Source organism: Oncorhynchus gorbuscha, linkage group LG26 (genome assembly GCF_021184085.1).
Source record: "Oncorhynchus gorbuscha isolate QuinsamMale2020 ecotype Even-year linkage group LG26, OgorEven_v1.0, whole genome shotgun sequence".
Classification (NCBI taxonomy): domain Eukaryota; kingdom Metazoa; phylum Chordata; class Actinopteri; order Salmoniformes; family Salmonidae; genus Oncorhynchus; species Oncorhynchus gorbuscha.
The window spans coordinates 26,632,056-26,704,144 of NC_060198.1; the positions used below are offsets into that span (position 1 = coordinate 26,632,056).

Genomic DNA, 72,089 nt, shown 5'->3' on the forward strand with positions numbered 1-72,089 from the left:
TTGTTGCTATTATGAACTGGTTACCAACGTAATTAGAGCAGTACAAATGCATGTTTTGTCATACCCATGGTATACGTCAGCCAATCAGCATTCAGGGCTCGAACCACCCAGTTTATAATGATAATTATATATTTTTTTGTTATTCGAAAAGGGTTTAATCACAGAGTTTTTAACCCCTAACCATGAGGTGCAACATCGCAAGACATCCAGGAACGATTGCGAAACAGACCATACCCGGGCCAGGGTTTTGAGAAGTGAAAAATTATTCGTTAGTTTTCCCAAAATCTAAAGGCACAATCTATATTTGAGCCACAGTCGTATTACTCCAACCTCGTGAAACTGACAAACTAACACGTTTTTATGTTCGTCAAAAACAACTTTATATCGAAGGAGTGCCTTTGATTTGACGGAATACACAACTGCAGTTCAGCACTAAACAACTCTTTAGACGCGATGACGTGATTCTGCGCATGAGTTTGTAGGCCATTGTCGCCATGACATCGCCGACAAGTGGGATTTCTATTGGATAAGCAGTTTCAGCAGTTTCATCTTCAAACTGTACTGTCTTTGGTTGAATTAATCATCTCTTTGGCGAGAATAATGCATAAGCCATAATAATGCCATTTGTTTGACTGTTTCTTCTTCAGTTAGTTGAAATATTGTGTATCATTTCAGAACGTTCAGTGGCTGGTTACACACACACACACACACACACACACACACACACACACACACACACACACACACACACACACACACACACACACACACACACACACACACACACACACACACACACACACACACACACACACACACACACACACACACACACACACACACACACACACACACAGTCTTGTGAAGAGGGCACGACAACACCTTTCCCCCCTCAGGAGACTGAAAACATTTGGCATGGGTCCCCAGATCCTCAAAAAGTCATCCTGACCGGTTGCATCTCAGCCGGCATCTAGGCGCTACAGAGGGTGGTGCGTACAGCCCAGTACATCACTGGGGCCAAGCTTCCTGACCTCCAGGACCTACAGTTGAAGTTTCAGAAGTTTCACATACACCTTAGCCAAATACATTTAAACTCAGTTTTTTTACTATTCCTGACATTTAATCCTAGTAGACATTCCCTGTCTTAGGTCAGTTAGGATCACCACTTTATTTTAAGAATGTGAAATGTCAGAATAATAGTAGAGAGAATGATTTATTTAAGCTTTTATTTCTTTCATTACATTCCCAGTGGATCAGAAGTTTACATACACTCAATTAGTATTTGGTAGCATTGCCTTTAAATTCTTTAACTTGGGTCAAATGTTTTGAATAGCCCTCCACAAGCTTACCACAATAAGTTGGGGAAATTTTGGCTCATTCCTCCTGACAGAGCTGGTGTAACTGAGTCAGGTTTGTAGGCCTCCTTGTTCACACACACGTTTTCAGTTCTGCCCACAACATTTCTATAGGATTGAAGTCAGGGCTTTGTGATGGCCACTCCAATACCTTGACTGTGTTGTCCTTAAGCCCTTTTGCCACAACTTTGGAAGTATGTTTGGAGTCATTGTCAATTTGGAAGACCCATTTGCGACCAAGCTTTAACTTCCTGAATGATGTCTTGAGATGTTGCTTCAATATATCCACATAATTTTCCATCATCATGATGCCATCTATTTTGTGAAGTGCACCAGTCCTTCCTACAGCAAAACACCCCGACAACATGATGCTGCCACCCCCGTGCTTCACGGTTGGGATGATGTTCTTCAGCTTGCAAGCCTCCCCCTTTTTCCTCCAAACATAACGATGGCCATTATGGCCAAACAGTTCTATTTTTGTTTCATCAGACCAAAGGAAATGTCTCAAACAAGTACGATTTTTGTCCCCATGTGCAGTTGCAAACCGTAGTCTTGCTTTTTTTAATGGCAGATTTAGAGCAGTGGCTCCTTCCTTGCTGAGCGGCCTTTCAGGTTGTCAATATAGGACTCGTTTACTGTGGATATAGATACTTTTGTACCTGTTTTCTCCAGCAACTTCACAAGGTCCTTTGCTGTTTTTATGGGATTGATTTGCACTTTTCACACCAAAGTACGTTCATCTCTAAGAGACAGAATGGGTCTCCTTCCTGACCGGTATGATGGCTGTGTGGTCCCATGTTGTTTATACATGCATACTATTGTTTGTACAGATGAACGTGGTACCTTCAGGCGTTTGGAAATTGCTCCCAAGGATGAACCAGACTTGTGGAGGTCTACAATATTTTTTTCTGAGGTCTTGGCTGATTTCCTTTGATTTTCCCATGATGTCAAGCGAAGAGGCAATGAGTTTGAAGGTAGGCCTTGAAATACATCCACAGGTACACTTCCTAAAGCCATGAGATAATTTTATGGAATTCTCCAAGCTGTTTAAAGACACAGTCAAAGTATGTAAACCTTTGACCCATTGGAATTATGATACAGTGAATTATAAGTGAAATAATCTGTCTGTAAACAATTATTGGAAAAATGACTTGTGTCATGCGCAAAGTAGATGTCCTAACCGACTTGCCAAAACTATAGTTTGTTAACAAGAAATTTGTGGAGTGGTTGAAAAACTCGTTTTAATGACTCCAACCTAAGTGTATGTAAACTTCCGACTTCAACTGTATATACTAGGCGGTGTCAGAGGAAGGCCCCAAAAATAGTCAAAGACACCCAAGTCATAAACTGTTCTCTCTGCTTCCGCATGGCAAGCGTTACCGGAGCGGCTAGTCTAGGACCAAAAGGCTCCTTAACAGCATCTACCCCCAAGCCATAAGTCTGCTGAACAATTAATCAAATGTCCACCCTTACTATTTACATTGAGACCCCCCCCCCCCCTTTGATTTTACACTGCTGCTACTCACTGTTTATTATCTATGCATAGTCCCTTTACAAATTACCTCAACTAATCTGTACCCCCGCATATTGACTCGGTACCTGTATCCCCTGTATATAGCCTCGTTATTGTTGTGTCATTTTCTTTTGTTATTTAAAAAAAAAGTTTTACTTCAGTTTATTTAGTAAATAGTAAACTCTATCTCTTGAACTGCATTGTTGGTTAAGGGCTTGTAAGTAAGCAGTTCACGGTAAGGTTGTATTCGGCGCAAATACAATTTGATTTGATTTGTACAACTAACCTTGTGGGGACACATAATTCAGTCCTATTCAAAATTCTAACCCTAACCTGTACCCTTATCCTTTTTATTTTTTTATTAAACTTTATTTAACTAGGCAAGTCAGTTAAGAACATTAAGAACAAATTAAGAACAAATTCTTATTTACAATGATGGCCTACCCCGGCCAAACCCTCCCCTAACCCGGATGAGGCTGGGCCAATTGTGCGCCGTCCTCACCCTAACCTTAACCTGAAAACCTAACCTTAACCGTAACTCTAGCTCCTAACCCCAACCCTTAACCTAATTCTCACCCTAACACTAATTCTAACCTTAACCTTAAACCCCTGAAAATAGCATTTGACCTTGTGGGGAACAACAAAATGTCCCCAGTTGGTCAAATGTTGGTTAATTTATTATTCTTGTCGAGACTTCACAAGTATAGTTAAACACGTCCATGTCCACACACACACACACACACACACACACACACACACACACACACACACACACACACACACACACACACACACACACACACACACACACACACACACACACACACACACACACACGGTTCGTTGAAAGACAAATGTATCTCATTACTGGACAATTCTAATCTAGGTTTTCAATTGACCAATGCATTGATTCCTTTTTGGACATGTGAACCTGGCCTTATGTTCGCCCCCTGGCGTTTGCAATGAAGATCAACAACACTCTTAACTCCCAAGTTCCTACTTCATAGTTTCACTTTCCATCCATGTTTTGAACATGTAAGTGAAGTACGTCCACGTCTTTGGTGCGAGACGAGAGCTATGAGAGGCTTCTAAAACAGTTACGGTAAGGATATTTGCGTTGATATCGTCGTGGGAAAAAAGCAATGCCTCGAAGAGCTCTACTTTGAGGTCATTTTAGATTGTGTCGTTGGATTTGTGCACTTCCTTGAAGTTTCATTTTCCCAGTCTCCGTGGTCACACTTACCCATTCCTTTGATTTTCACAGATGTTGTGATCTGATGGTAAAAGTGATGGTCTCTTTTATAGAGCGGGGAAGGGAATGTATTTCTGAAACAGTGGATGAAAGTGATTTGAAGCATACTGTGCCTACTGGTCGATTGCTCTTTGTGGACCCTCCTTTAACCTCAAGCAGTCAGTGCGCTTGCCATGTGAACAGTTCGCACATCTCTCTTCACAGTATACTATCAACATCAACGGTATCTCAAGCTGTTTCCATAGCAATGACCTCCGTTGACAGAGCAGTTTAATAAAACAACGTTTCTGTTGATTATGTTGATGAAGTTTCGTGGCAACGCCCAGTATAGGGTGTCATTTAATTAAATATCCAGATAACCCCCACCAAAAAAAAAGTGTTATGTTGGCCTATTACATGGCAATGACAAATGTATTGACAATTTACGATCAGTGGTTTTGTTTGAAGGGAGACTTGGCTTGCTGTACCCACCTATGTTTTCCTCCTGTATGTCAGTAACCCGGTTTTGCCCAGCAGATGGCGGAGCAGTGCAGGACAGTAAGGGTGAGTGGCCTGCCCACTGATATAAAGGAGGACCGACTGACAGACAAGCTGTACATCTACTTCCTGAGGGCCAGGAATGGAGGAGGGGAAATAGCATCTGTCACCATTGTCAAGGCAACACCCGTCTCTGCCCTCATCACCTTTGAGGACATTGGAGGTCAGTAGGTGTGTGTGTGTGTGTGTGTGTGTGTGTGTGTGTGTGTGTGTGTGTGTGTGTGTGTGTGTGTGTGTGTGTGTGTGTGTGTGTGTGTGTGTGTGTGCATATAATGTGTCTGAGGCTCCTGGGAGGGGAGGGCTGGTGAGATCAGGAGACTGGAGATTTGATGGTGATAAATGGACTATTTCACCATAACGTAGAGTCATAAAGTAACAACTACCGTACATCGTCGCTACTGCTAAGTTCCTTCTCAGTAGATTTCCATCTGGCTCGTTGACCATAGCCACTCTTTTTAAACGTCATTTTGCATCCATTTGCAAATTAACTGGGAAATGCAATGTATTATGCTTCGTGGCCTGTCATCATCGATTAACTGTGGGCTCTGGTGTTGGCATACATTTCAAGGAGAGGCCAGGGGCAGGAGTGCTTAGTAAGGGTGTTTCTCTGACTGAGATTGATCTAGCTCTTGTACTCTGGTGACCCCGCACAGTTGCAAGGAGCGTGCTTCAACATGGCCGACACATTCTGAAGGTGGACGGGAAGAAGTATGAACTCACCTTGAGTGAACCTCACAAAGACCTGGACCCAAATAAGGTATGTTGTTGAGACTGTATTTGTAAAAAAAAAAAAAAAAATTTAAAGGCGACACATTTTGTTTAGACTTACATGCTCTCCCTCTTTCGCCCCCTCTCCCGTTCAGGTCATCTTGAGCATGTCTGTTACTGTGGATTACAGCCAGCTACCTGGAGGAAAGGCAGCATTGACCAGCCTTGACAGGAGTCATGATGTTCAGATCCACTATAACAACCCAGAGCAGCTCTGCACCTTGCAGGGCCTCTACTCCCAGGTTCAGGCTGCACTGGCCCAAATACTGGGGCTCCCTACGGTCCTGGCCTCCGTAGATACAACCCTACCTGTGGCCAATGGTGTTCTGGGAGTCCTTACTAGAGGCAGTAGGGACCAAGCGAAGAGGACTCATACCCAGGAGGCGACAGACCATCACAGGAGAGGTGATGAGCAGAGTGATCTAGGCTCAGGTCCACATAGGGACTTTATGTCTGGAGGTCAGGGCTGTGAGTGGGATGGGACAGCCCAGGCAAAGGGGTGTGCTGTGGGTCTGTGTCTGTCTGAGGAACCCCCCATGGTGGAAGAGGACCTCTCCCTGATCATGGATGCAGACTTGTTCCAATACCTGCAGAGGCAGTGTGGAGAGGAGTACCAGGAGATCCTCACCCAGCATGGGGTAGAGGTGGTGGACGTGACCGCAGAGGGAGTGACCACCCTGTTCCTACAGAGAGTCCCCGGAGTGGGGGACATTGGGCAGGAGCTGGAGCGTCTGAGGGGGGCTCGTGGGGACCTGAGCCGGCTCTACCAGGAGAACGAGGCCAGGCTCCGGCGAGCCCAGCTGCCCAAGAGCGTCCTCTCGCCCAGGGGAGGCCTGTCCAGGGCCATGGAGGGCCTGCGGGTCAGGCTGCCCAAGTTGCTGTTCAGTGAGGATGACCGGAACATCTACTTAGTTGGCAACAGCAGCGATGTGTCCGAAGCCAAACAGGTCCTCCTTCTGGGGGAGAGAGAGGAGGCGGTGGAGGATGTAGCCAGCTTGTTACCATCTCCCTCATCCACATCTGGTTCCTCCAAGCCAGGGGAAGAGGAGAGACTCACACCCACTCTCTCCTCCACAGCAGGAACACCCCTGGACGCCAGGGTAGATAAGCTGCTGAAGCAATATGAGACGGAGAGGAGGACGGAGGGGGCCCGAGGGTATAAGTTTGCCCCCCGCTTCAAGGCATTAGGGCCGGCTGGGCTAGGGACCAGACCTAGGGACACAGTGACGGTAGGGGACACATCTCCAAGTATACGACCGGGCCTTGGACCCATGTTAGGCCATGACCTGTTTGGCTCAGACAGAGCAGGGTCAGGTGTTGGGGGACTCTCCAGGCCAGGTACACAGAGTAGTGGAGATGATATACTGTTCAGGAGAGGTGAACCCCTGTTCACCCCCTCTATGGAGAATGGACTCTTCCTGAGCTCAATACCAACACACGTTGGGCAGCAGGGTGAGACAGCCCCATTCACCTCAACTCTGAACACCTTGTCAGGGGGCAGCACCATCCCCACCACCATCTCAACCTCTGGGTCAGGATCCACCCTAAAGCGGGCCAGTAGTTTCTCGGGTCGGGCCAGGTCCAAGGTCCAGGACCCAGGACAGAGTGAGGCTGAGAAAGCCACAACCAGAGCCAGGCGGTCCAATAGCTTGGACAGGAGAAATGCCTACAGTGCAGAGCTAACCATCTCCATGGTGATATGGAATTACATGAAGGAGGCCTACGCCACCCGTATACAGGACATGACCTCTGACCTGCAGATGAGGGAGAGCCAATCAGACAAAAGCAGTGACATCACTGTCATCCTTATGGGGGCGGAGTCATCTGTGGTGAGCACCTGTCAGTTGGAGATTCAGAAGCTGGTTGCCATGGTGAAGACAGACTTCTGTTTGCAAGAGTTGCCTCTGGCTGAGTTAGGCGTGTCTGACCCAGCAGATGAGACTTTAGAGGTGTGTTGTGCTGAGGTGAGGCAACGGTTCAAAAAGGTCTCCATCCAGACAATGAGAGAGAGCGTGTTTCTGATCGGCCCCAAGCAGCTGTGCTCTCAAGTGGGGGCAGCACTGAGGGAGGTGTTCCCTGGAGAGACAGGCCAGGGGGGGGGACAAGAGGACTTCTCGGTCCCCTATACCACCACTTTGAATCAGTCCAGTCCATTTCAGGTGAATGGGGTCCAGAACTCCACACAGTTTCAGACCAATAGCCCTCAGCGGATGTCTGAGACTCAGAGAGGGGGAAGGGAGGGGCCTGGTGCCAACAGGGAGAAGAAAAACATCCAGAGGAGTGATTCTTCCAAGAGGACGAGGAACAGCGAATCAGAACACAAGAACACAGTTGTTAGCCAATCACCAGCGAGGAAAGACCCTGTCATAAAGGAGAAAGTGGAGAGGGGCGGGACCATGGAGGCAGACGGGAGCAAGACTGACACATTTCTCAGCCATTCAGCGATAGGCAACGGAGGAAGGCCGGGAGCAGTGAATGGTGGCGGTACCAATCAAGACATGGTCACGCCCCCAAAAGAAAGCAACCTGAGGTCCAGAGTGACCCAGAAGGACAACAACAGACAGTCTAGTGGAGCAGAGAACCAGGAGAGGTCAGGTTCAGCTCTGACACGTCACGGCCCGGGAAGGTCTAGTCTGTCTGGGGCAGGGACACAGATCTGTGTGTGTGGGGAGAGTGGGGCGTCAGTGAAGAGGACAGGGTGTGGGGTGACCCTGTGCCCACAGTGTCTTCTCAAAGTCCACGTCCAATGCAGGGTTTGCCCCAAGGCTGAGGTGGCAGTCCCACAGGGCGTCCAGGGTAACATGAGCTACTCTGAGATGCCCTTCAGCCTGCCAGGCCATGGCAGAGACGCCGTCGTTAAGATCACCTACTGCATCCCAGATGGCATTCAGGGGGTAAGGGCAAGACTTCTCTACCAGGCTATCTGATGGGCCAATTACAGTTGACATTTTAAACGTGTCATGTCAACTATCCAAATTCACTCTTGGTATTATTAAATCAGTTTATATTAACATGTTAAGTCTTAAGTATTCCTTGTCAGTAATTGCTTGCTTTTGCATTTCTAAGTTCTGTCATGTTTAACTCCTAAAACTGTCTTGTGGCGTTTACAATGTGGAACACACCCCATTATCTGCCACATGTCCCTCTCTTGTCGTAGAGGGGCCACCCCTCGCCTGGCTCTGCGTTTCGGGGGGGAGTATTTGAGGCCTACCTTCCCCTATGTGAGAGGACCAGGAAACTCCTCCCGCGGCTGGAGAAAGCCTTCAGGCTAGGCCTCACCTTCACTGTGACGGGCAGGGAGCCAGGGGCCAGGGTCAGCTGGGACAGCATCCCCCACAAGACCAGCCTGCATGGGGGCAAGTCTGGGTGAGTACTGGAGTCACAGTACCCATTAGTGACTCTCGACTGAAATAGCAACAGTAAAGAGCAGAAAGTCAGGGGTCAATGTTATGTGCTGGTCATTTTATTACCTAGTGTGTGTCCCAAATGCCACCCTATTCCCTTTTAATAGGTCACTACTTTTGGGAGTATGGTGCCATTTAGGATGTATCCTATGTAAGGAAAGCCCTATAGCGCTCTGGTCAAAAGCAGTGCACTATTGTAGGATTAGGGTGCCATTTGAGATATATGCTATAATGTAATTTTGTGTCCACACAGGAATGGTTATCCAGACTCCACCTATCTGAGTCGACTGTCTGAAGTACTGAGGACTCATGGGATTGAGGAGGCCCCTGCCAAGTCTCAAGACCGAAACAAAACCTGACAAGGATAGTCGTATCTATGTTTTTTTTTATCAAGGTGTTTGTTTCTCTCCGGTGTTGTAAGAATTGAATCTGTCTGTATCTTGTCCCGAGACTCCCAAGAAATGCTGAACGCTTGTGTGAGTCTGTATAGTAATAAGCTAACGAGAGAAGTCCTTTCGGTTCTTAAGAGTTTTGTAGTTGTACTGTTGTTCATGCTTAATCAAGGACCAAATGATTTCCACAGATATTTTACAGATGGTAGTGACACAAAAGTGTTTGAGCTACTATTTGTCATTGGACCAATACTAGTCCTGGCAGCTATTGTTCATTTGACCTGTACTGTGTTCTGACAGTGAACATTCCGTCTTTATCTTACCGTAACCGAGTAGCGTCCGTATCTTTTCTGTACCCCCGCCGCTGATAGCATCCCCGTTCGTTATGTACACACACTTCAAATACCTGAGCCATAAAAATATCAAGCCACTGCGGTTCCACATTGTTTCCTCGCAGTAACATCCCAATAACACAGTAACAAAGCCACAGCTCCGAGGGTCGAGTCTTTTTTTTTTTTTTTTCTCCTTCCCCTTATGCTTTTTTATTAGTCCTGGAAAACATGTAAGGCATATGGTAACATTACACATTGAAGCGTTACAAGCTCTCGAGCCCATGCTGTGGACAGCATGGCACCCACGTACGCAGTGAAACCCAATCAAGCACAGAAGCAGCATCAATTCAAAGGGTTTAAAAAATATATATATATATATATAAAATAAAAAAAGTGGAGACAACCTTAGTAGAAGAGTGGAAAACAACACCGCAGACCGAAGGAGAGAAGGAAACGAAAAACCTAGCAAACTAATCAACGTGGAGGCAGAATGGCTGTCTCACAGTAAACCGTGTGTGGGAATCTGAGCTGTCTGGACGGGAAAGTGACAACGGACCTGTTTTTCTGAAGCTTTCCCGTAGACGGGTTCATGTGCATCTGGTTATGAGGCTGACTTGACAGTGTCAGATAGGGGGAAGAGGAGGTTATGGGTACAGTGAGGAGAGGCGAGGGAGTGGGGGCGGGAGCAGGTATAGGTGCAGTGATTTGGCTGCTGTTGGCACCGTGATGATGGGGGTGGAAAGGCACTCCCTCTGCACAGAGCCACCACTAAACTATACAGTGGAAGGAATAATGAGCTATACACACATGCCTTTGTTTCCCGGGTCACCTACACACAGATCCTAGTGGACCATACATATCGTAAACAAGCCTAGCCAAATGCACCAGACACTCACAGCGTTTCTATAGTCGTAGAATATGTTGGTAGTTGGCGACAGTTTGTAGTGCTAATGAGGAGCCAGAGACGGCCAGAAGACGTTGGGTGGTTTTCTTTTAGGCTAAAGGGTATGTGTGTGTGGGGTGGACGGGTGGGAGCTGTACGCCTCTGGATGTGATGTTAATCTCCAGACTGGGATTATCTTTCTAACTAGGAATACACTCCACCAAGCACTGCGATTGACACAAGACTGGAAAGGAGGACAATATAGTGTGTGTGAGAGAGAGAGAGAGAGAGAGAGAGAGAGAGAGAGAGAGAGAGAGAGAGAGAGAGAGAGAGAGAGAGAGAGAGAGAGAGAGAGAGAGAGAGAGAGAGAGAGAGAGAGAGAGAGAGAGAGAGAGAGAGAGAGAGAGAGAGAGAGAGAGAGAGAGAGAGAGAGAGAGAGAGAGAGAAAGACGAACAACAGATGTACTCAAATCAAGAGTAAAAGGGAAGCTGTTTGGAATGACCTGTGAGAAACAATGTGAAACAGTGACATTAAGACTGCCAATCAAAGGGAACCCGTTATCTAGAACAATATGGCTGGGAGCTGGGATGTTTTCCAATGCATGAAACGCCCTAGTTTCTTAGAAGGACCGTCCGTCTCTGGTTTTAGAGCTCTTGCATAAGAATGTGCGTCTGGCTGGGAAAGCGATTCAAGCTGACACACAGCGTAGATTCACCAAGCTGGAAAAGCAATCGGGCGCTAGGGATTGGGAGGAGTGGGTTAGGGCTCAGGCACAGCCAACATCAGATTAATCCTGTCCTCTCTGACACCCAGTTACATCCCACACCCTAGCCACTCACTACACCCACCCACCCGTGTGCTGCAGCTGAGTTCAACTAAGAGACCTTTTGGTTCTATCAAACAGGAAGAAAAACATTGAATCAAATGACATATAATCTCTGCACCACATGCCATTGGATGCATGCAATTGAATTCCAGATGTTAATGTGATGTGTGTGTATGGTACGGTGAGTGTGTGCATGGAGAGGGGAGAGGGCGGGGCTTTGGCTAACTAATAATTGACTCGAACCAAAGAGCTCTCAAGGTGCAATAGAGGATACTGGAATGTCTGAGACCAACAGGCTGTATGTGAACTGGGATTGGCTTTCGGGCGGATATGTTGCGCCTGGGACAGACCAAGAGCTGGGTTTCTGTCTGTGCAGCTGTGAAATATGGCCTCGCTATGACATCCCCCTACACATCTGCTACCTCCCTCTCTCTCTTATCCCATACAAACCATTTGGAATCAGGCTAAGAGAAACAGGAAACCGGCATATGGTGGCGTTTCACAAAGCTCAACTAGAGAGAGGTGGATGAAGGAAATGGTCCATGATTCAACGATTCACCTGGTCATGTATATTTTTAAATGGATGTTTAATTTATCTTATTTGTTATTGTTTTATTTTGGGTGGGGGGTTACAATTCTAGGAAGATTGTAGTTTGTGTGCTTTGCTGTGCAGCCTAATCGTCCATGCACCTTGTCCATGCACTCACCCCCGTTATGGAGATTATATGGTGTGGTTATAAACGCATAGGCCTGTCGACTGATGTGGGCGTCAACTTTGTTGTAGTAGATGTCTTGAGGCCTGATAATACTCTGTTGACACATTTCACTGATCTGAGATCAGCGAGGACTGTGAGGAGTTTGGCTATGGAGGGAGGTGCCTCTCAACAAGGTTGTGTGTCTGTGTGTGTGTGTGTATGTGTGTGTTCGGATCGAGGCATGAGAGCAAGACCCCGACCAATCAGATACGACTAAAACCTTTTGTAAACTGTAGCAAAATTCTATCAGCACCCATAAACATTTGGGACAGAAATCATACACAGATTGTTCTTGTTTTTCTTCAAGGTCATAGGAAAAGTACCCAGAAACAAAACATTTTCCTTCTCTTTTTCATTGAATGCACCGTTGTAGTCAAGGCATTGACAGAGGAGTACATACAGTTTGGCACAAATGGTCAGGCCCAACAGAAAGGCTCATCACATTGAAAAGGAATGTAGTTAGGCAGGTCCCACTGTAAAGAGTATGAACTTTGAACTTTAAACCCCTTGGAAAACAAAACAAAAAAACACAGGTCAACAAAAAAAAACAAAAAAAACATATTAAGTAAAACATCCTTTTACTGAAGCATTAGCTTCTCACATGGCATTCAGAAAACAGAAACACCGTCCACAGGTTCACAGAAGGAGCCCAGCAGACAGCTGACAGAACACACTCACTCCCCACACCGGCATGGCACTCACACTCCGTCCCAGGCCCACTGCTGTCCCCGCTACACCATGTCGTCACACTTTCACAGCCCTGGATGAATGAATGGTTTCATTTGAGCTGCCACCCAGGAGAAGCTAGCAGAGGGTGGAGGAGGAGATGTGTGCTTGTGTTTCGCGTGCATGCAAAAGTGTCACTTCCACTGTACTTCCCGTGAGTTTCAGCAGATACAGTAATGGTCTCTTTGAGTGGGGAAAGAGCGGAGCGGACTCAGAGCCAGCGGGACTGGAGTGGGACTGCCATGCCTGGAAGTACATTAAGATCAGCGAGCAGAGTGCAAAATACCTATACCAACTGTCCTCTTTAACATTGGCCTCGTCAGAGAAGGGGAGGAGAGAGAGAAAGAGAGCTAGATAGCTGTGAAGCAGATAAAGAGTGTAAGGAAGGGGAGGTTGTAATGGGGTTGCGGAGGGGCAGGTGGGAGTCTTTTTTTAGTAACCTGACAAACGACCTGAGGACACACACAATGACTGACAACACGACATGAGGGAGGCCACTCATGCTAACACAACAGCTTCTTTACAAAGTCACTATAGTCACCGTCTGAGACGCATCACAGACAGACAGGCAGGCAGACAGGCAAGTGTGTGAAGAGCATGGATTCTCACATCTTTCCAAATGGGATAGTAGTGGGGTGTTTTTGAAGTCCGTACTGCAGGGCTCCTGCTAATAACGGGTTTGGCTTCCGTCCATGGTTTATTATAGACAATTCATCTCTGACGTAAGAATGACTATCAGATTAATTCAATATAATTTAGAGGAGGTTGAAAACAAAACCCTGCTTTATAGATACACATGAGTCCCCTATAATCAACTTCTGAAAACCAGTCTTGCTGTTCTAAATTATGTCCACAAGGGGCAGCAGTGCATTCGTATGGGAGAGGCCAACTATTGATTGTGGCCCTAGGTGTGCCACCCCCACACAGACTATATCGGACTTGAATGTCCTCATAATATGCAGAGTGTAGTAGTGTAGAGTGTAGTAACTAGGATGTTAGCCTGATATTACTGCTCTGTACTACAGCTTCAGTACTAAAGCCGGGGGTTTCATTAGACACTTTACTACTCGCTCACTCACTCACTCAGATAGACTGAGAAATAGACCACGGCGCCATCTCTGACGAGCCTGTTGCCTGTTGCTATGCCGACCACAGAGAGAGAGAGATGGAGAGAAAGGAGAAGGGGGAGGGATGGGTGAGAATGCACAGCAGAAGGAGTTTTTTTTTTACCCTTCTAAACTCCCCTGTTCCAGATCGGGGCGAGGGACAGGCGAGCGAGCGGTCACTGTGAAAGGAGTGGAATGTCAGGGGAGCAACAGGGTCTGATATCAAGGAACTGGGTGGCATTCACTCTATCTTACTCCATTCAAATGTTTTAGTGTCTCTACACAACACTGCCTCTTTGAACACATCGTCCTGTGTGTGTGTGTGTGTGTGTTTGTGCCCCTTGTTTGAAGAGAAACAATTTTCCCTCCTAATTGGCACTGTGCGCTGCTTGCCAACAGTTGGTTCATTAGAAACATCAGTGACTACAGAGCGCCAAGACTAAGCCCCGATTTCTCCCTCCCTATCGAATACTGGACCAAATGGCTCATTAATTCACTGTCTGGAGCTTCATCCTGTCACACGCTATCGTCTGGTCTCTAGTGTGTCACCTCTAGGATTATGGGACATGTAGTGCGGGCTCAGCTGTGAGGTGGAGCTGTGTGATACTAGAAGTGCCATGGCATTTAAGGGACGTGCCACTAACCTTTCTTTATATACTGAAATAAAGAGTGGGTCGTGGTGATTGACGGGGGAGTTCTGTAACCACTGGCTTTGGAGTCAAGCATCACACAGCCATGCAAACATCTCCAGGGGAGCTGATAGCCAATCACAGACAAGCAAACACTGACTGACTCATGCACAGTGACATAACACAACACTGGACCGTATGTGAGATGGTGGGTGGGTGTGGTTCTGTCTTGTCGGTCTGTCTGTGGGTTTATACCATAGGGAGAGGGAGAGGGTAGGGGGAACTCAGTAGAGGGAGAGGAAGGAGAGGTGGCAGGTGGAAGTCAGCGCAGAGCAATCTAGCATAGTGGGAGTCGACATGGAGGGAGGAGGGGCACTGTGTGAGTTGGAATGGGTCGAATTATCGTTGTCAAGGCAACAGTGATGCGCCCCAGGCCTGGGCATTATACCCACACCGTCCCTCTGTGTGTCTCTCTCTCTCTGACTCTCTCTGGGGTCTCAACAGGCAACACCTTCAGACTGTTATGACATGAGTCATAGGATAGCGAATAGTAGTGGTCATTTTCCCATGGTGGCGAGGTGAGGGCGGGAACTGTTTTGTGAGTCCGGCTGTCATTAAGGTGCACTGGGGATTCAGAAATAAAGTGACCCTTGCTTGAGTGGGGGAGGAGAGAGAGGGGAGGAGGGGTGGGTTTAGGCCCAGGCCTGAGTATTCGCTGTCAGAGTGGACTGGGGAGGGGTCTGAGAGATGATGGTAGGGATGACAGATTGACTGCTGTGCAATGAGTCTGTAAAGCCCACCCCCATCCCTCGCTCTCCCAAGTCCAACCCACACACACCACTTTTCCACCCCATTTCCCTCCCCTACCACATTTCCCCTGCCCTGTCACCCCCTCCCAAACCAAACCCCTGCTCCCAGGACAAGAGCTCCCCGATGGTCTGCCTGCCTGACTATCCATCCATCCATCAATCCCTCACTCTCACTTCTCCTCTTTCTTGGGCTCCTCCTTCTTCTCCTCTTTCTTCACCTCGCTTTTCTCCTCGTTTTTCTCCTCCTTCTTCGGCTCGTCCTTCTTCTTCTCTTCTTTCTTGTCCTCCTTCTTGGAGTCATCCTTCTTCTTGTCGTCTTTCTTCTTGTCCTCCTTTTTCTTGTCCTCCTTCTTCTCCTCTTTCTTAGGCTCCTCTTTCTTCTCCTCCTCTGGCATAGGCTCGGTGATGAGGATCACCTTGCCGATGTTGTTCCTCTCCTGCATTCTCCGCATGGCATCGCCCACCTGGATAGAGAAGCAGAGGCAGAGAGAGAGAGACATGAACGAACGAACGATGGACAGTGAGAGAAGGGGAGGGAGAGTAGATATCCATCTATCATCATGTGTCCAGGACTGCTGGTTTGTCCCCCCCCCCTCCACACACACACTAAATTGCTCCCCAAACCTTAGAAGGAGATGATGCCAGGCACCGCAAGCATAACTTGCCCAGTCTATCACTCCTTAAAACATAAACTACAGGCAATTATCAGAACATGGGAGAGTGAGGTTTGTACAAACTTTAGTGGGAGGATGTATTAATAACTGAGAGAGAGGGAGAAAGATGGAGAGGGAGAGGTGGCGTAAACGTGAGCCTGAGTCAGTGCTTGACAGACCGAAAGCAAGAGCAACAGCTTTAGATGGAGAATCGTGTAGATCGAGAGAAAGAACGAAGAAAAACTGGGTGGAATTAAGAATCAGTATTCTGTGTTTAAACATTCAAATGCATTGCTAAATTCAACATGTATTTTCATTTGGAAGTGCTTCAGTGTAAAACTGCCTATGTATATAACACGTAGGGGTCTCATTGAGAGCTGGACAATGTATTGATCATGTCACATTTCCATTATTGACTTACTGGTTCCTAGGTGCCTGTCACAGTGTCACGTCAGAGGCCGGTCCCCAGGTTTGTGCCACAGCCAGGGTTGATTGACCCATAGGTTTCTTCCTGTCCTGCCTACTTGTCAATCATAGTGGCAAAGGGGCGGATCCTAGGCAAGCCAGCCCCAACCTATACCGACCTGCTCGTCTCTGCCTAATGTCTGCGTCTGTCTCTCCATCAGAGGCTGGTGGGAGAAGCAATAGGAGGACGGGCTCTGTGTAATGGCCGGAATGGAATTCATGGAACGGAGTCCAACATGGTTTTGATGTGTTTGATACCGTTTCATTTAATCCATTCCAGCCATTACAGTGAGCCCATCCTCTTATAGATCATCCTACCAGCCTCCTCTGCTCTCCACCCCTCCCTTCTACCCCCCACCCACGCCAGCCCGCACAGGCAGGCAGGCAGGCCACCGAACGACCAATGCCACGGCAACAGAGGGCCATCTCCTAGCAACCCAAAGCCTTGTCAAGGCTTGGCCCTGACACACACACACACACACACACACACACACACACACACACACACACACACACACACACACACACACACACACACACACACACACACACACACACACACACACACACACACACACACACACACACACACACACAGGCATAGAAGAGGGGGAGTCATGTCGGAGTTAAGGAGGAAGAGGTGATATTCAGGTGATATTCAGATGGACAGTCCGGGATCTTAAGCACTTACAAATGTGTAACATATTGTACGAATTGGAAGTAGTAACATATCATACGAATTGCCCAAAAATGCTCTCTCTCTCTCTCTATATATATATATATATATATATATATATATATATATATATATATATATATATATATATTAATTAATTAATATATTTTTATTTTATTTTTCAGGACGAAACATACCATGATAAATGGTAGTACACAATTGTGCACAATTTCCGGGGACCTATTTTGACTCGTGAACACTACTTTCAAAACTACTGGCTGTCACGCCCTGACCTTAAAGATCCTTTTTATTCTCTTTTCTGGTTAGGTCAGGGTGTGACTCGGGTGGGTAGTCTCGTTTTTTCATTTCTATGTTGGCCTGGTGTGGTTCCCAATCAGAGGCAGCTGTCTATCGCTGTTTCTGTATTGGGGTTCATATTTAGGCAGCCTTTTCCCACTGGGTTTTTGTGGGATCCTGTCTATGTCTAGTTGCCTGCGAGCACTACGTGAGTTTCACGTTTCGTATTGCGCTTTATGGTTTTCTCCAATAAACATGAGCTTCATCCAATGAACACGGAACTCTATGCACACTGCGCCTTGGGTCCATTACTTCAACCAACGACCGTGAGACTGGCTGATATTATACAAAAGCTCTGGAGCATCCCTTTAATGAAAAACCTATGAAGGGGAGGAGGAAGAGGTGGTGGAGGAGGAGGAGGAGGAGAGGACTGAGACGACGGAGGTGTGGTGATCAGGGGCGGGGACGCCAGGGATTCGTAAGTGCAGCTTGTGTGAGTGAAACCACAACCAGCCCAATTACTGAAGCAGCACTGCAATTGTTGTACGTACTCAAGCATCCAGCCTTCAGTCACTCACTGCTCCTCTCGCTCTCTCTCTCTCTCTCTCTCTGAAAGTCTTCCTCTGCCGTCTAGCTTTGATTGTTCTCACAGCGAGCGGCTCCCTACCTCTCTGCAATGTATGCACTAATAATCACAACTAGAAGCACTGTCTGTCTGAGAACGGTAAGACCCTCTAGACATCAGAGCTGATGTACCGGCACCACCCTCTTATATACTGTTATTTTTTTCACTGCTCCTCTTTAATTACTTGTTATTTTTATTTCTTATTCTCATCCATATTTCTTGAAACTGCACTGTCGGTTAGGGGCTCGTAGGTAAGCATTTCACTGTAAGGTCTACTACACCTGTTGTATTCAGCATTTCACTGTAAGGTCTACTACACCTGTTGTATTCAGCATTTCACTGTAAGGTCTACTACACCTGTTGTATTCAGCATTTCACTGTAAGGTCTACTACACCTGTTGTATTCAGCATTTCACTGTAAGGTCTACTACACCTGTTGTATTCAGCATTTCACTGTAAGGTCTACTACACCTGTTGTATTCGGCATTTCACTGTAAGGTCTACTACACCTGTTGTATTCAGCATTTCACTGTAAGGTCTACTACACCTGTTGTATTCAGCATTTCACTGTAAGGTCTACTACACCTGTTGTATTCGGCGCATGTGACTAATACAGTTTGATTTGATTTGCCCTATAGTACAAAGCCCTGACGGAGTTGCTCAATATGAGGCACCAGGCTCTTACACATGCTGTGTTAACATGTTCGTTGATTAATAGTGCAGACATGGAGCGGGTCAGGATAGGTGGGGGTGGGGGTGGGGGGGGGGGTGATGGAGTTAGGGTGTGGTGTCTGGGTCCCCCAGGTCACCTGAATCGATTGACCATCTTATCAATTCAAGTTTAAGAGCTGTTTTATGCTGATGATATGTAATATAATTTAGAGGAATTGTAACAGCTATTACTACATGCCACTTCCTGTTGCAATCATCTTTCCTTGAACTCTATCCACCACATTTCTCTATCCTTCTCTCATCTACCCTCTTCCGTCCTCCACTCCTTCATCCCATTCGGTCTCTCGCTGTCATACCCGGAGCCACTCCCTAAGACAGAAGCGCTGGCAGACCAACGGAGGTTACCATGGCAACAGGAGAGAAAATGAGAAAAAGATACACAGAGAGAAAGGGAGGGTGTGAGGCGGAGTAAGAGAGAGAATAGAGAGTACAGACAGACAGAGAGAGAGAGACCAAGAGAGAGAGACCGAGAGAGAGAGAGAGACCGAAAGAGCAAGAGAGACCGAGAGAGAGAGAGACAGAGACAGAGAGAGAGAGAGAGAGAGAGAGAGGGAGAGAGAGAGAGAACGAGAGAAACACTTCTCTCTGGTCAGTTTCACAGGCCTTAACCATTGACTGGCCCTAGCATTAACCAATGAACATATCAATCCCCTCTTTCTTCCCCCTCTCTCCCCTTCTCTCACCCTCCCTCTATCCCTCTTTCTGTCAATCGGATTCTGTCTTTCACTCAAAGGGACATCTGATGGAGGGAGAGACTTTTATTCACAGACACATGTGCCTAATCTCATCCGGTCTCATAGAGCCACGCCCAACCATACACACACACATGCACACACACAAACGCACAAGAACACAAACGCACACCCACCCACACACACCCACCTGTTCGAGGTGATAGGTGGAGTCGATGCGTGGTTTGATCTTGCCCTGCCTATAGAGGTCCAGGATGGTGGTCATGGCCTGCAGGATGACCTCCACCTCGCCGTCCAGGTAGCCCAGGTGGAAGCCACACACTGACTTGTTGTTCTGGATCAGGCTGAGCGTGTGGATGGAGAACTGGTGGTACCAGGTCTTAGCCACTGCCAGAAGGTTCTTCTTCTGGCCTGCTAGCATGTTAGCTGCACCTGCAAGGGGAGAGAGCACAAAGGGTTAAAGGGTGTTAATGCGTTAAAACGGGTTTGCATGTAATAGTGTGTGTGTGTGTGTGTGTGTGTGTGTGTGTGTGTGTGTGTGTGTGTGTGTGTGTGTGTGTGTGTGTGTGTGTGTGTGTGTGTGTGTGTGTGTGTGTGTGTGTGTGTGTGTGTGTGTGCGAGAATGGGGCAGGGGTCTCAGTTTGGGTCTGTGTATAATTGATTGACTGATCAGCCATTGTTCCCCAGTCCACTTCAGTCTCATTATCTACCCCAACTCCCTCTTTCTCCCTCTACCTCCCTTGCTCTGGCCTTACCCTCTCTGCCCTCAACTTTGTTTTCACCGGGTCCCCCTCTTTTATCTCTCTTAAACATTATATTTTCAGTATGTCCCATTTTCAGTGCCATTTTCCCGATGGACAGTTCTATTGCCAGGTTGAGGTCCTGGCAGGTACCACATAGCCTACAATCCTACACCCACCCACCCACCCAAAACCATCCCACCCACCCACCCACCATCCCACCCACCCACTCCCTCCTCTCCTCCTCTTTTCTTTCCCTCGTTCTGCGTCTCTTCCTTTATGCTCTTAGTCTCTTTCCCGTTCCCTCTCGCTGTCCTCGTTTCTCCCTCCCAGCCTCACTTTCCACACATCCCCTTTTCTCTCTCAATCTCTGTTCTCATAACCTTCTCTGCCCTCCTCTCTCTCTCTCTTTCTCTCTCTCTTTCTCGCTCTGTCTCATCCTCTCTCTTTCACGATCTCCCTCTCTCCCGTGGATGGGACACAAAAGCGTGCTTAGAGAGAGGAGGGGGAGCTGGAGAGGTTTTCAGTCTGCTACATTCAGACATTCCAGGTTCCGTGTGGATAGAACGCCCATTGTCCCGCCATGCATACTTCTGATAAACTGGTAGAGGAGCAGCAAGGAGGGAGGGGGAGTGGTGGGGGATAGAGAAGGGTTGAGTGGGTGAATGGATCAGGGTGGGACCACCATGCTGGGTAGTTGGTTAGTCTTCTTTGCAACATGCAGAAGGCAAGGCCCTGTTCTCTAGGCATGCCTCCCCAGCCCACTGTCCCATGCATGCCATGCCCGCTGCAAACTGGCATCATCACAGAGCGAGACTACAGAGGCCTTCCCACACACACACACACACACACACACACACACACACACACACACACACACACACACACACACACACACACACACACACACACACACACACACACACACACACACACACACACACACACACACACACACACACACACACACACTGAGGACATGGACCTCTGTAGGGAAGCAGGGCACCCAGGAAGGGCCTAATACCCCTTTGTGTGTGTTTTGTGCACACTGTGCTATTTGTGTTCTAAACCACTGGTATTGATATGTGTTGAAATAAAGCAAAGTATGATTGAGGTCTTTTGTCCTTCCTGTCTCACCGTAGGTGATGAGCTTGCCCATGGGTTTCAGCAGGTTGTACGCCTTGTGGGTGTCTGAGCCTCCCAGAGGATCCAGCACAATATCCAGCCCTGGAGGAGAGGAGAGGAGAGGAGAGGAGAGGAGAGGAGAGGAGAGGAGAGGAGAGGAGAGGAGAGGAGAGGAGAGGAGAGGAGAGGAGAGGAGAGGAGAGGAGAGGAGAGGAGAGGAGAGGAGAGGAGAGGAGAGGGGGAAAGGACAGTGAGAGGTAGTCAGTACAGCTCAATGTTGCTTGGTTGGTATCATATTAGAATGCCGGTGGTGTAGAGGGAGGAGGGCATGCTTTGCTATGTTTTTGCAGAGCAGTTCATACATATGCCAAACGACGGGAGGGGGAGAGAACGCTGGAATTCTACTCATTTTAATGTCACTGATAAGACAAGGAATAAACATCATCCCATCCTAGACTGTTGGACTTCCATTCCCAGGTAGTGATTTCTCAGAGAGAATAAATAACCAACTAAAGCAACGTATTATATATATTTGCTCATGCTGCCTTGATCTTTCCCAATTATGTTTTTTTCAGTGAATGTGGGTCTCCTTAAAGTGGGTTAGTCCTCTCCTCTCCTCTCCTCTCCTCTCCTCTCCTCTCCTCTCCTCTCCTCTCCTCTCCTCTCCTCTCCTCTCCTCTCCTCTCCTCTCCTCTCCTCTCCTCTCCTCTCCTCTCCTCTCCTCTCCTCGGTCCATTAGCTGATAGGCCCATTGATTCTCAAGGCTTTCAGGAGGACCCTGCCCTAAACTGAGCCACAGTCACACAGACTGACAAACTTCTCATCGATCCCTGCCACTAATTTGACATGTTCGTCTGTCCAAAATGTCAGTCACACCTCTCTCTCTCTCTGTCTCTGTCTCTCTCTCTCTCTGTCTCGCTGCTGCTGCTGGGAGGGGTACTACCAAGTGAGCTCCTGGTATAAAATCCTCCACCCTGCTTCTATGTAACCAGAGGTAAGTGAGTAAAGAGTGAGGAATTGGAGGACGTTCTGTTTTGGTGATGAGCGATGAATTGAATGTCTCCTAAGGCAGAAAGCGGGACGAATCTTATGTGCCCTGGCCTTGGGGATACGTTGGGGGATGTGATCCACACTGAGTCACAGGCTTCTCAAATACTTTGTCTGAGTGGAAAAACACTTTTCTGTCTTAGTGCCTATTACACCTCCGACCGTCTCAAATGCACCCCAGCTATCAGGGCTGAGAGTCGTGACACAGCGAAATGGAAACATCTAGCAGTTTGTTATCTGCAAATGGAAGACCAACACAATTTTACGAACACAACACTGCAACTACAGAGTATTCCTTAGGACCAACGGCTGCATGACCCAGGGCCCATTAGTCATCTCAGTATATGTATCTCATGGCTCATATTGTGGAAATTATGGGTCACACCATGCTTGTGTCCCAAATGGCGCCCTATTCCCTATGTAGTGAACTACTTTCGACTAGGGCCCATAGGGTGCACTATATACAGTGAGGGAAAAAAGTATTTGATCCCCTGCTGATTTTGTACGTTTGCCCACTGACAAAGAAATGATCAGTCTATAATTTTAATGGTAGGGTTATTTGAACAGTGAGAGACAGAATAACAACAACAAAAATCCAGAAAAACGCATGTCAACATTTTTATAAATTGATTTGCATTTTAATGAGGGAAATAAGTATTTGGCCCCTCTGCAAAACATGACTTAGTACTTGGTGGCAAAATCCTTGTTGGCAATCAGAGGTCAGACGTTTCTTGTAGACGGCCACCAGGTTTGCACACATCTCAGGAGGGATTTTGTCCCACTCCTCTTTGCAGATCTTCTCCAAGTCATTAAGGTTTCGAGGCTGACGTTTGGCAACTCGAACCTTCAGCTCCCTCCACAGATGTTCTATGGGATTAAGGTCTGGAGACCGGCTAGGCCCCTCCAGGACCTTTATGTGCTTCTTCTTGAGCCACTCCTTTGTTGCCTTGGTTGTGTGTTTTGGGTCATTGTCATGCTGGAATACCCATCCACGACCCATTTTCAATGCCCTGGCTGAGGGAAGGAGGTTCTCACCCAAGATTTGACGGTACATGGCCCCATCCATCGTCCCTTTGATGCGGTAAAGTTGTCTTGTCCCCTTAGCAGAAAAACACCCCGAAAGCATAATGTTTCCACCTCCATGTTTGACAGTGGGGATGGTGTTCTTGGGGTCACAGGCAGCATTCCTCCTCCAAACACAGCGAGTCTAGTTGATGCCAAAGAGCTCCATTTTGGTCTCATCTGACCACAATACTTTCACCCAGTTGTCCTCTGAATCATTCAGATGTTCATTGGCAAACTTCAGACGGGCATGTATATGTGCTTTCTTGAGCAGAGGGACCTTGCGGGCGCTGCAGGATTTCAGTGCTTCACGGCGTAGTGTGTTACCAATTGTTTTCTTGGTGACTATGGTCCCAGCTGCCTTGAGATCATTGACACGATCCTCCCGTGTAGTTCGGTGTTGATTCCTCACCGTACTCATGATCATTGCAACTCCACGAGGTGAGATCTTGCATGGGGCCCCAGGCCGAGGGAGACTGACAATTATTTTGTGTTTCTTCCATTTGCAAATAATCGCACCAACTGTTGTCACCTTCTCACCAAGCTGCTTGGCGATGGTCTTGTAGCCCATTCAAGCCTTGTGTAGGTCTACAATCTTGTCCCTGACATCCTTAGAGAGCTCTTTGGTCTTGGCCAAGGTGGAGAGTTTGGAATCTGATTGATTGATTGCTTCTGTGGACAGGTGTCTTTTATACAGGTAACAAACTGAGATTAGGAGCACTCCCTTTAAGAGTGTGCTCCTAATCTCGGCTCGTTACCTGTATAAAAGACACCTGGGAGCCAGAAATATTTCTGATTGAGAGTGGGTCAAGTACTTATTTCCCTCATTAAAATGCAAATCAATTTATAACATTTTTGACATGCGTTTTTCTGGATTTTTTTGTTGTTATTCTGTCTCTCACTGTTCAAATAAACCTACCATTAAAATTATAGACTGATAATTTCTTTGTCAGTGGGAAAACATACAAAATCAGCAGGGGATCAAATACTTTCCCCCCTCACTGTAGGCATTGGGGTTCCATTTGAAACGCAGCCCATCTCAGTGCTGTAAAATAGGTCAGATGACCCCTGACCTCTCACCTTTGGGGCTGATCTTGCGGACCTCCTCCACGTAGTCCCGTGTACGGTAGTCAATGCAGTGTGTGACTCCGCCCTGGCTGATGGTCTCGTGCTTACTGGCCGACGCCGTCCCGAACACGGTCACGTCCTTCACTGTCTGGCACAGCTGGGTGGCCGCGATGCCCACCCCACCTGGAGAGAGAAGTTGTTAGGAGAAAACGTAGAGATGATAGATGTTGCTGCAGGTTATACGTCCTGCCCTTTTATAGTATAACAGAGACAAAAGCTCCCAACATGTCATACACATAAACCCATAAGCCCAATAGATTACATTTCTTAATTGTTGCATTTTCTGTGTATTATTTTCTATGTAGAATTGTTTTTGTTAATATATTATTATTGTTGCTCAAACATATTGTTCATTTACAGTGTGTAATACTAATATATACATTGTGTGTAAAACAGTGTGTAATACAGTGTGTAATACTAATATATACATTGTGTGTAAAACACTGTGTAATACTAATATATACATTGTGTGTAAAACACTGTGTAATACTAATATATACATTGTGTGTAATACAGTGTGTAATACAGTGTGCAATACTAGTATATACATTGTGTGTAATACAGTGTGTAATACTAATATATACATTGTGTGTAATACAGTGTGTAATACAGTGTGTAATACTAATATATACATTGTGTGTAATACAGTGTGTAATACTAATATATACATTGTGTGTAATACAGCGTGTAATACTAATATATACATTGTGTATAATAGTGTGCAATACTAATATATACATTGTGTGTAATACAGTGTGTAATACTAGTATATACATTGTGTGTAATACAGTGTGTGATATAGTGTGTAATATTAATATATACATTGTGTGTAAAACAGTGTGTAATACAATGTGTAATACTAATATATACATTGTGTGTAATACAGTGTGTAATACTAATATATACATTGTGTGTAATACAGTGTGTAATACTAATATATACATTGTGTGTAATACAGTGTGTAATACTAATATATACATTGTGTGTAATACAGTGTGTAATACTAATATATACATTGTGTGTAATACAGTGTGTAATACTAATATATACATTGTGTGTAATACAGTGTGTAAAACTAATATATACATTGTGTCTAATACAGTGCGTAATACAGTGTGTAATACTAATATATACATTGTGTGTAATACTAATATATACATTGTGTGTAATACAGTGTGTAATACTAATATATACATTGTGTGTAATACTAATATATACATTGTGTGTAATACAGTGTGTAATACTAATATATACATTGTGTGTAATACAGTGTGTAATACTAATATATACATCGTGTGTAATACTAATATATACATTGTGTAATACAGTGTGTAATACTAATATATACATTGTGTGTAATACAGTGTGTAATACAGTGTGTAATACTAATATATACATTTTGTGTAATACAGTGTTAATACTAGTATATAGATTGTGTGTAATACAGTGTGTAATACTAATATATACATTGTGTGTAATACAGTGTGTAATATTAATATATACATTTTTGTAATACAGTGTTAATACTAGTATATAGATTGTGTGTAATACAGTGTGTAATACTAATATATACATTGTGTGTAATACAGTGTGTAATATTAATGTATACATTGTGTGTAATACAGTGTGTAATACAGTGTGTAATACTAATATATACATTGTGTGTAATACAGTGTGTAATACAGTGTGTAATACTAATATATACATTGTGTGTAATACAGTGTGTAATATTAATGTATACATTGTGTGTAATACAGTGTGTAATACTAATATATACATTGTGTGTAAAACAGTGTGTAATACAGTGTGTAATACATTAATGTATAGTGTGTAATATTAATATATACATTGTGTGTAAAACAGTGTGTAATACTAATATATACATTGTGTGTAATACAGTGTGTAATACTAATAAATACATTGTGTGTAATACAGTGTGTAATACTAGTATATACATTGTAATACAGTGTGTAATACTAATATATACAATACAGTGTGTAATACTAATAATACATTGTGTGTGTAATACTAATATATATTGTGTGTAATACATATTAATATATACATTGTGTGTAATACTAAATAACATTGTGTGTAATACTAATATATACATTGTGTGTAATACAGTGTGTAATACTAATATATACAGTGTGTAATACTAATATATACATTGTGTGTAAAACAGTGTGTAATACAGTGTGTAATACAGTGTGTAATATTAATATATACATTGTGTGTAAAACAGTGTGTAATACAGTGTGTAATACTAATATATACATTGTGTGTAAAACAGTGTGTAATATTAATGTATACATTGTGTGTAAAACAGTGTGTTATACAGTGTGTAATACTAATATATACATTGTGTGTAAAACAGTGTGTAATACAGTGTGTAATATTAATGTATACTTTGTGTGTAAAACAGTGTGTTATACAGTGTGTATTACTAATAAATACATTGTGTGTAATACAGTGTGTAATACTAATATATACATTGTGTGTAAAACAGTGTGTAATACAGTGTGTAATACTAATATATACATTTTGTGTAATACAGTGTTAATACTAGTATATAGATTGTGTGTAATACAGTGTGTAATATTAGTATATACATTGTGTGTAATACAGTGTGTAATACTAGTATATACATTGTGTGTAATACAGCGTGTAATACTAGTATATACATTGTGTGTAATACAGTGTGTAATACTAGTATATACATTGTGTGTAATACAGTGTGTAATACTAATATATACATTGCTTTGGCGACCGTGGCGACCACCCATTCATGCCAATAAAGCAGAGCGAGGATAGGGAGACCAAGACGGGTGGTTAAGACTTGTGTATGTATCCCGTAGTTTTCTACCTAGTTGTTCTTCTAAGCAGGGTACTATGGGGAGGAAGTATAATACCAAATAACTTCTATCCAAGCTTCACTAGCCATTATCTCAAGAGATACTCACTCAGGGAGACACCTCCAACTCAATTCAACTCAGCTGATATAAATATGTCTTGAGGCACCCATAAATGCCATTATGTACATCCATTCTATTGCAGGGAAATGTGATTTGTTTTGTTTACTGTGACAGGCCAGGTCAGTCAATAAGAGGCTGGCTGTGTGTGTGTGTGTGGCTCAGGAGTAAGTAAGGAAAGCATTAAACACACATCACATTACCTCCTACCCACCGCCCTGGGCAGAAAGGAACACCCACACAGAGACGTAGAGACACACAAACATCCACAACTACAGAAAGTGGCCATTGTACGTCAGATGACACTGGTTGACTTTAGCTTCATGCAAGATGACCTGTCTTAGAATCTAGGGTAATTTGGGGTATTTGTTTTGGCTATGGGAGCAATGTGTGACACGGGGTCAAAAAAACAAGAAAACATTGTTTCGTAACTGTGCCAGTTGAAGCAAAACCTTCCCATATGGGAATACATATTTGAAACGGCAAACAATGTATTGTCTGTGATGACCTTTGTAGACAAAGTGGCAGTTGTGTGAGAGCATTGCTTTCTGTAGGTGTAACTTACATCAGCATGGCTGAATGATGTAGTATCGGTGTGTGTATGAATCACTGTTTTTGAACATACTGTATGTGTGTGTGTGTGTGTGTGTCTTAAGCCTGGTCTCAATAGGTTACTGTGGGGCAGAACAGAGAGGACAGAGGGAGGCTGACTGGATGGAGGATGTGCACTGAGCATGACCCATAAAGGTCACTCATGCCTGACCAAGTAAAGGCCGAGTCTTATCTGAGGCCAGAGCCAATAGAGCCACGCAAACAGAGCTTTCACAACACGGACATTTACATTCAAACAGACGCCCGTCTCAAGCATATTTAAACTGCCGTGGTTGACTGTGGTTATCATCAGCAACATGTTGAGATGGAGTTGTGGTCCACTGCCTTGGTCACACTCACTCACACACCATAAGCTTGAGTAGACAGAGACAAAAGTAACCAAGGAGAGGTTATATTTTAATCTATTGTAGTCGCTGGTTGCTAAGTCTTACAGGCAGACCTCCCCTCCCCTTTGACTCTTACAAAGAAAAGAATCAAGAACGGGACCAATTCCCTCCTGGCTCTGCTCTGAGGAGACCTTGAGCCTATGGGAACTCAATAGACATTTCTCACTGGTGTTCAAGCCTGTCAAGGAAAAAGAGGGAAGGTCGGCGTCCCAAATGACACCCACGTTTTGCACTAACTTTGACCAGGGCCAATATGGCTTTGGTCAAAAGTAGTGCACTGTGTAGGGAAGAGGGTATCATTTGGAACGCAGGCAAGAACCTGATGAAATAACAAGAGCGACGGTGTTGCTGTTGGATGGCAGTGAGTCAGCCTGCCTCCTAACAGCTAGAACTATCTCTCCCTGTCGTTCTGTCCTCAGAGAGAAACCAAGTTTGCGTTGCCAGGGAAACCCAGGCCAAATTGGCGGCGACGACTGAGCAAAGGAGCCATTTTGATTCATTGGCTGTTTTTCCATCCAGGCAAAACAGGAGGCATTTGGAGGCAATCAGAAGCTCATCCAGGGGTAATGCCAAAAAAGGAGAGCCTTTTTATATGCTTCCTCGCAGCATTGACTTCTGCTCCCAAATATACTTTGATATTGCAAACCAGTAATGTGTATAGTCAATGCGAAGTGTTTAGGCTGTCGGTGTAGGACATAGTTTTGATATTTCGAGTTGGCGCCTGCCTATATCTCCCGACCACTCTGTCCCACACTTCCACCTGTGTTAGAAAGGGAGGAGGGGGCACCCGTGTCTGGCTGGAAACGCCTGAGAACCACAGATCCAGGGCCTGTCTGCCCGTCTTGTGACTGATCCCCCATCACAAGACCCAGGCCAGCACGGCCAAAAGCCCCCACCCCCCCCCAACACAGAGAGAGAGATAAGCTGAAGTAGGACTGAGACTGCAGACAGAAACAGTCTGGATGAAAAGTCTGTTCATATCTGCTAATCTTCACAAATATGTGCTCAGATTAAACAGTGAACCCATCGGTAACCCATTGTTTTGGTTCACATTGTTCTCTTGGTATATCTCACTAGATTCTCGCAAACCTCCTCCCTCTCACTCCTGTCAGTGCCCCCTTTCCATCTCTCTCTCTCATCTGCTGTATATGTCTTCCTTGCCAGTCCTTGCCTTCCTTTTTTCTCTTCCCTTCATTCTCCTGGCAATGTGACGTGAGGTCGTCCCGTGAACACGAACCCATTGCCTGAACACTAAATCATTGTCTGGGCGAAGATGGCAACTTAAGCAAAATTCCCGCGCCTAATTCCATTCGTTCTGCTTGCGATTCAATTGAATTGGTTTCACTGAGAAAATTACGGGCCGTCAAAAGCGCTGTCTTTTCTCTCTGTCCCTCGTCTACTGACCAGGGTGTGTAGGGAGGAACAGCACACACACACACACACACACACACACACACACACACACACACACACACACACACACACACACACACACACACACACACACACACACACACACACACACACACACACACACACACACACACACACACACACACACACACACACACACACACACACACTCTGGGTCTCAATAACACGCTCTTCTTGAGTGGATAGGAATTTTGTCCAAAACACTGTGGAATTCACTTTGCTATTTAGTCCAGTATGATGTGTGTGTCCACACCCAGAGTTCAACGTGAGGAGAGGGTGGGGCCACTAAATGTTGTTGAGATTTCACAAAGGGAAGGAGAACACTCAAACCTCCTACTACTGTACATACTCATACCATAATACAGTAGCCTAGTGGTTAGAGCGTTGGACTAGTAACCGGAAGGTTGCAAGTTCAAATCCCCGAGCAGACAAGGTACAAATCTGTCGTTCTGCCCCTGAACAGGCAGTTAACCCACTGTTCCTAGGCCGTCATTGAAAATAAGAAGTTGTTCTTAACTGACTTGCCTAGTTAAATAAAGGTCAAAAATAAAAAACAGTCAGTGCACACAGGCACTTTCTCACAGTCATCCACACACTGACCACATCTGTCTGAACGGTGCTTAAGAGGTAAGCTTGCTCGGCCACTTCCTCATATAGAGCTAGTTTCTTAGCATAACTCAAATGGAGAAGCTAACGCACCTCAGACCGTGCTTACTGTCACTTCGAACCTGTAACGAAGTTCGTCTGTTGTTTGAAGAGAGTCAGACCGAAATGCAGCGTGTAGGTTACTCATGACTTTTAATGAAGATAATGCGGTACATGAAATAACTGAAGAAGAAAACAACAAACGAGTGAAACTAATTACAGCCTATCCGGTGACTAACACAGAGACAGGTACAATCACCCACGAAATACAACGCGCACTCAGGCTACCTAAATACGGTTCCCAATCCGAGACAACGAGAATCAGCTGACTCCAATTAGGAATCGCCTCAGGCAGCCAAGCCTAACTAGACACACCCCTAATAATACACAATCCAAATTAATACAAACCCCAATACGAAACACAACATATAAACCCATGTCACACCTTGGCCTACCCAAACATATAACAAAAACACAAGATACAATGACCAAGGCGTGACAGAACCTAAAAAGGCTAGGTTGTGGTTATAGGTGTGGGCCCTATGGTGCTAGCAATGCTAACACTAGTGAGCACGCGTGCTAATGCTAATCCCGGAGAGATGTGGGGCCACTCATGTCACGTCAGGGGTTCCATGCCGTCTGCCCCCGTGTCATTCTCTGTGCCTCCACTCTCCAGGCGTACCATATCCCACACCCTATCATTAGCCTGTCGTGCCTGTGGCTCACAAAGACTGGCATAAAACCATAAACCCAAGAATCCTATCGTTAGCAAAGGGGCAGTGAACAAGATCAACAAGTCGGACATGATTGAGCAACGTTTCTTTCTCTGTTATTGTGCAAATCCTACACGAGGCTTACGTGTGTGTGTGTGTGTGTGTGTGTGTGTGTGTGTGTGTGTGTGTGTGTGTGTGTGTGTGTGTGTGTGTGTGTGTGTGTGTGTGTGTGTGTGTGTGTGTGTGTGTGTGTGTGTGTGTGTGTGTGTGTGTGTGTGTGTGTGTGTGTGTGTGTGAGCATAGAACGGCATTGGGTGTGTGCCTGTGTCTGCTATAAGGAGAGATGACTCCGTGCTACGTAGCATAGTGTTGTCCCCTTGCTCTGTGGAGCTGTGAACTCGCTGAGTGTTTTAGTATGCTTTCTCGTAGGGTAGGTTTCACTCTGTACCACCTGTAGGATGCACTTTTCTAGTGACTGGGTGAGTGAATTGACAACACACATCCTGTGCGAGAAGGCAGAACCTGCGATTTCCTGAGTGAGAATTCACACAATGCCAACGCACACAGAGAAACTAACAAACACATACACTCATTGTACACACAAACACAAACAGACATGTTCTCATGAAACCCACTGATAACCATGCACCAACGAACACATTCTTCCTAACACAAACTCACAATGTAGAAAAATAAATACCAACTCAAATGTACAGACATACACACCTGTGTGTGTGTGTGTGTGTGTGTGTGTGGGTGGAGGGGCTTAAGTTGAATGGGGTCATAAGGCAACGGTTGTGAGTGAGAGTGTATTCTGATTGGAGGGTGGGTTGGAGGTTGGAGTGGAGGGGAGGCTGCGGAGGGGAGGTTGCATGCCCTGGTTTTCCTGTGCTATCAGTGCAGTTGATCTGCGTCTGGGTATGATGCCAGCCAGCTAGGCCCAGAAAACAAACACAACCAGGACTCCTCTCCTCTCCAACACAGCCCTTATTAGCATTCACTGAACTAGGGTAAGCCTTACAGCACCGGGGTAGTCCGACAGTGGGGAGTCATTGTAGACTGCGAAAGCATATGCTGAAATAGAGACATGATTTGTCTGAAATTGTAGGATAAACTAACAAAGTGATATTCTGTCTGTATCTCATATTGAGCGACATCTTACATTCTTAGAAAAGGTGCTATCTAGAACCTAAAACGTTTTGGCTGTCCCCATAGGATAACCCTTTGAAGAACCATTTTTGGTTCCAGGTAGAGCCCCTTTGGGTTCCATGTGGAAACCTTTCCACAGAGGGTTCTAGCTGGACTCAAAAAGGGTTCTACCTGGAACCAAAAGGGTTCTCCTATGGGGACAGCTGAATAACCCTTTTGGAACCCATTTTCTAAGAGTGTAGAGTGAGCAGGTAACATCAACATCTCTGTACTTTTCTCTATACCTCCTTCTCTTCTCTTCCATTATCGTCTCCTCTCCTCTCCACTCTCTAATGTGGATACAGGGTAATGTTAGTCAGACCAATCAGGCCAAGGCCCAGTCAAGTGTGTGTGTGTGTGTGTGTGTGTGTGTGTGTGTGTGTGTGTGTGTGTGTGTGTGTGTGTGTGTGTGTGTGTGTGTGTGTGTGTGTGTGTGTGTGTGTGTGTGTGTGTGTGTGTGTGTGTGTGTGTGTGTGTGTGTGTGTTAGTGGGCGTGGTGGCATGCAGGGCTGCTGGCCAGGTGTTACGGTTTTCTTCGGGTGAAAGATAGTCGGACCGAAATGCAGCGTGGTATTCTTGATACATGTTTAATGACGATGAAAAAACAAACAATACAAACCAACCAACAAACAAACGTAACATGAAAACCTATACAGCCTATCTGGTGCAAACAAAGACAGGAACAATCACCCACGAAACACTCAAAGAATATGGCTGCCTAAATATGGTTCCCAATCAGAGACAACGATAAACACCTGCCTCTGTTTGAGAACCACCCCAGACAGCCATAGACTATGCTAGATACCCCCACTAAGCCACATACCCAATACCTAACAAAACCCCAAGACAAAACACACCACAATAAACCCATGTCACACCCTGGCCTGACCAAAATAATAAAGAAAACACAAAATACTAAGGCCAGGGCGTGACACCAGACCTAATCCATAAACACAGGGTTCAGTTCAGGGAGAGGTTGCAGGAAAAGCCTCTTGGCCGGGCACAGTGGACCCCCCCCAAACACATCCAAATGTCACTGCACTCCTTCCCTTGCCCTGTCCCTCTGGAGAAAACAAAGGGGAAAATGTATGCACTCTCCCCGATGACGAGGTATCGAGCACTGATACGCCATGGTCATGAGGAGCCTCCCCGGTGGGAGTCATGTGGAGGGGGGAGGAGGGGAGGTGGAGGACAGGAGGATGCAGATGTGCGAGCCCAGCGGACAGAGAGGGCGGGATGGTAGGAGAACAACATGCCATTGTTCGGGGAGAGGGGACGGGAACGGCCGGCCCACAGGCCCACGAGAGAGAGAGGCAGCTGGGGTCAGTCAACGTTCACGGTTCACACACAGCCATGACACTGACACGCCAGTGTCTTAGCTGAAGTCTCTTCACTCGGGTACAAGGACAGAGTTGGCCTATGTAATCTCCAGAGAGCTAAAATACTGACAGTGGCAATTATGTTGGAGAGGAGAGGACATACAGTATCTTTCCTTGTCATGAGGTGGGTGGGGGGTGGTGCTGCTGCAGGCAATGAGCTAGACACCTCTCTGCCTGGGTCCTCACAGTGGAAGCCAACAAGTTAGCAGCCTGTTGACAGCGCCAAGCAGCACCCCCATAGAGCCACATAGAGCTCTAGTAGTCTCTCATTCACCAGCATGGCTCCACGGCACCACAGGCCGATAAGAGGGAAGAAACCAAGTAACATTGATGAAGAGACTGATGACAGCGGAAACAGAAGATTTGCTCATCAAACAATGACTCGGTGGTCGCCACGATAAGAAGCCGGCGGTTGATCTATATATTGATTTATTGCCAGTAAAAAATATGACAGACAATTAAATAATATCTGTCTGGCCCTGAGACTGGATATGAGAAATGGCTCCTTGTGTACTCATGCAGTAACACCCACTGTTTTAATATACCATAGCTGTACGAACAGAGTCACTGAATCCTGTTAAAAAGCTGTCTGTGTTCACTATTAAAGACATGCGTCTTGTAAAACTGTAGGTTAAAGACATGGTTCAAATAGGTGGTTGTGTTTTTAATCTCGCCGGTGCAAGAGCAAGACAGACATCCACTGACACACAACGGCCCTAATAGAAAAGCATGCACACACTGTACCATTAGTGCGGTTGTACACACAAACAGGCACACACACACACACACACACACACACACACACACACACACACACACACACACACACACACACACACACACACACACACACACACACACACACACACACACACACACACACACACACACACACACACACACACACACACACACACACACACACACACACTGTTTGATATCTGACACTAATCTAGAGTCTAAAATCCGAAACATGCTCTGACAGACTCTCGGGCTGCAGCAACATCATTACCCTATACCTTCCACCGCCATGTGAGGGGAGGAGGCCACATGACCCAACCAACCAGAGGTGTTAGCTAGGGACAAAACACGGGTGTATGTGGACTAAGAATATCTTCACACTTACTTGAGTTTTGGCAAAAATACCCTCGGCTACATATATACTGCAATGTAAACTTGTGAACTTGTCGGCCGGAGGTAGCAAACGACACTTGCTTGACGGTTTATTTTTATTTGTTTTACTTATTTCACCTTTATTTAAAGGTCAGTTAAGGTCAGTTTACAGTAAGTCAGTTAAGAACAAATTATTATTTACAATGACGGCCTACAAAAAGGCAAATGGCCTCCTGCAGGGATGGGGGCTGGGATTAAAAAGAAAAATAAATTAAATGAAAATATAGGACAAAACACACATCACGACAAGAGAGACAACACAGGTTGCCCCCCTGTACGCAGGGCAGTGTAAACAGAATTGTCTCGTTAAGACAACACTCTTACATTAAACATTTGAATAGCATAGCAATGTTTTTGAAACAGCTGAAACACAGTCATTTTTTCTTATTTTATTGACTTATTTTATTGAATTCGTACCTCAAATTGTAGTAGCAGCCTGTTACATTCTGAAATTGCCGCCGTAGCTTTATATCTCAACAGTGTATTTTATTTTATTTTGCTTGACTGCACTGAGGTCCAGGCAAGAAGCTACTCCCCAGAGAATTATCATCGCTTCGGTCTCAATGATCTTTTCCCTCATATAATGGCTTCCATGATAATGATAAAATGACGCCTGGTTTGTTCTAAGGTTACTTGAAATGGTAGCAAGTGTAAGCCTCAGAGCTCCTATCTAACTATGGTTCAGATAACAGTCAGCATATAGCTACAGCCAGCATGTTTATGTGAGGATGCTAGCTAACGTTACCTAGCAAGCTGTGTAGCCTATATTATAATATGAATGACACTGTATGACTGTCTCTTATATTCATATGGGAGGGGTAAACATTCAGTATCGATATGTTAATGTTACTTGAGTTAGCTGTATATTGTCAGCACTTCAACGTGTACATGTAGGGGACATGAGTCGGTCATAGTCACGTGATGAAGTAGCCCCGCCTGCGAACTTCAAAACCAGTGTCTGCCCTCAGCGCAAGAGGGAATTTTCTCTTGGGTTGCAGTCCAAACGCAAAGTAGACAGCCACCGGCTCTATACCCTCAGCCCTTGAATAACTTTTTACATCGTCACATACGAGTGTACCTTAAATGTACCTTTCCCATGTGAGGGGGAGTGATGATCGGAGAGGGTATCTTGAAGTTGAGTTTAAAAACAACCAACCTAAAGCTATTAACGTACCTAGAAAGATAACATAGCTAGCTAGCACTCCTGTCAGGTAGCTAGCTACAGTTAGCCATAGCTGGCTAGCTAGTTTTATAGCTTGGTCATTTATTCCAATCCATTTCTGAATTCCCAAAACTATGTTTATGAAGCTAGCTACATTTTATAGGCTCCTCACTACGAGACTAAGACATTTGAGCGTCATTCCCATTTGCCAATGCAAAAATCTATGTTATCTATAGAAATTGTTTAGCAAGCTAGTGTCAGAATTTTGTCTCACATGCCGAAAATGCAGCCATGTTGACAAAATTTTACATTTCGCGGCCACCAGAGTTTGAAACATGAATACAGATTGCATTGAATTGTGGGTCATATCAATCCCACAAGTGATCAAAGTTCTCCATTCACTCCCTCAAGCTAAATCAAAGGCCAAGGGGGCAATTAGACCTCAACTTAAGATGGCAGTCAAACTGCATCTGGTTTCGACAGGAATTCCCCCGAGGGAAAGTGGCTAGCGCAAGGGCTGAGTGGGTAAAATGAACGTGTTTGGACTGCAGGCTTTGTCTAATCAAATCAAATTTAAAGAGCAGCAATAAAGAATAACAATATATACAGGGGGTGCCGGTACAGAGTCAATGTGCTTGTATGTACATGTAGGTAGAGTTAATTAAAGTGACTATGCATAGATGACAACAGAGAGTGGCAGTGGTGTGGAGAGGGGAGGGGGCAATGCAAATAGTCTGGGTAGCCATTTGACTAGATGTGTAGTACGATGTAGTACGATTCAATCTTAGTCCTGTATTGATGCTTTGCCTGTTTGATGGTTTGTTGGAGGGCATAGCGAGATTTCTTATAAGCTTCTGGGTTAGAGTCCCACTGATTGAAAGCAGCAGCTCTGCCCTTTAGCTCGGTGAAAATGTTGCCTGTAAGCCATGGCTTCTGGTTGGGGTATGTACGTACAGTCACTGTGGGGACAACGTCCTTGATGCACTTATTGATAAAGCAAGTGACTGATGTGGTGTACCCCTCAATGCCATCGGAAGAATCCCAGAACATATTCCAGTCTGTGCTAACAAAACAGTCCTGTAATTTAGCATCTGCTTCATATGACCACTTTTTTATAGACCGGGTCACTGGTGCTTCCTGCTTTAATTTTTGCTTGTAAGCAGGAATCAGGAGGATAGAGTTATGGTCAGATTTGCCAAATGGAGGGCGAGGGAAAGCTTTGTACGCGTCCCTGTGTGTGGAGTAAAGGTGGTCTAGATTTTTTTTTGCACATTTAACATGCTGATAGAAATTCGGTAAAACTGATTTAAGTTTCCCTGCATTAAAGAAACCGGCCACCAGGAGCGCCGCCTCTGGGTGAGTGTTTTCCTGTTTGCTTATGGCGGAATACCGCTCATTGAGTGCGTTTTCAGTGCCAACTTCGCTCTGTGGTGGTATGTAGACAGCTCCGTAAAAAACTCTAGGTAGATAGTGTGGTCTACAGCTTCTCATGAGATACCCTACCTCAGGCGAGCAAAACTTTGATATTTCCTTAGATATCATGCTTATGTTGTTTACATAAATGCAGAGGCCCCCACCCTGCTGTTCTGTCTTGCCAATAGAGTGTATAACCCACCAGCTGTATGTTATTAATGTTGTCGTTCAGCCACGACTCTGTGAAACATAAGATAGATTTTGTCAACATGGCTGCATTTCTGTAATATATACTGTAATATACAGTTTTTTATTTATTTTCCAGTGATTGAAAGTTAGCTAGTAGAATGGAAGGCAAGGGCAGATTAGCCAGTCGTTGCCTGATCCTCGCAAGGCACCCGGATCTTTAGCCTCGAAATCTCAGTTTCCTTCTCCAGCGAATCACGGGGATCGGGGCCTGGTCGGGTATTTGCAGTATATCCCTTACGGCCGACTCATTGAAGAAGAACTCCTCGTCCGACTTGAGGTGAATAATCCCAGTTCTGATGTCCAAAAGTTATTAAGAGATGGTAGCAGCAACATTATGTACAAATTATGTTACGAACAACGCCTTTTCTAAATTTTAAATAGCATGATTGGTTGAGAGCCGATAAGACGGCAGGCCTACCCTCGGGCGCCATCACTACGTCTTCCCCATCATTTGCAACAATGTCAATGAGTGTCATCACTATCTTTCCTTTGCGGTTCTTCAAACTGTCGTGATTACCAGCTGAGATAAGCTTTAATGAGTTGATTTTACTCCTGGCTCAGAGTTTGTCTGAGCTGTGTCTTAACATCATCCTAAAACACTCTGTGCTAGGAGTTATATCTTTTTTAAACTTAAAAACAGTTTTATCAGGATTCCTAGGATATTTTCTGAGATTCTTTTTGGATACCGGACGCAGGTTAATATCCCGCGTGTCACCATGGCGCCCAACATGGGGGGGGGGTCTCTCATAGGGGAGGAGGTCAAAGGGGGATAAATGTGGCAGACATGAGTCAGTCATGGTCTCGTGATGAGGTAGCCCCGCCTGCAAACTTCCAAACCAACGTCTTTCCTCTTGGTCTAAAGGTCTAAGACGTGGGAGACCCTGTTCATATCCCTTGTGTTCCATACGGACATCAAAATAAATCCTTTCATTGTCTGCACATGCTTGTGGATTGTTGAATTATTCAAGAGTGTAATATGGTTAGGTTGCATTATTCAATATTGTAATATGTTTTAGAAGATAAGTTGTTGGATTGTTCTTTTTGCTTCCTGGCTAGTTGCTACTGCGATATTTACGGTCAAGTTGAGCTGGGGAGCAAGAATGACGCGTTGCCAGCCACAACAAAAGGTGAGGCAAGGATGTGATGGGAATTGAAAAGTAGAAATCTCACCACTCAGACTCTCCTTCATCTCTCGTAGTGGGAATAGGGCCGAAATGTGTGTACTCAAAAGAAATGCATCTAACGTGCCTCCGCTGCTGCAGCTAGTGTACCCACTGCCTCTACCGTTACAAACACAATAACTGCATTTTCAACTAAATTGCCTCTACAAGCAGTGACAAATATATACATCTATAGATTGCTTCATGACCCTGAGTGGGTGTGTGTAATATCATGAGGGATTTCAAAAAGAAAGAAAGCGCTAAGAAGAATTATGCTTCAGGCAAAGAGGCTGTTAGGCAAATGTTTCTGTTATGGAGTCAGTATTCCTTTGTTCTAAACTGGCTGGGAGCCATGAGAAACCAGAGGTCCAGACCTGCGTAGACTGTGTCCAAAATGGAATAGAATTCCCTATATTGGCTCTGATCAAGGGTAGTGCCCTACTATTATGTTACTGCTGCTCTTTAATTACTTGTTACCTTCCTTTCTTATTCTTATCCGTATTTTTTTTAAACTGCATTGTTAGTTAGGGGCAGTTAAGTAAGCGTTTCACTGTAAGTTTATGACTAACCCTGATTCACGTGGCCATCCTACCCATGCTAGATTACGGAGACATCATTTATAGACACCTGTTGTCATGTTTGTCATTTATTATCATGTCTCGTCCCTGTGCTCCCCATTCTATTCGTTTCCCTCTGCTGGTCTTATTAGGTTCTTTCCCTCTTTCTATCCCTCTCTCTCCCCCTCCCTCTCTCACTCTCTCGCTCTCTCTTCTCTCTATCGTTCCGTTCCTGCTCCCAGCTGTTCCTATTCCCCTAATCATCATTTAGTCTTCCCACACCTGTTCCCGATCCTTTCCCCTGATTGGAGTCCCTACTTATTCCTTTGTGTTCCGTTCCTGTCCTGTCGGTTCCTTGTTTAGTATTCACCGTGCTGTGATTGTGTTTCGCCCTGTCCTGTCGTGTTTTTTGCCTTCATCAGATGCTGCGTGTGAGCAGGTGTCTCTGTCAACTACGGCCTGCGCCTACCCGAAGCGACCTGCAGTCTGTGGCCGCTTCTCCTGTTATTCCCCTCTACAGACTAGAGGATGTCTGTTATTCCCTGTTTGGACTTGAATAAACTCTGTTTCTGTTAAGTCGCTTTTGGGTCCTCTTTCACCTGCATGACACCTGTATTCGGGGCATGTGTCTAATAAAATTAGATTTTATTTATATAGGGATTAGGGTGCCGGGATTAAAATATTAAAATATAAAAAATATAAATATAGGACAAAACACACATCATGACAAGAGAGATAACACTACATAAAAAGAGACCTAACACAACAACATAGCAAGGCAGCAACACATGACAACAACATGGTAGCAACATAACATGGCACAAACATGATTGGCCACAGAAAACAGCACAAAGGGCAAGACGGTAGAGACAACAATACATCACGCAAAACACTCACAACTGTCAGTAAAAGTGTCCATTATTGAGTCTTTGAATGAAGAGATTAAGATAAAACTGTCCAGTTTGAGTGTTTGTTGCAGCTCGTTCCAGTCAGTCACTAGCTGCAGCGAACTGAAAAGACGAGCGACTCAGGGATGTGTGTGCTTTTGGGACCTTTAACAGAATGTGACTGGCAGAACGGGTGTTGTATGTGGTGGCTGCGGGCTGCAGTAGATATCTCAGATAGGGGGGAGTGAGGCCTAAGAGGGTTTTATAAATAAGCATCAACCAGTGGGTCTTGCGACGTGAAAACAGAGATGACCAGTTTACAGAGGAGTATAGAGTGCAATGATGTGTCCTATAAGGAGCATTGGTGGCAAATCTGATGGCCGAATGGTAAAGAACATCTAGCCGCTCGAGAGCACCCTTACCTGCCGATCTATAAATGATGTCTCCATAATCTAGCATGGGTAGGATGGTCATGTGAATCAGGTTTAGTTTGGAAACTGGGATGAAAGAGGAGCGATTATGATAGTTTTCTCTAAGTCTAGATTTAACTTTAGCAAAGCATGCAGCTTTGATATGTGCTGAGAGAAGGACAGTATATCGTCTAGCCATACTCCCAAGTACTTGTATGAGGTATACTACCTCAAGTTCTGAACCCTTAGAAGTAGTAATCACACCTGTGGGGAGAGGGCATTGTTCTTACCAAACCACATGATCTTTGTTTTGGAGGTGTTCAGAACAAGGTTAAGGATAGAGAAAGCTTGTTGGACACTAAGAAAGCTTTGTTGTGGAGCATTTAACACAAAATTCGGGGAGGGGCCAGCTGAGTATAAGACTGTATCATCTGCATATAAATGGATGAGAGAGCTTCCTACTGCCTGAGCTATGTTGTTGATGTAAATTGAGAAGAGTGTGGGGCCTAGGATCAAGCCTTGGGATACTCCCTTGGTGACAGGCAGTGGCGGAGACAGCAGATTTTCTGACTTTATAAACTGCACTCTTTGAGAGAGGATGTTAGCAAACCAGGCTAAAGACCCCTCAGAGACACCAATACTCCTTAGCCGGCCAACAAGAATGGAATGGTCTACCATATCAAAAGCTTTGGCAATGTCAATAAAAATAGCAGCACAACATTGCTAACAATCAAGGGCAATGGTGAGACCATTGAGGACCTTTAAGGTTGCAGTGACACATCCATAACCTGAGTGGAAACCAGATTGCATACCAGAGAGAATACTATAGACATCAAGAAAGTTTTTCCAACACTTTTGATAAACAGGGCAAAATATAAATAGACCTATAACATTTAGGATCAGCTTGATCTGCCCCTTTAAATAAAGGACAAACCGTGGCTGCCTTCCAAGCAATGGGAACATCCCCAGAAAGGAGAGACAGGTTCAAAAAAAGTTGGAGAAAGGCTTGGTGATGATAGGGGCAGCAACCTTAAAGAAGAAAGGGTCTGACCCAGAAGTTTTTTAGGGGTCACGTTTCAGGAGCCCCTTTAGCACCTCGGACTCAATGACTGCCTGCAGAGACAAACTTTGTTGCGGGACAGGGGAGAAAGAGGGAGAAGCATCAGGGATAGTCACATTAGAAGGGGTGGGAGATGAGGACATGTTGGACGGGCAAGGGGGCAGGGCTGAGTCAAATAGGAATCCTGACTTAATGAAGTGGTGATTAAAGAGCTCAGCCATGTGCTTCTTGTCAGTATCAACCACATCATCAACTTTAAGGGACATGGGTAGCTGTGAGGAGGAGGGTTTATTTCTCCAGGTCTTTAACCATTTTCCAGAACTTCTTGGGGTTAGACCAACAGAGAGAGAACTGCTCCTTAAAGTAACTATACTATATTTGGCCTTCCGGATAGCCTGAGTGCACTTATTTCTCATTTGCATGAACAAGAGCCAGTCAGCCTGAGTATGAGTATGCAGAGCATTTCGCCAAATAGAATTCTTGAGGTGGAGTCAAGGTTGAACAAGGGGCTGAACCTGGTTTTAATTCTCATTTTCTTTATGCGGGCGTGTTTGTTATACCACTGAAAATATCAAAAAGAAGGTCCAAGAATCATTTAGGTCACCTAGCAGGACAAATTCAGATTTAGTGTAAAGGGCCAGGAGGGAGCTTAGGGCAGGTAGGGTACATGCCAGTGCTGATGGAGGGCTATTTGAAAGTTTAATGCTTAAAACCAGCTAATCAAATTGTTTGGGGACAGACTTGGTGGAGACAACCCGAGCACTGAAGGTGATCCTTGGTAAGGATTGCCACTCCCCCACTTTTGAAAGGTCTTGCCGAAAAAGGTTATAACCAGAAAGGCTAACATCAGTATTCAAAACACTCTTCCTTAACCACATCTCAGTAATGATCAACACATCTGGATTGGAGCTGTGAACCCACACTTTCCATTGATTCATTTTAGGTAATAAGTTTCTAGTGGTAACGTGCAGAAAACCCAGGCTTTTATGAGAGGAGAAATCAGTGAAGCAGATATCAGAGCACACGTCAGAATTGGGGCTAGCAACAGTAGGTGGACCAGGATGTACATGCACATTTCCAGATATCATCAACCGTAATACAATCAAGGCACTGCATAGTACTGGGAGAGCTCTGCAGTGCTGATTTATGACATCTGCATGTGCATCAGATGGCAACAAGATCGTATTGTTCAGCAATTTCATCAAGCAACATGAATACGAAGCCAGCGATGAGGTGGTTAGAATGGGAATGGGATGGGAGGCCAAAAGTCTGTGTAACCAATAGATGGAAACCATACACTCTTACAGTAAATGTGAATTGGGCCAAGTTGGAGGTAATAATGCATATAGGTTATAGTTTATTGACACCAAAAACTTGATTTGATGAATTTCCTGAATTTCTACGCAGTAATGATTTCTGTTCACTACTTGGTCAATTGATTTGATAGCATGTTTAATCTGTGCAAATAAATTCCATGAATTGATAGTTGACCTCTGTTGACTTTTCTTCTGTAATGTGGTATACTGTAACCGTGTGTTCAAGCTAATCAAATCAAAGTTGATTTATGATACGGCGTAGTGTACGCTACACAATACAATGAAATGCCTACTCGCAACGAAAGCTCTCTTCGCAAACAGTGCAATGATAGTACGCTATATGTAATTATATTTAGATTAGGCTATAGCCTACCAATAGCTATCCCACGTAGTCGTAGGCCTATTCGGTTATACGGGAAATGATTGTTGTTTGTTCCTGAACTGGCCGAATGACAGAGCTGTCCTTCAGGAACACAAGTTGGTTCAACTTCTTTAACAACGTTGCGCGATTCTGGCGCTGTCCTTTCAGCACCAGGAAGGGCTCTCCAATCACTTAAAATAGCACTCATCAAGATATGTCGCCTACGCCTGATAGCCCTGGTCATCACTTGTTGTTATTACAAATATGATATTATCACTTCTCACAGTGATGCTCGTTTTGTAAAGTTGGATCAAAGCAGAATCAATGTCTCGCAAGATCCCATAATGATTAATTTGCATTTTACTGATGCAGATGCAGTTTGGATGTTTCACCCGGTAAAACCTGAAGAATTATCCTTATCATTCCTATTTTGAAATGAGGTATGCCTAACTTGGTGTTTGAGAGTATTACAAATAGAACATTTTCTTGAGACAATATGTGTGGGCATACAGTAGGCAGAAGTTGCAATTGGAGGATGCATTTTTAGGCTTATTCTACAATGAGTTCCGATAGGCTACATCTGTCGGTACAAACATTGATTGAGGAAATTATTTAGTCATTTAAATATATATTTTTGCACTCCCTTACCTCCAAAAAATGCACTAGTTACATACATTACATACACAGATGCACGCTGCACGCATGCATGTACTGTACACACAGGAAGAATTTAAAAGAGAACTGCCTTCCATGTTGACCAGCTGGCCTTGTCCTTGACACACAACTGAGACACTCATTCTCTTACGCTCAAAAACACTCAAAACCTCAACACACCCATACCCAGGTGCTTACACCCCCTCACTCCCCCGTTTCCCCCATTCCTCCACCCGCACACGGTGCACTCTGACCCCCAAAAGCCAGGTGACAGGTGCTCCTCCAACTCTCACCACTTCTCTGCTCTACTCAGTACTGACACACACAGGGTTGGATCTTAAGTAGTATTTCCAGTACTCTTACATAGTAGCTACAATACTACGTCTTCTCATAATTCACACAGTTATAATATACAATCATAGACAGGAGCTATGGAACAATCCGACTGATGCATTTCCTTGTGTTCAAAGTACACAACATTCTTGACCTGGACTGGACAGCACTATACACCATTCAAGACTTATCAATTATCACTGTGTTTTCCCAATGAATGTATTCATATTCACATTGTATGCATGTACTGTATGTTCCTTGGAATGGCAGAGACCCCCCTGCTGGCCTGCGGGTGTATATTTAAGCATAAGGCCCGAGGAGGTGTGGTATATGGCAATAAGGCTCCTTGGGTGTTTGTGATATATGGCCAATATAACACGGCTAAGGGCTGTTCTTACGCACGACGCAAGGCGGAGTGCCTGGACACAGCCCTTAGCCGTGATATCTTGGCCATATATCACAAACACCCAAGGAGCCTTATTGCTATTATAAACTGGTTACCAATGTAATTAGAGCAGCAAAACTAAACATTTTGTCGGATATACCATGGCTTTCAGCCAATCAGAATTCAGGGCTCAAACCACCCAGTTTATAATAAGAAATAAGTGTGTCACTGGATTAAAATTACAATAGTACTTACTCTAATTATATGGGTTTCTTATGATTCAATTGTATGGGGTTTGTGCCTTGTTTTGTGTTCTGTCCCTATAACAGTGATAGCATTTAGTTCCTACCTACACAGTGTCTATGGTCATTGGTTCCTACCTACACGGTGTCTATGGTGATTGGTTCCTACCTGCAGCAGAGTGAATGAGGATGCTCTGGTTGGGCCTCAGGTTGCCAAAGTCAAACAGCATCATGTAGGCGGTGATGTAGTTGACGGGGAGGGCGGCGGCCTCCTCAAAAGTCATGCCCTCTGGGATGAGGAACGTGTGGGTAGCGGGCACCACGGCCACCTCCTGCCACAGCCCACAGCGGTTGAGCACCAGCACCTTGTCACCCACCTGCATGGACGGGAAAGTGTCATGGTTTACTATAAGGTTGCAAAATCCTAGTACATTTCTGACAATTCCCAAGGTTTCTAGGAACCCTGGTTGGAAGGTTCGCAGAATCAGGAGGGAATAGGCAGGAAATCCTGCACCCAAACAGGATTTGGGGGAAACCTGGGAATGTGGGTAAAGTTAGTGGGATTTTGCAACCCTAACTAGTGTGTATCTACTGTAGACATGTCATTTAGTTCACAAGTTACAAGTGGATATGTTGATGGAAAGCAAGGGATCAGCTGTTTTGTGGATTGGTGTCGGGGGGAATTTTACAAATCAAATGTTCACGATGCAAATGACTGTGGCGGTCAGGTTAGTTATTTTGTCATTAGTTGTTTGTTATATAGGTTAGCACATTCACTCTGACCACACACTGTGACAACAGTCAACAACATAACATATGGCATTAGCCCCCACTGCTACTCCTCTCTCTCTGACAATTATCTCCTCCCTCCTTATCACCCCAACCCCCCTCCCCTCCTCTCCCCTGCTTGTCATTTTGGGCGACGTGTCCCCATTCGGGCTTAACAGAGCAGCAGGATCCTCCGACCCTCTCCTGCCTGTCCAGGAGGAAGAGCCCCATTGTAAACTTCCCCCCCTGCCGAAGGACTGGCCAATCAGGGAGGGAAACACCAGGGACACAGGAAACAGAGCCCACCACCGCATTCTAACATTCTTCCTGTTTTCTTCCTCCTCCCTCCTCCACCCCACCACTGCATCCATCTGACTCCTTCCTTCTCTCGCTCCACTCCTCTCCCTTTCCCTCAACCTGTCACTCTTCCTCGCTGTCTGTCCCTCTCACTCCTTCAGTATCTCTTCTAATTGTCTCTCTCTCTCTCCATCGCCCTCTGTCTCTCTCTCTGTCTTGCACAGCCTAGCCCCTCTTTTTTTCCATCTCCCTCTCTCCTCCTCCCTCCATGGGCCCTGTGCGAGGAGTTGCCCGTTTCCCCTCTTCCTCATCAGTGAGACAGGACAATGGATCCCATCTTCTCCCCTGGCCGCTCTCCACTCATCAGCGGCCCTGCCAGATTCTTCTCCATGGTTGAGCACAAGACAAGCTCTCTCCTCCTAGGAACAAACCCACTCCTCCCGCCCCAGCCTCCCCACCATCCTCCCGCCCACCCGGGCCTCTCTAATGGTCTGGAGGGAGCGATGCGCCTCGCTGTCTGTCTATCCACTCCAATTAGAGAGATCTCCCTCTTCCCTCTCATTCACTCTCCCTCCCTTTATATCCCCGTCTCAAGCTGATGCGTTTTGAGTCCTTCCTCTTTCTCTCTTTCGGTCCTTTTCTATCCGTCTACATCTTTCATCTTTTTATCTCTCTTTCTTTCCCTCTGCCCATCCTTCTCCCCATCTCCATCTCCTCGTGTCTGTGGTGAAACTCATTGCCCTCAGTCTGTTAATTGGAGCTCCAGCATGGCAGGTAGGATCAATAGGCGTTGGAGCCTAGCAGAAAACACACTGATGACTCAACCCTCACACTCAACTACATCGGCAAGTACTGTGTGCCCATGTAAGGCATGTGAGTGGCCGTCACACACACACAAACACACACACACACGAGAAGAACACATGCACACACACATGCACACACGCAAACAGAAGAACAACAGACACACAGAACAGAGTCCCACTCAAACACACTCTTGGCCAAAGTCCTCCTTGTGACTTGTCTATCACAGCACTCGTTACTGTGTGACCCCCCCCCCTGCTTCTCTCATGTCCTCCCCCCTTGACTCTCCAGCCTCTAATGAAGTCACCACACAGTGTATGAGGGGGAAGCTTCTCAAAGAGCCTTGGAGTCAGCTGCTGTACACCAATGGCCTTTATCAACTAGTGATTCAGGTTTGGAGGTATGTGGCCCACAAGTCGGAGGTTATGTGGTTTGACGATCTCATCAACTATTTGCCCCCAATTGGTTAGATCATGGATTCTAGTCTCAAACGCATGAGTAGCTGTGAACTCCGGATGGCACCTTCATGTTCTCATGGGGCCTAGGTTAGACTAAAGGACAAAGGACATTGTTAAGCGCAAATTATAGGCGTCCCATTGTGACATAGCTACAGGGCTCTGAGACCACCGTCCACGGTTGACACACAGCCCATAAATCCCAGCGAACGCGTCTCCGGCACGCCTCCTCTATTCTTTTGAAAGTGTTGACGGTTGGAGAAATTGCTTGAGCCGTGTTAAAACTTCCAAAGTCTGAAAGGCCAACGGTCCAATATTCTAGAACACCGTTTTGGACTATGATAAACCCTTCCGTCTGCTGATGTGTGAACCGTGTGAGGCTGAGAGGGTCATCCATGGAGCATTTTATGTGTCAGGATCACGGCCCCGCCCTGTTCACGGATGGAACCTACCTTGAGTTTGACCTATAATCTGTGCATTCTACCTGCTCTTTCTACCGTTGCAGCTGTTACCATGACTACGTTACTACAATAGCAAGTATTGTTACTGATAGGCTAGAACTGTTCACAGTCACAAACTTAGAGACAAACAGACATGATTTCTGTCATGCCCTGACCATAGAGAGCCATTGTTTCTCTATGGTATAGTCGGTCAGGGCGTGAATAGGGGGTGATCTAGTATTTCTATGTCTATATTGTGTTCTAGTTTCTTTTCGATGTTGGTGTTTTGTATGATTCCCAATTAGAGGCAGCTGGTAATCGTTGTCTCTAATTGGGGATCATATTTAAGTCGTTATTTTTCCCACCTGTGTTTGTGGGATCTTGTTTATGTTTAGTTGCCTGTTGGCACTTCCTTGACTTCACATTTCGTTCTGTCTTTATTGTTCTGTGCGTTTCACTAGATAAATATGTGGAAACCATACCACGCTGCACCTTGGTCCGATGATTCTAACGACGATCATGACAATTTCTGAGTTGTTGTTCTTGGTCCCTCTCGGTTCTGTCGAGTTTGTTTTGAGTATGTGTGCTTTCGTCAGTGTTATAATTAAGCAATAAGGCCCGAGGGGGTGTGGTATATGGCCAATATTCCACAGCTAAGGACTGTCCTTCTGCACGACACAACGCGGAGTGCCTGGACACAGCCCTTAGCAGTGGTATATTGGCCATATATCACAAACCCCCAAGGTGCCTTATTGCTATTATAAATTGGTTACCAATGTAAATAGAGCAGTAAAAATAAATGTTTTGTCATTCACGTTTTGCTCTGATATACCACGGCAGTCATCCAATCAACATTCAGGGCTTGTTATAAACTGAGTGGTTTGAGCCCTGAATGCTGATTGGCTGACAGCTGTGGTATATCAGACCATGTACCACGGTATGACAAAACATGCCAAACCAGCTTTGTTATGACAAAAGCTGGTTACCCGCTCTAATTACGCTGGTAACCAGTTTATAATAGCAATAAGGCACCTCGGGGGATTGTGGATTACAGCCGATATACCACAGCTAAGAGATGTGTCCAGGCACTCCACACTCATGCAGAAGAACAGCCCTTAGTTGTAGTATATTGGCCATATAACACACCCCAACGGGCCTTATTAATTAATTATAACATTGACGAAAGCACACACACTCAAAGAAAACTTGACAGATACCGAGAGGGACCAAGAACGACAACTTAGAAATACGACGTCTGTTTGTCTCCAAGTTTCCAGGCGTCTGATTCTCTCCTCTCTTTGCTGTTTGTGGCCGACTATCAAGACAGACGGTGCAAAACGCATGCTGCGAGTGTGCTTCCCATCTGTAGCGAAGAGGAGGACAAGAGGGACGGAACGGAGCGAGGTAGGAGGGACGGAGGAAATACCAGACTGACAATGTGGGCCGGAGGGAGATAATTGAGAACATATGGGTCAGGTCCTACTAGAGCTCAGCTAAAACTTATACTCTCAAAAAAGGAAAGGGTTTGGTGAAAAAAAGTGCTGATTGAGGATTGTCAGTCATGAGTAATAGAGTGCAACTTGGAATATTTCCCTCTTTTTGTCACTTACTCGCTCTTTCCCCTTTCCCTGCACTGCTCGTGCAGTTATTCGGGGTGATGTCACTGTAGTATTAACCTACTTCCAGTCATTGTGTCACTGCAGACTCAGTGACACTGTGTGTGTATGTGTGCATGTGTCTGGGAGTCTGTGTGTGAGAGAGAGAGAGAGAGAGAGAGAGAGAGAGAGAGAGAGAGAGAGAGAGAGAGAGAGAGAGAGAGAGCAGAAGCCTCCCAAAAACAGTGACTGCAACTAAGGTCAGCACATTCCCTGTGAGCTCCCTCCTGCCAAAACACAGAGATCTCTCTATCCATTAGGAAGATTGGCTCTTCATTTAGGGAGTTGGAGTTGGGGGAAGGTAGGAGTAGTATGCAGTGTGTATGTGAGTGTGTATGTGAGTGTGTGTGTGTGTGTGTGTGTGTGTGTGTGTGTGTGTGTGTGTGTGTGTGTGTGTGTGTGTGTGTGTGTGTGTGTGTGTGTGTGTGTGTGTGTGTGTGTGTGTGTGTGTGTGTGTGTGTGTGTGTGTGTGTGTGTGTGTGTGTGTGTGTGTGTGAGCATGTGTGCGCATGTGCGCGTGTGTGTGTGTGTGTGTGTGTGTGTGTGTGTGTGTGTGTGTGTGTGTGTGTGTGTGTGTGTGTGTGTGTGTGTGTGTGTGTGTGTGCGTGCGTGCGTGCGTGCGTGCGTGCGTGCGTGCGTGCGTGCGTGCGTTTGTGTGTGACCTTCTAATCCAATCTGCTTAAATAGCAAAGTGCAGTGAGGCCAGGGAAGTATATAATAGGACATGGGTCATATCATATATTATGCTGTAGGACCATTATTGTGCTGTAGGACCAATGTGCTGTCAAAGGCTGACACAGAGCCAATAACTCTGGTATATAGACGCTTCTATATGCTCATCTTATCCCTACGGATCTTCAGGTCCAGTGGATTTCAGGGACATGACCACTCCCTGCTGAGACAGAGGTGCACTGATCTTATTAGTGTACGTCCCAAATGACACCCTATCCTCTATGCAGTGCACTACTTTTGACCAGGGCCTCTGGCCATTATACAGAGAATAGGGTGCCATTGGGACGCAGACGTTGACTGATCTGGCACCTTGTCTTTTGTAATTTAATGGCTCTTGTTGACATGGTCCAAATGCAACAATTGCAGAGTGTTCTTATTTGAATTAGTCTAGACTTGATTTGCCTTCATGTCAATGAGTTTTGTCACAAAAGGTTCCTCAATTGTTTAAGAGCAATGAAGGTTGACAACAGGGTTATAGCATCAGAACATACGATTGGTGTTGTAAAAATAGCAATGAATATACATCAAGTCTTTGTGCCGAGTGAACCTTGTGGATCTCTCATGGAGTTTGATCGGCGATGGCGTTCGGTCTCGGGTTCAAATAACATAGCAACAATATCTCTAGGCTACTGTGTGTCTAAATGGTGATATTGTGATAAATTCAACAGGTTTAAAGGGTCGTTAGGCACAATACGTTGCTATTAGCGCCATTGAAAGGATGTGGTTGGTGTTGCCATGCAGTCAGTAATGTGACCAGCAGTAAAACATGACTCATCACACTATTCAAACAAGGAGAGGTAGCCTGGCATGATCCATGCATAGGCGATGTCATTATCATACAGATAATGCTGATTATATGACAATGGATTTATGTGAAGACATAGGATAGATAAGCAGACAAGAAAAATAATACAGTCCTTTCAAAATATTCTTAGTATGGAAACACACTGAGTGTACAAAACATTAAGAACACCTGCTCTTTCCATGACACAGACTGACCAGGTGAATCCAGGTGAAAGCTATATGATCCCTCATTGATGTCACCTGTTAAATCCACTTCAATCAGTGTAGATGAAAGGGAGGGAGACAGGATGAAGAAGGTTTTTTAAGCCTTGAGACATGGATTGTGTATGTGTGCCATTCAGAGGGTGAATGGGCAAGACAAAACATTTAAGTGCCTATGAACCGGTATGATAGTCTGTGCCAGGCGCACTGGTTTATGGCAAGAACTGCAACTCTCCAGTGTATTTCATGCTCAAACGTTTCCCGTGTGTATCAAGAATGGTCCACCACCCAAAGTACATCCAACCACCTTGACATAACTCCGGAAAGCATTGGAGTCAACATGGACCAGCATCCCTGTGGAACCCATTCCACACCTTGCATTATCTATGCCTCCACGAATTGAGGCTGTGCTGAGGGCAAAGGGGGGTGCAACTCCATATTCTGTACGTGTTCCTAATGTTTGGTATGCTCCGTGTATACCCTAAAATCAGATGAGCGTTGTATGCAGAATATAGCAATATTAATTTCAAATCGATTTTTTTTTTTAAATCACAAGATTGAATGGTTGGTGATTTGTGACTTTCCCAAAGACATCGAGAGAAATCATTTCAATGTTCGTCTTCTCGTGGTCTTGCGCCTCGCCCTTTCAGTTCGCTTAGTGCGTGAGCCAATGTCGCTCTCCGTAACAAAGGCAACCGTGTCACTACTGGGTGGCGTCGTCCACCCCCCGGATGTTTCTATCACCTAAACGCAGAGATAGCATATTGTAATCTCTCCAAATCCACAGAACCGAGTGCTACATGCCTTTCAGCAGGGTAGCTGTCTCGCCGCTGGCGCGACTCCCAATTTGGAGCTGTCAATCTCCGGTGCAACTCATTTGTATTGTCGGTAGACGAGGGGCGCTGGCTTCATTGAACTCACTGCCAATTAAACAATCGCGTCCTTTGCTGGAAGAATAATTTAAAAAAGAAATGCACTGCTCGACTTGTAAATTTCCACTCAGAAGATTGAGTGAGTACTCCAGTGCTCTCCATTTACGCACCAGTGACTGGGCTTTGCAATAACCCTCCAAAGCATTAGGAGGGAAATTAGACTACATTATTCTTGTGAGCTATCATTGTTCCAACTCTCTGGTCGTTTTGAGACTTTGGACAAATAGACCGTCTTATTTTGAAATCAGATAACATTAGTATTCAAATGTATTGGCCTGGGCTTTTAGTGTTGAATGTGGTGGTGATGATGATGGTGATGCTGGTAATAGATGACTAACATGAACACATGTGAGACGGAATTGTTAGTTCAAAACAGCAAAGACTGACACGCCCTAAATCAGACAGCATCCTGATATGAACCCAAATATCTCAAGAAATGAGTTAACCAAATGTGCTTTCTTTGGAACAAAGTAGCCGACAACATATTATTGGTCATGGAAATTGTCAAATGGTCAGGTTTACTAGGCAATCATAGGACTAGGCTAAATCATTTCTAGGACAGTGGCTTCAGAAGCAGGTGAAATGAGAGAGATGGAGAGGAGAGAGCGGAGAGGATGCGGCGCGCTTACTTTTCTATCCGTCACCTCTTCTCCCACAGCCTCGATTTCCCCGGAGCATTCCATCCCCGGCGTGACAGGCGGGGACGGCAGCCGGTCGTACAGACCCTGCCGGGCCAGCAGGTCGGCAAAGTTCAGCCCGCATGCCTTGACCCGCACCATGACTTCTCCGGCCTTGAGTGCCGGCTTCCCCTTCTTCACCTGCAGTTTCACCTTATCATAGCCTCCGTAGCCGGAAAGGACCAGGGAGCGGTAGGTAAACTGCTCTTCCTCGGGGACCTTCTCGGTCGCCGCCGGTGTGGCTGCCGCCTCGGTTGAACTGACTGGCGGTGATTCCGGCTTAGACTCAGCTTTCGGCTCGTCGCTGGGTTCATTCTCTTGCTTCGTTTCCTCGGCGTTTTGCTGCTGAGCAGGTGCATCATCGCCAGACATTGTGAAGAGTATTAGTAGGCAGTGACAAGTCTTGAAATTAAACGTTCACTTATTTTGTATTCTCTTGTCTTTAGGAGCTCTGCTGTAATGAGGCGTTGATGAGTCCGATCTGAGGGATACAGAAGCAAAGAGAGAAGGAAAAAAACGGATTCTCAGAGCTTCTTCAGCAGCCTTGCACGAGGACACAGACCCGAGTCAATGAGAGCTTCAGCTGAGGAAAGAGCAGGCTGCCTCGCAACGGCTGAAGTGGACAGAGGTTGTCAACTCCGCGCTCTGACAGTGTGTGTGAGTTTGGACGAGAAGGAGGCAAGCTAGAAAACCCGGAGAGCGGAATGCCTGAGGATGAGGAACGAGAAGTGGATTTTATAGAGAAACTGACTGTGTCCGCCTATATACATTTCGGCATAGCCAGGGAAGGGCTGGGACATAAATTCAGCACTGGCACCCCCCCCCTGACTGTCTGTCTGTCTGTCTGTCTGTCTGTCTGTCTGTCTGTCTGTCTGTCTGTCTGTCTGTCTGTCTGTCTGTCTGTCTGTCTGTCTGTCTGTCTGTCTGTCTGTCTGTCTGTCTGTCTGTCTGTCTGTCTGTCTGTCTGTCTGTCTGTCTGTCTGTCTGTCTGTCTGTCTGTCTGTCTGTCTGTCTGTCTGTGTATGTGCTTCTTGTTCTCCTCTGTTTTCACTCTGTCTGTCTTTGCTTCTCCTTGTGTACATTGTTTTCCTAATTTATCTACACACCATAACCCATAATGACGAAGCACAAACAAGTTTTTATAAATGTTTGCAAATGTATATATATATATTTTTTAAATACCTTATTCACATAAGTATTCAGAGCCTTTGCTATGAGACTCGAAATTGAGGCTCAGGTGCATCCTGTTTCCGTTGATCACCCTTGAGATGTTTCTACAACTTGATGGGAGTCCACGGGTGGTCAATTCAATTGATTGGACATGACTTGGAAAGGCACACAGCCTGTCTATATGAGGTCCCACAGTTGACAGTGTATGTCAGAGAAAAAAACAATCCGTGAGGTGGAAGGAATTGTCCATAGAGCTCAGAGACAGGATTGTGTCGAGGCGCAGATCTGGGGAAGGGTACCAAAACGTTTCTGCAGCATCGAAGAGCCCCAAGAAACACCAAGACTGACCAATCGGAAGAGAAGGGCCTTGGTTAGGGAGGTGACCAAAAACCCAATGGTTTCTCTGACAGAGCTCTCGAGTTCCTCTGTGGTGATGGGAGAACCTTCCAGAAGGACAACCACCTCTGCAGCACTCCACTGATCAGGCCTTTATTGTAGAGTGGCCAGACAGAAGCCACTCTTCAGTAAAAGGCACATGACAACTCAACTGGAGTTGGCACTTAAAGGACTCTCAAACCATGAGAAGCAAGATAATGTGTTCTGATGAAACCAAGATTGAACTCTTTGGCCTGAATGCCAAGCGTCAAGTCTGGAGGAAACCTGGCACCATCCCTACAGTGGTTGTGGTAGCATCATGCTGTGGGGGTGTTTTTCAGCGGCAGGGACTGGGAAACTAGTCAGGAAAAGATGAATGGAGCAAAGTACAGAGAGATTCTTGATGAAAACCTACTCCAGGGTGCTCAGGACCTCAGACTGCAGGGGAACGTTCACCTTCCAATGGCACAACGACCCTAAGCACACAGCCAAGACAACGCTGTTGTCTCTGAATGTCCTTGAGTGGCCTAGCCAAAGCCCGAATGAACATCTCTGGAGAGACCTGAAAATAGCTGTGTAGCAAAGCTCCCCATCCGTCCAGCCTGACAGAGCTTGAGAGGATCTGCAGAGAAGAATGTGGGAAACACCCCAAATACAGGTGTGCCAAGCTTGTAGCGTCATACTCAAGAAGAGGCTGTAATCATTGCCAAAGGTGCTTCAACAAAGTACTGAGTAAAGGGTCTCAATACTTATGTAAATGTCATATTTAAGTTATTTTTAATTTTTAATACATTTGCAAACATTTCTAAAAACCTGTTTTTGCTTTGTCATTATGGCATATTGTGTGTAGATTGATAAGGTAAAAAAACAAAACATTTCAGAATAAGGCTGTAACATAACAAAATGTGGAAAAATTCAAGGGGTCTTGAATACTTTCCGAATGCACTGTATATAATATAGAGAGAAAACATCAATAAACTGGCAGTACATGTCTCCCTCTCTCTCTCTGTCTCTCTCTTCTCCCAATGTCCACTACACTTGACTGCTGCAGCAGCTGCTGAGCTGTCTGTTCTGTGCTCGGTAACACTTTATTTTAATTAAGAGTCCATAATTAATCATTGATAAGGCATTAACAAAACGCTTTCTCACCATTTATTAACCATGACTTCCCCCTTTGTATATATTAGTAAGGTAGTTATTCGCACATGTATACAGTATATATATATATTTAACATCCTGTGTTGTGCGCTTGTTGTTTTACCAGGTACTGCAGGAATGTCTACCAATGGCATGCCCATCTCTTGTGAGAATGGTGATGGTAATAAGTGGTTTATTATGGACCCTTAAAATAAAGTGTTACCCATCATAGATGTGAATGAATAAACAAAGAGAAAACCATAATACCTCATAACAGCCTGACTACATATTTCAAATTAGAGCATGTCAAGGGTTCCCCCTACTCACTGAGCTTCAGTGTTTAAATATTAGGCTACATATAATTCAATAGAAGAAAACAGAGAGAGAAAGAGAGCAAGAGAGACTGCCAGTTCCTTAATGTTTTGATTGTATAATACAGCCAATGGCTACATTAAGGAAGGGACAGTCTCCTTCTCTCTATGTTTTCTTCTATTGAATTCAATATTCAACCTTGTGTGTTCGTCAAAGAACGATGCCGGGACTAGTTTATGTGGATGCGGATAGATTTCCAGTGATGGGCTTCGTTTGACAGTGTCGTTGCGCGTATTTTTCTGCCAAGAAGTGACAGGCCTTTCAGCAAATGAAATAAGGGGGATATAGGTGGAACTTTCCAGCCTTCAGTGGCAGTGGCTATGTGATGTAATCCGACACTAGAGTCTGGAACGGAGACGCTGACAGTCAAGAAGCAGGTGCAACATTTAATAAAACAACAAAGATGGAACGAGACAACAGAGGGACGGCCCTGACCAGAGGGACGGCCCTGACCAAAGGGACGACCCCTAGGATGAGGAGCGGGCCAGTCCGGGTGGTGAAGGTGGAAATCGCGGATGATATTGGGATCCAGAATGTCCTCCATCAGAACCCAACACCGCTTCTCTGGGCCATACCACTCCCAGTCCACCAGGTACTGGAGCCGACCCCCATGATGTCGGGAGTCAAGTAGAGATCTGATGCCATAGGCCGGACCCCCACACGATGTCCAGGGGGGTGGATGTGTGTCGTGGGGGACAGCTATGGGACCAGGAACCACTGGCCTGAGAAGGGAGACATGAAAAGACTGTGAGATATACGTAGGTTACAGATTCCCAGTGACTACCATACGCCACCTCATTGACCCTCCAGAGAACTTTGAAAGTCCCCACAAATCAGAGGCTCAGCTTCTTGTAGGGCTGGCGGAGTGGGAGGTTCCTAGTAGAGAGCCAGACACGATCCCAAGGGTGGTACACAGGGGTCGCACTGCTTTGGCAGATGCCTGCTCCTTTTGATGGTGGACGGTGCGCTGGAGTCTCACGTGAGCATCACTCCACACTTCTTCTGCGCGCCTGAACCACTCATCAACCGCAGGAGCTTTGGTCTAGCAATGGGTACACGGAACCAGGGTTGGCTGAAAACTTAGAACACTGGAAGGGGGTCAACCCAGTGGAGGAGTGACATAGCAAATTCTGGACGTACTCCGCCCATAGAAGGAATTGAGCCCACCCTCTGTGCCGGTCCTGACAGTGACTCCTCAGGAACCTCCCCAGCTCTTGGTTCATCCTCTCCACCTACCCTTTGGACTGAGGCTGACCGTGATACATAGCTTCTCCATAAAGGCTCTCCATACCCGTGATGGGAATTAGGGGCCACAGAAAGACATAATTTAACATTTTTTACCTTTATTTAACTAGGCAAGTCAGTTAAGAACAAATTCTTAATTTCAATGACAGCCTAGGAACAGTGGGTAACTGCCTGTTCAGGGACAGAACAACAGATTTGTACCTTGTCAGCTCGGGGGTTTGAACTTGCAACCTTCCAGTTACTAGTCCAATACTCTAACCACTAGGCTACCCTGCCGCCACAGATAATGCCGGAAGACCTGCTGGAATAGTGCCTCAGCAACCTGGAGAGCAGAATGACGACCAGACAGAGGGCCGCAAGGATATTGGAAATCTATCCACAACCACAAACATGGTGGTGAAACTGTCAGAGAAGGGGAGATCAGTAGCAAAGTCAATGGATAGATGGGACCAGGGACGCTGAGGCACGGGAAGGGGAAGGAGCTTCCCTGCTGGAGCGTTCCAGGGGGATTTGGTTTGGGCACATATGGACAGGAGTTGACACAACGAGTGACGTCCTGCACCAAGGTGGGCCACAAGTACTTCTCAGAGATGGATTGGGTAGTGCGAGAAATACCTGGATGCCGAGCGCCGACAGTTGTGTGTGCCCAGGTCAGCAGCCGATCCCTTATCCCCGTGGGAACGTAGACTCGGGTGGACAGATAGTGGGTGCGGGCTCCCTCTCCAGTGCCTGGTGAATGTCCACATCTATGTCCCAGTCCACAGGAACTACAACTCGGGAGGATGGGATTATAGGTGCATTCTGTACAGGACCCTCTCCCGAATCGTGATGGGACAGGGCATCGGCTTTGGTGGTTTTTTAGCCTGGATGATAGGTCAACATGAAGTCAAACCTTTCCTGGTGCGGATTCAGCCTCCTTCCTGTCCGTATGTACTCCAGGTTCCGATGGTCGTTGAGGATGTTCAATGGTTCCTTGGCGCCCTCCAGCCTGTGTCTCCACTCCTCTAATGCCAACTTCACCACCAGGAGCTCTCGATCGCCGACATCGTAATTCCTCTCTGCAGGGGACAGCTTCTAATAGGCTGACCACATCGCTCGATTCGCGTGTGAAAGCGTTGCAAAATAAATTTAGAAATCTACGTTATTCAATTATTGCACCCACACTGCTCGCGCATGTCAACGAGCGTCTGCGTTGCCAAGGGCTAAAATAGAATCAATCCTATTTCTGATGTAGATCGCGCCGCAAGTCTTGCCTCTCACATCTCCTCATTGGTTTATAGAAGCAGGTACCCACGTACCATTTCCTCATTGGTTATACCCACGTCGGTGATTGAAAGACGAACTGTTGCCGGTTGTCGTGGTAATACTATGAAAGTTTAAATGCCAATCACCATATAAGTTAAACAATGAAAAATCCTGGAAGGAGGAGAGATGACTAGAATCAATTCGGTTGACCGTTTTTATGTGTGGATTAATTGTTGGAGTAGAGGACCTTCTGCATTTCAGGTAAAATAACAACCTAATGTTTATATTCCAGGACAAAATAGCTAGCAACAGCAAGCTAGCTAAATAGGACAAATTAGCTAGCAAGTGCAAGCTAAATTGCCATAAATGTTTAATGCTTTTCGACCTGTCCCCAAATTAATGTCATTGGTTCAGAGTTTGTTTTGATATTTTAACCTGCGTGTCGTGATCGCGTTTGGTGTAGGGGGACAAAATACATTTATGCACGATGGCGTACGTACGCAGCCGGTTTGGGTTTCGTGTTAGAGTAATGTACACACGGTTACAATTTCTGTGGATTACCCTGTCGTTGAGACAGAACTGTCCCCACACCCACCTCTGAAGCATCTACCTCTACCACAAAGTAGATAATGAGATCTGGGTGTTTGAGCCCTGGGGTGCAGCTGAAGCATCCCTTGACTAACCGGAAGGCATCGTCGGCTGCTGGGCTCCACACCCACCAGAGGTGAGTGTGGCGGCGACGGAGCTGAAGTTCCTGATGAAATGGATGTAGAAGTTGGCAAACCCCCAAAATCCTTGTAACCCTTTTATGGTGGTTGGGACTGGCCATGACCTGACCGCATCGACCTTCTTGTCATGCATCCTCACTCCCTGCGGGCTGATTTGGTAGCCTAAGAAGGAGACAGCGGTCTGATGAAATTGGCACTTCTCAGCCTTGACGAACAGGTGGTTAGCCAGGAAGCGTTCCATGACTGCTTGAACGTGAGCGATGTGATCCTCCAGGGTAGCCGAGTAGACCAGGATGTCATCGATATACACGACCACCTGGCATCCGAGCATGTACACCTCATTAACGAATGCCTGGAACACTGATGGAGCATTGGCTAAGCCAAATGGCATCACCAATTACTCGTAGTGGCCAGACATCGTGCCAAAGGCAATCTTCCATTCATCCCCCTGCCGGATGCGGATGAGATTGTATGCACTCCGCAGGTCCAGTTTGGTAAAGAACCGGGCCCGCGGAGCTGTCCGATGGCTACCGGCACCAACGGGAGAGGGTAACGTGGTGATTTTTATGGTGATTTTGTTGAGTCCTCTGTAATCAATACATGGACGTAACCCTCCATCCTTCTTGGCCATGAAGACAAAACCAGCCGATGCAGGAGAAGTGGACGTGCGGATGAAACCTTGTTGGAGCGCCTCTTGGATGTAATCCTCCATGGCCTGGATCTCAGCCACCCACAGGGGATGGGGAAGCAGGTCCTCCGGCAATTGGGTGACCAGTCAAATCAAATCAAATCAAATCAAATTTTATTTGTCACATACACATGGTTAGCAGATGTTAATGCGAGTGTAGCGAAATGCTTGTGCTTCTAGTTCCGACAATGCAGTGATAACCAACAAGTAATCTAACTAACAATTCCAAAAAAAACTACTGTATTATACACAGTGTAAGGGGATAAGGAACATGTACATAAGGATATATGAATGAGTGATGGTACAGAGCAGCATACAGTAGATGGTATCGAGTACAGTATATACATATGAGATGAGTGTGTAGACAAAGTAAACAAAGTGGCATAGTTAAAGTGGCTAGTGATACATGTGTTACATAAGGATGCAGTCGATGTTGTAGAGTACAGTATATACATATGCATATGAGATGAATAATGTAGGGTAAGTAACATTATATAAGGTAGCATTGTTTAAAGTGGCTAGTGATATATATATATATATATATATATTTACATCATTTCCATCAATTCCCATTATTAAAATGGCTGGAGTTGGGTCAGTGTCAATGACAGTGTGTTGGCAGCAGCCACTCAATGTTAGTGGTGGCTATTTAACAGTCTGATGGCCTTGAGATAGAAGCTGTTTTTCAGTCTCTCGGTCCCAGCTTTGATGCACCTGTACTGACCTCGCCTTCTGGATGATAGCGGGGTGAACAGGCAGTGGTTCGGGTGGTTGATGTCCTTGATGATCTTTATGGCCTTCCTGTAACAACGGGTGGTGTATGTCATGTTTTGTCATTTATTATCTTGTCTTGTCCCTGTGCTTCCCATTCTATTCGTTTCCCTCTGCTGGTCTTATTAGGTTCTTTCCCTCTTTCTATCCCTCTCTCTCCCCCTCCCTCTCTCACTCTCTCGCTCTCTCTTCTCTCTATCGTTCCGTTCCTGCTCCCAGCTGTTCCTATTCCCCTAATCAATCATTTAATCTTCCCACACCTGTTCCCGATCCTTTCCCCTGATTAGAGTCCCTATTTCTTCCTTTGTGTTCCGTTCCTGTCCTGTCGGTTCCTTGTTTAGAATTCACCGTGCTGTGATTGTGTATCGCCCTGTCGTGTCGTGTTTTCCTCAGATGCTGCGTGGTGAGCAGGTGTCTGAGTCTGTCTGGTTCGAGTGCCTTCCCGAGGCAACCTGCTGTTCACCTGCTGTTCAAGATCGAGTCTCCAGTTGGTCCTCGTCATTTCGAGTGAAAGTTGTGTTTTTTTGTTTGTATTCACTTTTCTGGATTAAAGACTCTGTTTTCGCCAAGTCGCTTTTGGGTCCTCTTTCACCTGCATGACAGAAGGAACCGACCAAGGAATGGACCCAGCGACTTCAGACGCTCGTTACACTGCCGTCGAGATCCAAGGAGCCATGCTCGGCAGACACGAGCAGGAATTGTCTGCTGCTCGCCATGCCGTGGAGAACCTGGCCGCTCAGGTTTCCGACCTCTCTGGACAGTTCCAGAGTCAACGTCTCGTGCCACCTGTTACTTCCTGGCCTGCCGAGCCTCCAGAACCTAGGGTTAATAACCCACCTTGCTACTCCGGGCAGCCCACTGAGTGCCGCTCCTTTCTCACGCAGTGTGAGATTGTGTTCTCTCTCCAACCCAACACATACTCTAGAGAGAGAGCTCGGGTTGCTTACGTCATTTCACTCCTTACTGGCCGGGCTCGAGAATGGGGCACAGCTATCTGGGAGGCAAGGGCTGATTGCTCTAACAAGTTCCAGAACTTTAAAGAGGAGATGATTCGGGTTTTTGACCGTTCAGTTTTTGGTAGGGAGGCTTCTAGGGCCCTGGCTTCCTTATGCCAAGGTGAACGGTCCATAACGGATTATTCTATTGAGTTTCGCACTCTTGCTGCCTCTAGTGAGTGGAACGAGCCGGCGCTGCTCGCTCGTTTTCTGGAGGGACTCCACGCAGTGGTTAAGGATGAGATTCTCTCCCGGGAGGTTCCTTCAGATGTGGACTCTTTGATTGCTCTCGCCATCCGCATAGAACGACGGGTAGATCTTCGTCACCGGGCTCGTGGAAGAGAGCTCGCATCAACGGTGTTTCCCTGCTCCGCATCGCAACCATCTCCCTCCTCTGGCTCAGAGACTGAGCCCATGCAGTTGGGAGGGATTCGCATCTCGACTAAGGAGAGGGAACGGAGGATCACCAACCGCCTGTGCCTCTATTGCGGAGTTGCTGGACATTTTGTTAATTCATGTCCAGTAAAGCCAGAGCTCATCTGTAAGCGGAGGGCTACAGGTGAGCGCAACTACTCAAGTCTCTCCATCTAAATCCTGTACGACTTTGTCGGTCCATCTACGCTGGACCGGTTCGGGTGCTACATGTAGTGCCTTGATAGACTCTGGGGCTGAGGGTTGTTTCATGGACGAAGCATGGGTTCGGAAACATGACATTCCTTTCAGAGAGTTAGAGAAGCCTACGCCCATGTTCGCCTTAGATGGTAGTCATCTTCCCAGTATCAGATTTGAGACACTACCGTTAACCCTCACAGTATCTGGTAACCACAGTGAGACTATTTCTTTTTTGATTTTTCGTTCACCGTTTACACCTGTTGTTTTGGGTCATCCCTGGCTAGTATGTCATAATCCTTCTATTAATTGGTCTAGTAATTCTATCCTATCCTGGAACGTTTCTTGTCATGTGAAGTGTTTAATGTCTGCCATCCCTCCCGTTTCTTCTGTTCCTACTTCTCAGGAGGAACCTGGCGATTTGACAGGAGTGCCGGAGGAATATCATGATCTGCGCACGGTCTTCAGTCGGTCCCGAGCCAACTCCCTTCCTCCTCACCGGTCGTATGATTGTAGTATTGATCTCCTTCCGGGGACCACTCCTCCTCGGGGTAGACTTTACTCTCTGTCGGCTCCCGAACGTAAGGCTCTCGAGGATTATTTGTCTGTGTCTCTTGACGCCGGTACCATAGTGCCTTCTTCCTCTCCGGCCGGGGCGGGGTTCTTTTTTGTTAAGAAGAAGGACGGTACTCTGCGCCCCTGCGTGGATTATCGAGGGCTGAATGACATAACGGTTAAGAATCGTTATCCGCTTCCCCTTATGTCATCAGCCTTCGAGATTCTGCAGGGAGCCAGGTGCTTTACTAAGTTGGACCTTCGTAACGCTTACCATCTCGTGCGCATCAGAGAGGGGGACGAGTGGAAAACGGCGTTTAACACTCCGTTAGGGCATTTTGAGTACCGGGTTCTGCCGTTTGGTCTCGCCAATGCGCCAGCTGTTTTTCAGGCATTAGTTAATGATGTTCTGAGAGACATGCTGAACATCTTTGTTTTTGTCTATCTTGACGATATCCTGATTTTTTCTCCGTCACTCGAGATTCATGTTCAGCACGTTCGACGTGTTCTACAGCGCCTTTTAGAGAATTGTCTCTACGTAAAGGCTGAGAAGTGCTCTTTTCATGTCTCCTCCGTTACTTTTCTCGGTTCCGTTATTTCCGCTGAAGGCATTCAGATGGATTCCGCTAAGGTCCAAGCTGTCAGTGATTGGCCCGTTCCAAGGTCACGTGTCGAGTTGCAGCGCTTTTTAGGTTTCGCTAATTTCTATCGGCGTTTCATTCGTAATTTCGGTCAAGTTGCTGCCCCTCTCACAGCTCTTACTTCTGTCAAGACGTGTTTTAAGTGGTCCGGTTCCGCCCAAGGAGCTTTTGATCTTCTAAAAGAACGTTTTACGTCCGCTCCTATCCTCGTTACTCCTGACGTCACTAGACAATTCATTGTCGAGGTTGACGCTTCAGAGGTAGGCGTGGGAGCCATTCTATCCCAGCGCTTCCAGTCTGACGATAAGGTTCATCCTTGCGCTTATTTTTCTCATCGCCTGTCGCCATCTGAGCGCAACTATGATGTGGGTAACCGTGAACTGCTCGCCATCCGCTTAGCCCTAGGCGAATGGCGACAGTGGTTGGAGGGGGCGACCGTTCCTTTTGTCGTTTGGACAGACCATAAGAACCTTGAGTACATCCGTTCTGCCAAACGACTTAATGCCCGTCAAGCTCGTTGGGCGTTGTTTTTCGCTCGTTTCGAGTTTGTGATTTCTTACCGTCCGGGTAGCAAGAACACCAAGCCTGATGCCTTATCCCGTCTGTTTAGTTCTTCTGTGGCTTCTACTGATCCCGAGGGGATTCTTCCTTATGGGCGTGTTGTCGGGTTAACAGTCTGGGGAATTGAAAGACAGGTTAAGCAAGCACTCACGCACACTGCGTCGCCGCGCGCTTGTCCTAGTAACCTCCTTTTCGTTCCTGTTTCCACTCGTCTGGCTGTTCTTCAGTGGGCTCACTCTGCCAAGTTAGCTGGTCATCCCGGTGTTCGAGGCACTCTTGCGTCTATTCGCCAGCGCTTTTGTTGGCCGACTCAGGAGCGTGACACGCGCCGTTTCGTGGCTGCTTGTTCGGACTGCGCGCAGACTAAGTCGGGTAACTCTCCTCCTGCCGGTCGTCTCAGACCGCTCCCCATTCCTTCTCGACCATGGTCTCACATCGCCCTAGACTTCATTACCGGTCTGCCTTTGTCTGCGGGGAAGACTGTGATTCTTACGGTTGTCGATAGGTTCTCTAAGGCGGCACATTTCATTCCCCTCGCTAAACTTCCTTCCGCTAAGGAGACGGCACAAATCATTATCGAGAATGTATTCAGAATTCATGGCCTCCCGTTAGACGCCGTTTCAGACAGAGGCCCGCAATTCACGTCACAGTTTTGGAGGGAGTTCTGTCGTTTGATTGGTGCGTCCGTCAGTCTCTCTTCCGGGTTTCATCCCCAGTCTAACGGTCAAGCAGAGAGGGCCAATCAGACGATTGGTCGCATACTACGCAGCCTTTCTTTCAGAAACCCTGCGTCTTGGGCAGAACAGCTCCCCTGGGCAGAATACGCTCACAATTCGCTTCCTTCGTCTGCTACCGGGTTATCTCCGTTTCAGAGTAGTCTGGGTTACCAGCCTCCTCTGTTCTCATCCCAGCTTGCCGAGTCCAGCGTTCCCTCCGCTCAAGCGTTTGTCCAACGTTGTGAGCGCACCTGGAGGAGGGTGAGGTCTGCACTTTGCCGTTACAGGGCACAGACTGTGAGAGCCGCCAATAAACGCAGGATTAAGAGTCCAAGGTATTGTTGCGGCCAGAGAGTGTGGCTTTCCACTCGCAACCTTCCTCTTACGACAGCTTCTCGTAAGTTGACTCCGCGGTTCATTGGTCCGTTCCGTGTCTCCCAGGTCGTCAATCCTGTCGCTGTGCGACTGCTTCTTCCGCGACATCTTCGTCGCGTCCATCCTGTCTTCCATGTCTCCTGTGTCAAGCCCTTTCTTCGCACCCCGTTCGTCTTCCCTCCCCCTCCCGTCCTTGTCGAGAGCGCACCTATTTACAAGGTACATAAGATCATGGACATGCGTTCTCGGGACGGGGTCACCAATACTTAGTGGATTGGGAGGGTTACGGTCCTGAGGAGAGGAGTTGGGTTCCGTCTCGGGACGTGCTGGACCGTTCACTCATCGATGATTTCCTCCGTTGCCGCCAGGATTCCTCCTCGAGTGCGCCAGGAGGCGCTCGGTGAGTGGGGGTACTGTCATGTTTTGTCATTTATTATCTTGTCTTGTCCCTGTGCTTCCCATTCTATTCGTTTCCCTCTGCTGGTCTTATTAGGTTCTTTCCCTCTTTCTATCCCTCTCTCTCCCCCTCCCTCTCTCACTCTCTCGCTCTCTCTTCTCTCTATCGTTCCGTTCCTGCTCCCAGCTGTTCCTATTCCCCTAATCAATCATTTAATCTTCCCACACCTGTTCCCGATCCTTTCCCCTGATTAGAGTCCCTATTTCTTCCTTTGTGTTCCGTTCCTGTCCTGTCGGTTCCTTGTTTAGAATTCACCGTGCTGTGATTGTGTATCGCCCTGTCGTGTCGTGTTTTCCTCAGATGCTGCGTGGTGAGCAGGTGTCTGAGTCTGTCTGGTTCGAGTGCCTTCCCGAGGCAACCTGCTGTTCACCTGCTGTTCAAGATCGAGTCTCCAGTTGGTCCTCGTCATTTCGAGTGAAAGTTGTGTTTTTTTGTTTGTATTCACTTTTCTGGATTAAAGACTCTGTTTTCGCCAAGTCGCTTTTGGGTCCTCTTTCACCTGCATGACAGTGTAGGTGTCCTGGAGGGCAGGTAGTTTGCCCCCGGTGATGCGTTGTGCAGTCCTCACTACCCTCTGGAGAGCCTTACGGTTGAGGGCGGAGCAGTTGCCGTACCAGGCGGTGATACAGCCCGCCAGGATGCTCTCGACTGTGCATCTGTAGAAGTTTGTGAGTGCTTTTGGTGACAAGCCGAATTTTTTCAGCCTCCTGAGGTTGAATAGGCGCTGCTGCGCCTTCTTCACGACGCTGTCAGTGTGAGTGGACCAATTCAGTTTGTCTGTGATGTGTATGCCGAGGAACTTAAAACTAGCTACCCTCTCCACTACAGTCTGTGATTCTCATCCTCGACCATGAGATGGTGAGATTATGGCATTGAAGCCAAGGGAGGCTAAGGATGATATTGTGAACTGGTGCACTGGCGATGAAGAAGGGGATGTTCTCCTGATGAATGGACTCCACGGTGAGGGTGAGTGGTTAGGTGATGTGTGTGATGGTTCCGGATCCTAATGGCCGATTATCGGGTATGAGATGATGTTAAGAGAGGAGGCAAGGGTCTGGTCAATAAAGTTCCCTGCGGCAGCGGAATCCACTAACACAGACACAGTACATGAGGGACAGTCAACTAGTGTGATGGACACCAAAAAGAGAAAGTGATGAAGATGGAAGATCACGTGACCGTCTCTCTGCTCTTGTGGATCCCGGATTAGGAAGTGCCCATGACCCCAACACAGACAGAGCCACAACTGTCTCCGTCTGTGTCGCTCTGCCGCGGGGAGGCATGTGACCCCTACCTACAAGGGTTCAGTCTCTAACCTAGAGTGTTCACTGAGGGAGGGAGAGAAGCGATGAGAGTATTTACATTCCCGAAGTAGGTTATCCAGACGGATGGCCCTCGCAATGAGTGCGTCCAAGGAGAGGTTGTCATCTCGACAGGCCAATTCTGTCTGGGCCTCCTCTCACAGACATCTTCTGAATACCGTACGAGGCGCCGGCTCGTTCCATTCGCTGGATGCTGCTACTGTCCGGAAGGTACTCAGCAGCCGTCTGGTCCCCCTGCCGTAATTGGAGTAGGCACTCTTCCCCCTCTCTGCCCTCTGGGGGATGATCGAATATTCATTTGAACAGAGCCATGAACCTCTCATATGAATCTAACTTCTCCTCTCCTGTCCCAGGCGTCCTCGGCCCATTCCAATGCCCGCCCAGTCAGCAGAGAAATAACAGTGGCAACCTTGGTCCTCCCGTTGGTGGGGGCTCCCATCTGGTGCGTAAAGTAGAGGGAGCACTGAAGTAGGAAGCCACAGAATTTAGATTGGGTGCCGTCATATTTACCCGGGAGGGACAAATGGGCGTTGCTGACCTGAGCGGGTTGCTGAATGGGCTATTGTGCTGGCACGCTGGCTCGACTGGCTTGTAGAGTGTCCTCCGCTAGTTGACGGCAACACCTCCCGTGTATGTTCGAGACCTTGCACACTACAAAGAACCTCTTCCATAGCCATCCCCAGTTGTGCCAGCTGGTCATGGTGTTGACGTAGAAGGTATCCCTGCTCGTAGACCGCCTGGGAGATATTCTGTTTTCCTGCTGCTTCCGTTGTTGGAGTCAGACCTATGTAACGGAGACGCTGAGTGTCAAGAAGCAGGTGCAACTTTGAATAAAACAACAAACATGGAACGAGACAACATAACAGTACCGTTTACGCATAAACACAGGAACAATACTGACTGGGGAAAGAACCTAAGGGAGTGCCAGATATATAGGAGGTAATACGTGATGTAATGGAGTCCAGATGTGCCTCGTGATGACGTGCAGGTGGGCGTACATTGATAAAACAATTAAAATACACACAAATGGACCTTTATTGTAATACATGATGAATTGTGTTTAGTAAAATGCACTGTATACAGTATATGTCTAGTAGATGCTATTGCTTTACCTACAGTACCAGTCAAAAGTTTGGACACACCTCCTCAATCAATGGTTTTTCTTTATTTTTACTATTTTCTACATTGTAAAATAGTATAGTGAAGACATCAAAACGATGAGTGTGAACCTGCTTTCATTTGTGAAGAGCACAGGGCGCCAGTGGCGAATTTGCCAATCTTGGTGTTCTCTGGCAAATGAAAAACGTCCTGCACGGTGTTGGGCTGTAAACACAACCCCCACCTGTGGACGTCGGGCCCTCATACCACCCTCATGGAGTCTGTTACAGACCGTTTGAGCAGACACATTCACATTTGTGGCCTGCTGGAGGTCATTTTGCAGGGCTCTGGCAGTCCTCCTGCTGCTCCCCCTTGCACAAAGGCGGAGGTAGCGGTCCTGCTGCTGGGTTGTTGCTCTCCTACGGCCTCCTCCACGTTTCCTGATGTACTGGCCTGTCTCCTGGTAGCGCCTCCATTCTCTGGACACTACGCTGACAGACACAGCAAACCTTCTTGCCACAGGTCGCATTGATGTGCCATCCTGGATGAGGTGCACTACCTGAGCCACTTGTGTGGGTTGTAGACTCCGTCTCATGCTACCACTAGAGTGAAAGCACCGCCAGCATTCAAAAGTGACCAAAACATCAGCCAGGAAGCATAGGAACTGAGAAGTGGTCTGTGGTCCCCACCTGCAGAACTACTCCTTTATTGGGGGTGTCTTGCTAATTGCCTATAATTTTCACCTGTTGTCTATTCCATTTTCACAACAGCATGTGAAATTTATTGTCAATCAGTGTTGCTCCCTAAGTGGACTGTTTGATTTCACAGAAGTGTGATTGACTTGGAGTTACATTGTGTTGTTTGTGTTCCCTTTATTTTTTTGAGCAGTGTATATATAAAATAATAATCCCACAGTTTAGTCACACACACACACACACACACACACACACACACACACACACACACACACACACACACACACACACACACACACACACACACACACACACACACACACACACACACACACACACACACACACACACACACACACACACACACACACACACACACACACACACACACACACACACACACACTGGATGTCAGAGGAAACACAGCACCCCGGTTATCCAATCAAATCCTTTCCCTTCTCCCCTACTCTCCCTTACTACCTCTACTCTCCTCATCTGTCCTCTTTATTCACCTGTTATCCTCTTTCTTCATACCCTTTCTTCGTCTCATCTGCATTTCTCTTCTGGGTTCACACTAACGTCTTAGCCTGTAGAACAGAGCGAGAGTAGTGGAACACGAGGAGTTCAGAGGAAATGTCTGTTTATGCCGACCATTCTACTGTGTGATTGGCCGGAACTCACAGGATGCTCAGGACTCATTGTTGCTACTTCCCAGTAAAGTACAGGCGCCTCATGAAAACAAACTGCCTGTCTTTTGATCCTGTCACCCCACCATCGTGTGGGTATGTTGACTGACATTATGAAATTGGCTCACCTGCCAGACCTAATAATCAGGAAAACCATATTCTTCCCCTGAGACGTCGCAGGCTTAGAAAGGTTTGTATCCATACTGGTGGTCAATAAAACCTGTGTCCTGGAGAGACCTAGTGGGTTAATTTATTGATCTGCAAAAGTGCTACCTGGCACTGACTCCAGATCAGTAGAGCAACACTTAGCAGTGGGAAATCCTGAGTGGATGTTGAGCTGGATGCGGAAGTGAAACAAGCTGAACAGACGGCAGAGCCAAAGGTACTTTTGTCTGTGAGAGACGTAGATGTTTAACGAGATGTGAGGACGTCTCCGTCAAGGAGAGACACTGCTCAACTGGGTGCTCCTCAACTGGACGGATTCCATATTGATGACCATTTTGCCTGTACATTTAATAATACATGTTTTGTTCTAACAGGTTTATATGTTGTTTTGGACTGTTGTGTTCGTTTCATATTACTGTAATTCATTCTGTGTTCCCGGTCCAAAATGACCGCCATTATAGCTGATTATAAATCCATAATAACACATATATTATCACTTAATGTTGTGTTAGATCTTTTTATCAACTTAAGTTATTGTGAACATTATACGTTTTGAACTTCTATTTGCTATTTATGGCCTGTAGGCCTCATTGACCTGAGCTCAGACAACTCATTTTTGAGTAAAAAATATGTATTAGTTTGACTATACTCAGATGAACATATTGTGCTATTTATCACAGACTACTTTGTGTCAAAGATTAACAAGGAATCACTCCTCCTCACCAGTGTCATGATCAAAGATATGATATACAGTGTATCGTTTGGTCATTATGCTGCCACAGAATGAATTGTGAGCAAGGCCTCAAAAAAGCTTTATATACCAAAGCTGTGATGAATGTTCTATATATTATTGAATCAATGTTGCCATTGGTTGTGAGAATGCCAAGAGGTGTGGTTCCCGTGGGGGAAATATTATATTGGGGAAAGGTTCCCATTCAAATGATTTTGAGTGTAATGCATTTGATTGGTCACAATGGTATGAACAAATATTCAGCATTATAGTCATTTGAGCATTACAATAAGATTATAACCAAAAAGTAATGTGGAATGGCATATACAGTATATTTAGATTTCGGCTGGGCTTGGCAATTGGAAGCCAAGAAGGGGAGTGAGGTGTGTGTGTGTGTGTGTGTGTGTGTGTGTGTGTGTGTGTGTGTGTGTGTGTGTGTGTGTGTGTGTGTGTGTGTGTGTGTGTGTGTGTGTGTGTGTGTGTGTGTGTGTGTGTGTGTGTGTGCTCAAACACACATGCATGTGGGGGTCTGGGAGAGGCGGTGTGTCCATCTGATGAATGAGCATGTGCCTGAACTCAATTTTATACAATAATTGTAGTCTCACCCATTCATTTCTAATGACTGGTCAATTTTGACCAGAACACCACAGGTGTACAATAATGAAATAAAACACCCAAATCAAAATGTATTTTGTGTGTTCAAATGCCCTGTGTGGACAAAGTCATGGAACCTTATGACAATCAGATTCAATTAACTTAATATTTCAGAGAGAAACTTGTAAATCGGTCCAATTTGACCGGAACACAGCAGGAGGATTAAGACATTCACTAAGATTAAACACAGCTGTTATTTTGCATGTAGCAGTTGGGCTAGCTAGCATGCTAACTAACCATCAAAATGAGTTTGGTTAGCTATCTATTGTCGTCAGCCAGATTAGTATCTGAATTCAAGTTATTTTTGGTGTTAATGCATTTGATTGGTCACAATGGTATGAACAAATATTCAGCATTATATTCATGTGAGCATTACAATATGATTATAACCCAAAAGTAATATGGAATGGCATATATATTTAGACTTCGGCTGGGCTTGGTAATTGCTCATTTTAGCCAGCTAACTAACAGGTTTAGGCAGAGCACTGTATCCTGGGAGGTGAAATGCAGTCTGGTAGTTGTAGCATAACCGGTTATATTATAAAATGGTGGATTTTTTATATTTTTAACACTTGACCTCAGAACGCAATTAGCTGTTAGCAAATACAATTAGCAAATACAATACTGGTGGTATTGTATTTGGTAGGTTTGTTTTCCACACACTATCAAAACTAGTTTAGTTTTGACTATGAGTGGGGCTACTGATTCAATATTTCTTTCAAAATGCACACATTAATGATACATTTATTCAATGTGATGCTTAGAGTATTCATTAATATGTATAGCCTATTGAAGGCAATTAGCTATGCTTGTATGATTTGTTGATGCAGATGTAACAAAGTGTAAATTGACTGGTTATCACGACTTCCGCCGAAGTCGGTTCCTCTCCTTGTTCGGGCGGTGTTCGGCGGTCGACATCAGCGGTTTCTAGCCATTGCCGATCCACCTTTCATTTTCCATTTGTTTTGTCTTGTTTTCCCACACACCTGGTTTACATTCCCTCATCACTTGTTGTATATTTAACCCTCTGTTCCCCCCATGTCTGTGTGTGAAATTGTTTGTTGTAAGTGCTTGTGTACATTGGCTGGTTCGCGACGGGATATTTTGCACCTATAT

General features: G+C 45.9%; 2 protein-coding genes across 2 annotated transcripts; one reads left to right on the top strand and one right to left on the bottom strand.

Moving 5' to 3' along the window:
- Nucleotides 1–3,837: 3,837 nt before the first annotated feature.
- On the top strand, nt 3,838–11,858 carry LOC124016031. Its single transcript, XM_046331550.1, has 6 exons — nt 3,838–3,970; nt 4,637–4,820; nt 5,311–5,414; nt 5,521–8,319; nt 8,583–8,791; nt 9,083–11,858. Exons 2-6 carry the CDS (start codon nt 4,637–4,639, stop codon nt 9,186–9,188), a joined length of 3,402 nt encoding a protein of 1,133 aa, XP_046187506.1. The 5' UTR covers nt 3,838–3,970; the 3' UTR covers nt 9,189–11,858.
- Nucleotides 11,859–12,353: 495 nt separating this feature from the next.
- On the bottom strand, nt 12,354–53,676 carry LOC124016033 (synaptic vesicle membrane protein VAT-1 homolog). The gene is made up of 6 exons (XM_046331551.1): nt 52,939–53,676; nt 45,391–45,598; nt 24,483–24,653; nt 21,306–21,395; nt 19,619–19,860; nt 12,354–15,752 (listed from the first exon to the last, which is right to left on the bottom strand). Exons 1-6 carry the CDS (start codon nt 53,356–53,358, stop codon nt 15,459–15,461), a joined length of 1,425 nt encoding a protein of 474 aa, XP_046187507.1. The 5' UTR covers nt 53,359–53,676; the 3' UTR covers nt 12,354–15,458.
- Between the last annotated feature and the right edge of the window lie 18,413 nt (nt 53,677–72,089).

Coding starts and splice junctions, on each gene's coding strand:
- LOC124016031 (XM_046331550.1), top strand. CDS start 4,637: ATGGCGGAGCAGTGCAGGACAGTAAGGGTGAGTGGCCTGCCCACTGAT. Junction 4,821..5,310: donor CACCTTTGAGGACATTGGAG/GTCAGTAGGTGT, acceptor GACCCCGCACAG/TTGCAAGGAGCGTGCTTCAA. Junction 5,415..5,520: donor AAGACCTGGACCCAAATAAG/GTATGTTGTTGA, acceptor TCTCCCGTTCAG/GTCATCTTGAGCATGTCTGT.
- LOC124016033 (XM_046331551.1), bottom strand. CDS start 53,358: ATGTCTGGCGATGATGCACCTGCTCAGCAGCAAAACGCCGAGGAAACG. Junction 21,396..24,482: donor CCGCAAGATCAGCCCCAAAG/GTGAGAGGTCAG, acceptor CCTCTCCTCCAG/GGCTGGATATTGTGCTGGAT. Junction 15,753..19,618: donor CCACCTATCACCTCGAACAG/GTGGGTGTGTGT, acceptor TTCTCTATCCAG/GTGGGCGATGCCATGCGGAG.